The 72,089-nt window shown below is 36.9% G+C and overlaps 1 protein-coding gene and 1 pseudogene across 5 annotated transcripts; both read left to right on the forward strand.

The window, feature by feature from the left end:
• Positions 1-2,433: 2,433 nt before the first annotated feature.
• On the forward strand, positions 2,434-21,266 carry LOC114887192 (caspase-13). 5 transcript variants are annotated; one of them, XM_029208672.1, is made up of 9 exons: positions 2,434-2,518; positions 6,298-6,552; positions 10,797-10,906; positions 11,923-12,096; positions 13,311-13,545; positions 14,387-14,530; positions 15,668-15,777; positions 17,321-17,424; positions 21,067-21,266. In XM_029208672.1, exons 1-8 carry the CDS (start codon positions 2,512-2,514, stop codon positions 17,417-17,419), a joined length of 1,134 nt encoding a protein of 377 aa, XP_029064505.1. In that variant the 5' UTR covers positions 2,434-2,511; the 3' UTR covers positions 17,420-17,424; positions 21,067-21,266. The 5 variants fall into 5 exon arrangements, 3 of the variants coding, with proteins under 3 accessions (XP_029064505.1, XP_029064503.1, XP_029064502.1); XR_003791501.1 differs by lacking the exon at positions 15,668-15,777; XR_003791502.1 differs by lacking the exons at positions 15,668-15,777; positions 21,067-21,266 and adding an exon at positions 19,606-19,966.
• Positions 21,048-40,134, forward strand: LOC114887524 (annotated as a pseudogene).
• The last annotated feature ends 31,955 nt before the right edge of the window (positions 40,135-72,089 follow it).

Raw genomic sequence — 72,089 nt, forward strand, 5'->3', positions numbered from 1 at the left:
ATCAAAGAGGAAATCAAATCAAAAAATACCTAGAGACAAATGAAAATGAAAGCACACCCACCCAAAACCTATTGGATGTGGCAAAAGCATTTCTAACAGGGAAGTTTATAGCAATACAATCTTACCTCAGAGAACAAGAAAAATCACAAACAAACAACCTATCTTTACACCTGAAGCAACTAGAAGAAGAAGAACAAACAAAACCCAAAGTTAATAGAAGGAAAGAAATCATAAAGATCAGAGCAGAAATAAATGAAATAGGTACAAAGAACACAATAGAAAATATCAATGAAACTAAAAGCTGGTTCTTTGAAAAGATAAACAAAATTGATAAACCTTTAGCCAGATTCATCAAGGAAAAAAATAAAGGAGAGGGCTCAAATTACTAAAATTAGAAATGAAAGAGGAGAAATTACAACTGACACTGCAGAAATACAAAGGCTCATAAGAGACCACTACAAGCGACCATAAGCCAATAAAATGGACAACCTGGAAGAAATGGACAAATTCTTAGAAAGGTACAACCTTCTGAGACTGAACCAGGAAGAAACAGAAAATATAAAGAGACTGATTACAAGTAATGAAATTGAAACTGCAATCAAAAACCTTCCAAGAAACAAAAGTCCAGGACCAGATGGATTCACAGGTGAATTCTATCAAACATTTGGAGAAGAGCTAACACCCATCCTTCTCAAACTCTTCCAAAAAACTGCAGAGGAAGGAACACTCCCAAACTCATTCTAAAAGGCCACCATCACCCTGATACCAAAACCAGACAAAGATATCACACTAAAAAGAAAATTACAGACCAATATCACTGATGAACATAGATGCAAAAGTACTCAAGAAAATACTAGCAAACAGAATCTAACAACACATTAAAAGGATCATACACCATGATCAAGTGAGGTTTATCCCAGGGATACAAGGATTCTTCAATATACAAAGTAATTTGATTCAACTCTAGGTACATAGTAGTTTACAGTCTTATTGATAAGATGGGACAGTCAACAAACATGAAACAATCAGCAGACAGTACATGACACCCTATGAATAAATGCTAGGGTGACTTGTATGCAAAACAATGTTCCTGTGTGGTGCACAGATAATGAGTTTGGGGTGAAGTTTTCACTTAGCAAGGTTAGACTTAGGAAGAACTGGAAAAACTACTCTTTTACTTGCAAATATGAGCCTTTTCTAATCCTAACCCGTTAACAATGAAGGTGAATTTCTGTCCTTTTTTTTTTTTGGACTTGTCAAAAATACACCTAGTTTTTTTTTTTTATTGACGTACATATATATATTTTGGAGCAGAGTTGATTTACGATGTTGTGTTAGTGTCAGGTGTACAGCAAAGTGAATCAGGTGTACATATACATATATCCACTCTTTTTTAGATTCTTTTCCCATATAGGTTATTACAGAATATTAACTAGAGTCCCCTGTGCTATACAGTAGGTTCTTATTAGTTATCTATTTTATCTATAGCAATGTGTATATGTTAATCTCAATCTCCTAATTTATCCCTCCCACCCCCCTTCACCTTTGGTAACCATAAGTTTGTTTACTACTTCTGTGACTATTTCTGTTTTGTAAATAAGTTCATTTGTACCATTTTTTTTTCAATTTCACATATAAGTGATACCATATGATATTTCTTTCTTGTCTGACTTACTTCACTTAGTATGATTTGCAGCAGCATGGATGGACCTAGAATTTCTGACCTTTTCAAGACCTTCAAGTTGAGCATTTCATAGTCTTTTTTTTTTTTCCTCCTTTCACTAACAGTTTTTCTGGATATATATCTTTTGTACTATCACACAATCATTCTACTACAGCCTGAGACTACTTCTATGGTCAGTCTTTGTTCAGAATATAACAAAAAGGGAGGTGAATAGTCACCCTCAGTAAAAATTAAATGTTAAGGGAAGCTTAGGCAGTTAAAGAAAATTATGAAAGGAATGGAGACAAGGGTTCAGAACTTATTTCCAATAAAAGTGTAAGATGATAGGGAGATGGAGAGGGAATAATACCACCATGATCAGCACAGTTAAAACAGGAAACTAAAGTTATTTGGGTAATCCTTATCCGGAAATGAAAGGGAACCTGTTAGTTTTAACTTCTTCATGATTTGCACTTGTAGCTGAGCAAAGGAGAAATACTGAGAGATCAGAAGTAGAAGGACAGAGAGAACGAGGTGTGGAGCAATGAGGAAAGAAAAAGAAAATGAGGGAAAAAAACAGTCAGGGGTTCCAACATAGGTTGGAAAATATTTTGTCAATTCATTTTTTTTCTTCCAAAAGGAAGAAATAATCCTTCCCAAAGGATTGGGAAATCCATTTTCTGACTACAGGGGACTTCCTGACAGTGAACGCAGAAGTTCTGTGAGCAGCAGTTTCCCAATCTATGATTAGGAGTCCCCGCCCCCTGAATGGAGGAAGTGTCCAGTAACTTTAATTTTCAAGCCTGTGCTCTTCTCAAGGCATCAGGAAGGGACTACGGTTGTTACATATGGCTGGTGAGTAAGGGTCCTTTCCTAGCTGAGGGTCAGGAACTTGGGTCTTAGAAAACACTTATTAATTGCTTTGTGACAGGAAGAAATATACAAAAGAGAAGTGAGCCAACCCTGTGCAAGCTAAATTCTCCTTATTAGCTCTGTGTTACTTGAACTGGGGGACACTGTCTCGGAGATGCTAAGGAGAGTATGGTGTCCAGATTATCTCAGAGCCAGGAAGAAGTTATTTCCTTTTTTGCAGCTCCTGGTAATCAAAGTGAAGGGTGGATAAAGACAAATAGAGTAAGTTATTTATGTGTGAGAAAACTCTGAAAATTCCTAAATGCACTCTGAAATCTTCTCAGCTTCCTCTCGATTCCATAAAATTGTCCCCGTAATCAGATAAGTGAGTCTTTGATTTCCCACCCCCCCCCTTACTATATCCTATATTGAATTATGCTCTTTGTCTTTTTAAAGTTACTACATTTTCCTCCCATTCTAGCTGTGGTGCTAACTACTCTAGCACAGTATTTCTTGGATTGCTATCACAGTTTTTAACTGGTCTCCCTCTCTCCAGGATTTAACCCTCCTATCCATACTGCATACTGCTTTCAGGTCACATATCTTACGCACAGAGACTGGAAAGTATAAGAGATGGAATCATTGGCTATTTATGTAGCTAGTATTCAGGTATATCATATCACTTCTTTTTGAATTTAGAATTTTATTTAATTTTTTTTTTTTTATGTAGCAAGTTCTTATTAGTTATCCATTTTATACATATTAGTGTATATATCACTTCTTTGGCTTCATTTTCTTAATTTGAAAAGGAAGAGGTTCAACTAGATCAGTGGTTTCTAAACCTTACAACAAATCTAAATAATCTGTAGACATTAACAAATTTAGATTATTTCCCCCTTCATAACCCCGAATTACTCAACCATGCATAGACTGTAAGCATTTATAATCTTTTAGAGATCTACAGATGATTCTTATGTAGCTGGACTAGGTTTGTCTGCAGATTAGCATTGTTAGGAAAGATGATCAGATCCTTATCTTTCAGTTCTTACCTTCTAGGTATTTACAAATGCAATTTTCTTACTCAGGAACATACAATGGCTCTGTATTGCCTTTTAAAAAATGTCTGAACTTGTCAGACAGGTTTTCCGACCTTTCAAAATATATTTATTCACTTTACCATTAATCTCTCTAAAGCATGATTTCAGCTTCATTAACAAACATTTACTTGCATTCCCCCCACTCACACTTTCTTGCTATTGTGTTTCTTTATTTCTTATTTTCCCTGTAGTGTAATTCTTTCCAAGGTTTCTGTCTCATCTCACACATTTAACTTAAGCTCCTAAAATGTAAGGACTGACTGTTTTCTTATCTTCTTCATGGTGCTCATACAGCATTTGACTGGGGAGTAGTACATTAAATTCACACTCATGGCTGCCTCTTTAGCTAGGCAGGATGACCTTACTTGTTATTGAATTGGAATCAGGACATCATTAGATAATAGATATGATAAACTGAAAAGCAGTAGACAAAACAAGTAAAGTGACTCAATAAACATAAACTAATGAGTTTGGTTGCCATTGTTAACTAATTAACAACTATAAGGAAAAAAATGTTAGCATAGGGAGAAACAAGTTTCTCTGGGAGCATATTGCTCTGACACTCAGTCTAGTCTTAAGCATCAGGGAGAATTTCCTAAAGAAAATGCCATGTCATCTGAGACCTGAAGATAAACAGGAAGCAGTTGAGAAATAGAAAGGAATGTTGGGTGTGAGAAACTGTACACATAAGGATCCCTAAGTAAAGGCTTTGTAGAACCTGAAAGAAAGATAAAGTGTTTAAAATGTAATGAGCAAGGTGGGTATAGTAGCAGAGGATGAGGCTGAATGAGAAGACCTAGATTAGATTAAGCTGAGACATTTCATGGTTACGTCTGGATTTTTAGAACACTGACTTTGCTTCATTGAGAAGAACAGATTAGAAGGGGACAAGAGTGGATTTATCAGACTCTTAGAGTAATTAAACAAGAAAGGATATTGGCCTGAACTAGAGTATCAAACAGTTAGAGAGGGAGAAGTAGTCAGATTCTGCAAATATTTAGCAGATAAAATCAATAAAGTTTGAAGTGAGATGGAAAATAAGATATAAAGAAAGCAGAAGAGGTTCAGTATCACCAGCTTTTACTGATTTGGTGCACTTGACTGTAAGATACCATTAACTAGTACATATAGGGAATGAAGCAGGTGATGAAAAATGAGAAGTTCAGCTTTTAAAAGTTGAGTGTAATGAGTTTGTGGGATACAGAGAAGGGATGAATATATGAGCCTCAATTTGGGGATCCACCTTTGGGCTGAATCTATAAATTCAGGGATAATTTATTTATTATTTAAAGCTAATAACTGAAGATATGTGAATGTGTAGATAATAAGAGGATGTAAAGTAAACATTCTTTGGTTTTATTGTTTACCATATTTCTCCCAGTACCACTTATTCAGTCAACACTCAACCTGTTGAAGGCAGAAATAAATAAAATTGAAACCCAGAATTCAGTCAGAGTAAACATTTCATAGATTAACCTGCATGTTATTCATAATTCTTCAATCTTTCTGTTCTGACATGTGTATACTCTAGTGTAAGACCAGTGTTTCTGCCACCTTTTCTAAGAAGAAGCATTTTGTGACCTCATCTGCAGAAATTTACCCAGTCTTTTCTGAGTCCCTGAATCACTTTCTATTCTCTTAAGTAACTCTTTACCAAGTATCATGTAAAGTAGTTTGATGATTTGAGTGGGGACTCGATTCTGAACCCCTGAGTTTGAATCCCTTCCTACCCTCTTACTAAACATGGTGTACTATTCACACAATTTGGATCAAATATTTAACTAACTTCTCTGTGTCTGTTTCCTTTACTATATAATAGAAATATTAATATACATGTTACATGGAATTTTTATTAACTTTAACTTATAAGATTCATATGAAGAACTTGAGACCAGTGGGGCCTCAATGAATATCAACTATTATTACTGAAGCTGTGCTATGCTTAACTTTATAGAATACGGTGTAAGAACAGAATTTGAATCCTAATTTGTGTGATCTGGGCATTTTATTTAAATGATCTGTAAAATAGGGAAAATATTAACCATCTCATTGGATTATTGTGAGGGTCCATCATATTAATATTTATAAAGTATTTAGTACAGAGACTTCTAAATAATAAAAATATTGTATATTGCTTTAAATGTATTTCTTTTTAAATCCTAAATGCATAATAGATGTTAGCTGTTATTAAATGAACTGATATTGGGTAACTTTTTATTCATGCTTTGTAATGTCCATGTTTCTTTCTCATAATATTTGCCCAATAAACATTTACTGAAAGAATACTTCAAGACAATAAGAACAATGAGGCTGGTGCTTCTGGGGCAAAGTTCTTGTTCAATGTCTTGGTGCATTTTTTTTTAGAATATATCATTTTGTGTCAAGACTATCTTTATATCTAGATGAACTTTATAACTGTCTTTGTAGATTTAATTAAGTATTGATGAGATACCCTGCCTTCCCATGCACTATCCATTCAAATAATACATGTGGTATTACAATAAAATACTTATTAATTTGACTTCCTTAATCACCCACAAAAGTTCTAATTATCCCAGACAGTAATATATTAACCTGGTGTCATATTGATCTACCATATTGAAAGATCAGTCATCAGATTATTTTCAAGTCTGAATTTTTTATTGAGACAAGATCAAGTAAAAGGAAGCTTTGTATTTCTGACAGAAGACACACGCAACAAAAACCCACTTAAGATTTTGGAATCTGTGGGCAAAGAGCTCATTACTGGCGTTTTGGATGACTTGGTGGGAAAAAATGTCCTGAAATTGGAGGAAGAGGAGAAGAAAAAAATTTATAATGCCAAGCTTGAAGACAAGGCACGGGTCTTGGTGGACTGTATGCGACAGAAACGCCATGAAGCAGGTCAAATCTTTGTTCAAACCTTCCTAAACATAGACAAAAATTCCACCAGTATAAAAGGTAAGACTGGAATTATTTTCAAGGGATATCTTAAATTTTTCAGATCTACTTGGCTCCAAGGCTGCTCCACTGTCCTCTAAGTTCCCCATCCTCCTATTACTAAAGTATAATTTTCACTAAACCTATCATTGTCCTTTTAGAGGCCACCTTGTCATTTGTGGGAGGGCATCTAATTTCCAATTAGCTTAGAAGTTGAGTCCTTGTGTTTAGGTTGATCATAGAGATAGCTAATTGCAGAGACTTTGTAGTAAGGGATACCTGGAGTTGAACTCAGGTTTCTGTCACTTTGGACACTATGTGACTTCATTCAAGTTTCTTAACCTCCCTAAGCATCAGTATGAGCATCTGTGAAATGGGGACAATTTCAGTCACTTCATCACAGGCTTTGTAAAGCTAGGAACATAATGGCAGACACAGATTGAAAATTCCTAATATGTTAGCTCTCATCTGGAACTCTCCTCTGAACTCCAGATATATTTAGCTCTAGCTGCATATTCAACATTTCCACTTGAAGGTTCCACTGGCTTCACAAAGCTAAGATATATAAAATGAAACACTTTATTCTCCAGATCAAATCTATTACACTTCTTTCCCCTGTTTATCTCATTAGACAGGACTATAATCCACTGAGTTTCTTAATCCAGATCACAAATGTTTTCTTCACCAATGAATAATAGCTCTTAGCAGAGTGCCAGAGACATAGCAGGCATGTAATGAATATCGGATGAATAGGCAAATGAAGAACATGCATGTAATAAATATTAGTTTTCAGAATTATTTTTAGCTTATAATATTTAAATGTTTACTGTGCTTATTCATTTCTGTGAGTTACAAAATATGATCAGGAGAATACTTATTCAATATAAACTGTCCAATATATTAACATCTTTCAAAACTTCACTTTAAATGAATTATGAATATTACTAGAGTCTAAATATCCTCAGATCCAAGTTCACCAGTGATGGACTCAATTTGGTATAGAGTTTAACCTAAAATTCCAGACTCTGAACTCTGAACACTAGAGTTTATCAATAATAATAAGCAATAATAAACAACATGCAACATAACTGTAGAGACCTCACTATAGCAAATAAGCTTTTTCAATAATCCCTTCTCTATGGAGAAGAGACACTCCCACCAGCAGGAAGTATACACTAGTCTAATAGATGTCCAAGATTGTGGCCTAGGCTATGTTATCATTAACGTTTAAGTTGGTCCTTGTGCAGGTTTATTACTTTCTCTTAAACCTGGGATGGGATAAAAACAATTTGGATTTAAAAACAAAATAAGAGAACAGACTTGTGGTTGCCAAGGGGGAGGGGTGTGGGGGAGGGATAGATTGGGAGTTTAGGGTTAGCAGGTGCAAACTATTACATATATAATGGATAAATAACAATGTCCTACTGTATAGCACAGGGAACTATATTCAATATCCTAAAATAAGCCATAAAGGAATAGAATAGAATAGAATAAAATAAAATAAATAAAAACAAGATCAGAGATAATTCAACAAATGGGAATCAGAATTGAAATAAGGGGAACTCCAAAATGATTTTAGCAACCCCAGGAACTAGAATGAACTTTAAACTGAAATAACCTATCCCATTAGCAGAGTCTGTGGCAGGCAGGCAGCAGGTATAGACCGTTTCATGAAGTATCCAGTAGCCCCCTGAGTTCTACTGTACATGGAACCTCCAGAGGAATCTCAGGACACCTAGAGTATACTGGCCCAGGAGAACAGGAAGCTTGGTGAGTGGGGCTATTAGAATATGTAAAAGCCCTAGCCAGGCCTTTTGGGCATGGATATAATTCAGAGGGTTCTTAATGAGATACTGAGGAAATGGAGTGGAGGATAGGAAGAATCTAAGCTATTTGTTTCAATTATTTAGCAGTATATGTACATACTATGTGCCAAGCACTGTTATTCAGTCAGAGATAATTACTCAAGTTCCTACTTGCCAAGGGAGAAGGACTTGTCTTATCTAATATCAGTATCTTTAGTTTTGTTTCAGTTTAAGAGGTTTCTTGAGCATTTCATTAGGTAACAGATAAAACTCAGATATTAAAGTTTTTATCTAATCTGCTTATTTTCTTATTTCTTTTTGCTGTGCTCTCAGGCCCATGGGTACTCCTTTTGAACAGCAGGCTACACTACATTACACTGTAATGAAATGATTCAGTTTCATGATAATTTTACCATTAGCCATAAGATAGTCTAATTTTCAGTTTTCTCTGTAAATACTGTATCTATATATAGACATATAATGGTCATTAGGAGATGACATTTATTAAATTCAAGAGTACACCAAACTTGTAAATGACCTGGAAATAGGAGACTTTCAATGACAAAACATACCCTCTGACCAGGGACTATCCCAAGATCCTGGACTTCTTCACATTGGCAAAATCTTCTGGAGTAGGAAAGGAGAGTATGTGTCAGTACTTTACAGAAATAAATGTTAAGACAGTTTGGTAGACTTAAAGACATACCATTATTTGCTGCATCTCCAGAGCTTACATTTTTAGCATACTTTTTAGAAAGACATTTATAAAAAAAATATTATTTAAAAACTAATGGAAACAAATAAATGAAATTGAAAAAATTATAAAGTTTAAAAACTGAAAAATTTACAGAAGATAATATTGCCTTTCTAATTAAAATAAAATAAAATAAGAGACTGTCTTGGTTTGTTCATGTAAATGAACATAAAGGTTTATTCCTTTCATAGACAAAAACCTTGTTATGTTAGGTCTTGATAAACCTCTTCTGATTTTTGTTTGAGGAATCTCTTCCTTCCTTCTCTAAGGGAGGGCTCTGGACTTTCCCAGTCTCTTGCACAATCTTAGTCAAATGAGGCCAAACAGTTTCAGAAAATATTACATTTCTCATTTCCAACAAGGAGAAGTTATTTCCTCACATTTTAAAACATGGGTTGAAAATTTAGGGCTGGTTATTCAGCACTTTGGAGGCAAGGACATTCAGAGTAATGTAGCATCTCTGACAAAAAAATTGTACCTTCGACACTGGATGCAATACTATGATTAATGCATAGCATTTCTCCTTTAAATAGCTGACTTCACAACTCGGTGAATCATTGAAGCCTATCTCCTCTGGAAAGGTTAAAAATTCACGCTGAGGTTGCTGAAAAAATAATACCTGGTTGGTACAGGATTTAGGATTCTATTAAGTATTTGAGTGTGTATGTGTCTGTGTTTGTTGTGTGAATTAGGAGTGGACTTGGGATGTCATATTACCCAATATGATAGCTACTGGGCACACGTGGCTTTTAAGTGCATAAATTGTGGCTAGTAACAGGTTAAAATGATACTATTTTGGATATATTGTTAAACAAAATATATTATTAAATTAATTGATTCTGTCTGTTTATATTCAATGTGGACATTAGAAAATTTTAAATTGCAGTGCCCTTCCCACCTGCAGCTGAGGCCAAGTCAGGAAAGAGCAACAGGCATCTAAAAGCACAGGAAGGCAGAACCTGTGAGATCTGACCTCAGCTCCATCCCCAAGAAGTCAAGTGGTCCGACCCCTGAGGGACAGACCCCAACAGACCCCCACCCACCAGTTTTTTTCTCCAATGTGCATAGATCAGATCAAGATGAAGGGAGGAGGCAAGACTCTATCACAACCTATGTGTTTGGGGTCAGGTGTCCCCCAACAGGTTTGTCTGTGTTTGCACCTTGTCCTGTGTCTGAGGTGCTGTGGCTGTATCCTCCTCCTGCCCTGGGATATTTGTATCTCCTGGCTTTGTAATAAGTGCTGCATACTCTCAAAAAAAAAAAGAAGTGACTCAATGTGAGTGTGACTTAATTCTATTTCTAGTAGATAGCACTCTGATAAATATTTACTAAATGTACTCTTGCTCAGAGACAGTAGAAAGTCCACACAGATGAGTAATACCCTAGAGTAAAACCACTGGAAAAATCAAACTGTTTTCATGAGTGAAGGGAAGGCTAACTTTGACCCTAAATCATTAAGGTGTCTTCTTCATAATATCAAAATCTATTATTGCATTTTTGAGTGGATCTGTTTTTACTACCAAGGATTTCTCCCTTCTTTCCCAGTCGTAATACATCTGTCTCCTCACACACAGGTTAGATACAACTATAACCCAACATGTTAAAAATCTTTTTCCCAGGATAACCCTTTTCTGTCAGTTTTCTTAGGTGATAACTGGGTCACATAGTCAGATATCACAATTTATATTATGTGATGTATTCTGCAGCTCCTGAGGAAATCGTGACTGGACCAGATGAGTCAGCAGAAACTACAGATACCCTCAAGCTTTGCCCTCATGAAGAATTTCTTAAATTGTGTAAAGAAAGGGCTGAAGAGGTACTGTGCTCTGTACAGGAAAGAGAGGAAGAGAGAAAAACAATTGCTTTCACTAATTACACAATTTCTTAAAGCATTAGTTACAGAGTGGCAGGGTGGGACAGTGGATTCATTTTTCATAGATGCTTTGAGCAGGAAGAAATCACATGGCTTCACACAGATTCCAATTCTCTTTCAACCTTATGATAAAATACAAGTCTCTCACTTTTTTCATTTATTTGTTGTCCTATATATTTGAGATTTATTAGAATTTTAGCTGTAGTCATAGAATCAAAATATTTATAAGATAACATGGCTGAGTAGTAATTGTTTGCATTCCAGTTAAAAATTATTAACACCTGCAAAACATTATAAATTAAAATAGTACCAGAATGGGCTTCCCTGGTGGCACAGTGGTTGAGAGTCCGCCTGCCGATGCAGGGGACACGGGTTCATGCCCCGGTCGGGGAAGATCCCACACGTCGCGGAGCGGCTGGGCCCGTGAGCCATGGCTGCTGAGCCTGCACATCCAGAGCCTGTGCTCCACAATGGGAGAAGCCACAACAATGAGAGGTCCGCGTACCGCAAAAAAAAAAAAAAAAAAAAAAAAAAATAGTACCAGAATAATGTTACCCAAGGCAAAGGATCTTTATTTTTAGCTGGAGTCAATGGCAAATATCTCCTGGTTTTTACAAAATTTGATCTGAAACCTTATTGTTAAGAAAGATTTGACTAGGTGGAGAAGAAAGAGGAGAAGGAGAGGGTAGGAATTGTTCTAGTCTCCTGAAGATTCTCGAGTAACCATCACAAATATAATCTGGATCATTGTCTGGGCTTTTGAAAAATAATTCCCTTCCAATTTGTACTTCTTTCTATTATCAATTCAATCCATTACTAAAAGAGAGAAGACAGTGTCTTCTGGTACAGAATAGGAGAGAGGACATTTATGCAAGCCCTTAAAAGCGACAGTGATTGGTGTATGAGGGTTTAAGAGAGATTTAGGTAAATCAAACTCACTGCATATCAATTTCCTGCAGATCTATCCAATAAAGGAGATAAAGGCCCGCACTCGTCTGGCTCTCATCATATGCAATACAGAGTTTGATCATCTCCCTCTCAGGAATGGGGCTGCCCATGACATCATGGGAATGAAGGGGCTGCTTGAGGGCCTTGGCTACAGTGTGGATGTGGAAGAGAAACTCACAGCCAGGGTAAGGGCCCCTCACCCACCCCAAACACATACATATTCAACACATATCTTCCTACTAACAAGTGAACTTTATAATATTAAGCAAATAACTTTAACAACCATAGGTCTCATTTGTGTGTGTTGTGTGTGTGTGTGTGTGTGTGTGTATCTAATTGTGTGAATGTGTGTTACAAAATAAAAATATTAAGACAGGTGAAATCTATATCTCTTTAGATCTCCAAATATCCTCAGTTCCATAAAACTGTACAAAAAGTGATTGGCATATGTACCCACAAAATTCTTAATTCTGAAGTGGGATGATTGAGATTCAGCCCCAATATTTCCCAGAAAATTCTGGAGTAATGAATGTTAGCAGGAGTGTGATCACCATATAAATACTGAATCCTGACTGTTCCAGGGGCTATTTTGGCATTGGGGATGGGTCTGTAAATGAGACAGAAAGTTCCCAGCTCACACTGATCTAGGTTCACTTGGTGGGGGGTGATCAAACTATAAGCAAAACAGAACATTTCAGATATTTGATGTATCTGTGTGTCTCTAAGATTGAAAAGAAGTGAAAAGGAAATGAAAAGGAAACATAAGAACAAATTGGTGAGTGAGGAGTAATAATGTTTGATGGGATGGCCAAGAAAGACATTTTGAGGAGGTAATACGGGATGTGACACATGACTATCAGAGACAAGATAACTCTGGAAAGATGTGAATGAAATATATTCCAAGCAGGCATGACTACAAGTGAAAAGTCTGAACCTAATATGAAACTGGCACTTGAAAAGTACAGAAAGACCAGTGTGACTAGAGCCTAGAGGAGGAGGAAGAATGTCAGAAGGGAGAAGTATACTTATGTCACAAGTTTTATTTTATTCTAAGTATGGTGGGGAGTGCCTTAGAAGGGAAGTGGTATGATACATTTATTATTCAAGGTTTTTATTAAGTAATGAGAGAAAATACAGAGATGAAAATGAAAGTATATAACGACAATAAGCAAATGTAAAATGTATTAAGAGGACAGGTTATATAATGTCAGAAGGAACAAAAAGTTGAACCCATTGATCCATTATAGAAATAAAAATAAAACTATCATCAAGTAACCACTATGTAAAGCCACCATGATTGGAACGTTACAGATGTTTCTTATACTGATCATAATAAATAGGAGGTCAGTTTAATTTTAATGCTTGTCCTGTTAAAGTAACACCTTGCAGTCTTTTTCAGGATATGGAATCAGTGCTGTGCAAATTTGCTGCCTGTGAAGAGCACAAATCTTCAGACAGCACATTCTTGGTGTTCATGTCTCATGGCATCCTGGATGGGATCTGTGGGACTATGCATAGTGATGAAAACCCAGATGTGCTACCTTATGACACCATCTTCCGGATATTCAACAACCGCAATTGCCTCAGTCTAAAGGACAAACCTAAGGTCATCATTGTCCAGGCCTGCAGGGGTGGTAAGTTCTGAGATGAAAAATCCAAAAGTCATAAAGGTGTTTGCAGAGGATTGTAGTATGTTTTGTTTCTAGGGGAAACAATCTTAAACCCCATCCAGTGAAAATAAACTAAATTGAATTATTAGGAAATTCCAATTAGGGGGCTGGTATCATGAGACTCTGTTTTGTTAGCTGAGAAATTTCTGTTCAATTTGATTCAAGGTAAGTGGTGAAGGAGATCACCAGAATTCTCAAATCAAAGTTAAACAAAAATATTCCAACCTTGGAATGAAATCATTTAAATGACAACTTTACTTGTAAATGTTTTACAGACATTCTGACATTCTCTGGCTTGAGAATAATTTCATTTGAAAGTCAGGCTATTATGTGATAGCAGTATCTTTTTTTTTTTCTCATATATTATTGAAAGGGAAATGAATAAGGAGATGAGGGAAACTGGGATTGCAGTGACATTTTTCTTTGCTTTTTTTCCCTGACTCCCAGTTCCCTTTTAGCTTTTTGGAACAGTGTTTGAAGATGAAAAGCCAAAATAATTTAGCTATAAAATGATAACTATGCTCTGAAATTATGCAGATAAGGCTTTAACTTCTTTGTTATTCTCAGCAAGTGGGTTCTTCCAGTTCTAAAATGCTGTCACTATTAATTGGCATGTTGCTCAACAACACAAGAAAAAGGCAAACTGTTGTATGTGGGGTGGAGATACACCTGTATGTGTGTATGTATGTGTGCACATGTGTGTGTGAAACTGGTTAGAATAAACATTGTAAAAGAATGAGGTGGGCAATTGTAATAGTCATACTGAGGGAGACACGAAGTGTGTAGGAAATTGATGTCTCTACAGCAAATCATGGGGAATTGTGGGTCAGTGACTCTCCAGCAGCCTTGGCAGACAGCTCTTCACAGTCACCTGAGAACCTGGAGGAGGATGCCATTTACAAGACCCATGTGGAGAAGGACTTCATTGCTTTCTGCTCCTCAACCCCACGTATGTGTCTTTCAATTGCAGACATGGATTTGTGGGTCTGAGGCTACCTCTGAAGATTCTAAAAAAACAAGATAAGCTCTGGGCAGCAATTATTTGACGCAAATTTTGAATGCTGTCAATATATTTTACTTATTCTTCACTTTTAAAAATTGACTTTTATTATATGTTGCACTTTACAGACAAAGGTATAGTAACCATTAAAACAACCTAATACAAGAAAATCCCTTTACCATCACACTAGTTAAAAACAAATGATTGATTCAGTTTTCTATTAAATCCATTCAACATTTTGAGTAGAGTTTTTATGGATCTAGGGACTGATGGCCATTTCTCAAAAATTATCAACTCCAAGCCATTTTCTCCATATTTCCCATCTGGTACTATTTAGAGTGGTATCCCAGCAAGAAGGTGGATGCCCTTTTAAAGGAAGAAGAAAATGATACAATGGGACTTATTAGGCCTACTATTAGGGGAACAGTATCTAGTCCTTGAACTTTAGGTAATCATCTTGAGAAGCCTTATATCTGAGGGTTTCTAATTTACATATTTTTAAGTACTTTTACCACTTTATGGAGGTATAATTAACATAAAAAAAGCTGCACATATTTAATGTATACAGTTTAATGAGTTTGGAGATAAGTATATACCTGTGAAATTATTACCACTATCTATACCAAAAACATTTCCCTTCCCTCCAAAAGTTTCATTAGATCTTTTTATTTATTTTGTTTACTATATTGTGAAAGACATCATGGTATATAATCTGTAAACAATCACCTATGTGAACATGAGGAAATTCTTTAATCCTTCTGAGCTTCTATTTTTCATCTGTAAAATGGGATAATTACAATTATCTCTCAAGCCTCCTTTAAAAGCCAAATGAATAAGCATAAGTCACAGAGTAGAAAGTCAATTCCCAAAATACAAGGTAATCACTATGCAATGACCTGCAGTTTTGATGAGCTGCTTCTTTAGTTCAACTTCTTTATGGAAAGTGAGTTAATGAAAGGTTGTAAGTTCTTCCCCTAAACATGTCAAGATAATTCCCAAGCTATGTTTTAAAAGACAAAAAATATAAAAAAAAAAAAAAAATGGTGAAGGCCACAGCCCAAGGCTTACCACTCCTTATCGTCATAGATAATGTGGCCTGGAGAGACATCACAAAAGGTTCTCTCTTCATTACTCAACTCATCACATGCTTCCAAAAATATTCTTGGTGCTGTCATCTAGAGGAAGTATTTAGAAAGGTAAGCTCCTCTCTCCTTTTCTAATCATGTATTTGTTCAGGAAGACTTTACTATTATTTGCCTTTCAAGTGACAATGACAGATTTTTGTCAGACAAACAAAAGTAGAGTGGTACTGGTTTCTGTAATCCATGTGTTTAAAATCTGATTTACAAAAAGACTATGTTAATGCACCACAGCAAAAGATCAAAATAGAACAAAATATTATAACATGTGAGCTTGTGTGTTATGGGCTATAAGTTCTTAAAATTCAAAGAATGGAAAGTATTTTGGATTAATTTTCACTGCTTCATTTATTCAATAAATATACATTGGGTGGTCTACTTGGTAATGGGTTATATCTTCATGACACAGGGGTAAATGAGACATATGTGACATAAGGCTACCTAGAACTAACATTCTTGTGAGAGAGATGGGTACTGAATAAGTAGTCCAACAACAACAATAAAAAGTGTGTGATACAGGTTGTGATAGGATCCAAAAGAGAAAGTCCTAGGACACATGAAAGAGAATGTAGGAGAAAAATTCTTTGAATAGAGTGGCCCAGAAGGGAAGACTTGATACTTCTTCCCCAACTCAGGACATTCCTTATTTACCCCTTCCTTTCTAATTTATTTTCCTCCAATAGCTCTTACTACCACCCACCCAGTATATATTTTGTTTGTTTATTACCTGTATTTACTCACTTGCATGCAAGCTCATGAAGGCAGGGATTTGTTCAACACTCAACAAGCTGGAAGGGAGAAATTAATATTCACTGAATAAATAAATGTATGAATGAATGAATAAATGTCCCTCCTTTTTTAGGGAGAAAAGTATTGGTATTAAGAACATGGGAAAGTGTGGTCATTTTTAAACTAAAACCATAAAGAACAATAGCACTCCCATGGGAAAAGAAGGATATACCTTTAGTAAATTGGAGGAGATTGCATTGTAACCTGAGTCACAGAGACTGTGACTAGGAGCTTAGGAAGTTAAGTCCTATTGGATGAATAGGATTTAGACATACTTTCAAGGGAATTCCTCAGAAGAGATTAGAAATGGTGGATCTAGGTAAGTAGGATCTCATTGATCAGTCTACAGAAAAATACTTCAGAGCTCATCTTGATGGTGAATGTGAATATTGCTTATCATTCAGGCTTTAAGGACAAAATCCTGGGATTTTAACCTTATTGAATTGAGGAGTTAACCTTGTTAGAGTTTGAAGATAGATGATCTCTGAGGTCCACTTTTCATGAACGAACACCAAGGGATAATTAATCATCAGATCTGTAGATCAGAAGTGGAAACTAGAAAAAAAATGCAGTTTGAAAAGACTTGAATTAGGCATGAAGTGTGTATTTTGAGATAAAGAGCATATTCTGACAGTAGGTGTCATTTCTAAGAGGTAGGGTAGCAGTGACAGGGAATAAGAATGTCCAAGGGCTTGGTTCCATCAATCCTAGGAGCACCCTTCATTCGAAGAATTTTTTGGCTCATTGTGCAAAACATTTTTTGAGAATGCATAAGAGGTACGTATCAGCCAGAACCTCTTTTTGTTTTTAGGTACAAAAAGCATTTGAAAAACCAAGTGTTAAAGCCCAGATGCCCACCATTGAACGATTCTCCATGACAAGATATTTCTACCTCTTTCCTGGCAATTGAAAATAGTAAGTATCAAGAGTTTTTGTTGGCAGGCAAAATAAGTGGGACAGTGATATTAGTAGTGAGGTCCAATGACCAATGACAGCCTATTGCTTTAGTGGTCAAATTAGTAAATTAGCATTCCTTGTTGATGTAGTTTGTTGATTAGTTGCTAATTTTTACCTTATTTATATGCATCTGGATCCACCCCCCCCATCTCTACAATCATCAATCAATAAATCAATCAACCAAGAAGGTAAGCCAAATCAAGACAGAAAGTAATAAACAGTGAAGGACACAGGGTAACAATTATTAGCATAGACATGTACTCATGCTTCCATTATTACTTATATTCATGTCTCTCTCTCTCTCTTTCTTTCTCTCTCTCTCTCTGACACACACACACACATTATTAGTTACCAAATATTGCCTCAGATTAAAAAAAAAAAAAACAGAAAAAAGAGGTGACTGTAGAGAAAGCAGGACTGTGGTCCTCTGAGTGCAGGTGTCATATTACTGATACTGAGCCACCATTACTATACAGTATAAAATGCACCCTGGAAGAGTTTGTGTCAATGAAGACTCTGGTTCTCTGACTGTTCTCACAGTGTAGATCACAGAACATTCTGAGTCAGTTCTCAGATTCTTTTTTTTTTTTTTTTTTTTTGCGGTACAAGGGCCTCTCACTGTTGTGGCCTCTCCCGGCTCCGGACGCACAGGCTCCGCGGCCATGGCTCATGGGCCCAGCCGCTCCATGGCATGTGGGATCTTCCTGGACCAGAGCATGAACCCGTGTCCCCTGCATCAGCAGGCGAACTCTCAACTACTGCGCCACCAGGGAAGCCCCTCAGGTTCTTAATTACTGCTCAGAAACCCCTTCAATCACCCATATTAACACTTAAACAAAAAATTTTTGGTCAAATTATTTTAGAATGGGTTTATTGAGTTTAGACCCAACAATTATTTGCTCACTCATAACAGCTTTATATCACACTATATTATAAGCATATTATTAATCTCCATCTCAGAAACATAATTAAGATTATATTTTATAGTAAATTTTATCTCAATTCTTGAAATATTTACCCACCATCTTCTACCCCTGGTTTCTGACACCCTGGCTACATAAATGCATAGATACTTCAGCAGAATAGCTTTGACTGCCTAATTAGTCCAATAGAACCATATTTGGGGATTGAATTATTTATTTGACTAATATTTATCAAGCACTTTCTATGTTCCAAGTTCTGTTCTAGATGCTTGGAATGTACCAGTGAACAAAATAAATGGAGTCCTTGCTCTCAGAAAGCTCATACTTTAGTGAGTGGAGACAAACTCTAAATACACAAGCAAGTTAATATATGTTAGAGAGTGGTAAGAGCTAATAAGAAGAAATAAAAAGGCTAAAGAGACACAAAAAGATGGATACCGGGGCTTCCCTGGTGGCGCAGTGGTTGAGAGTCCGCCTGCCGATGCAGGGGACACGGGTTCATGCGCCAGTCTGGGAAGATCCTACATGCCGTGGAGTGGCTAGGCCTGTGAGCCATGGCCACTGAGCCTGCACATCCGGAGCCTGTGCTCTGCAACGGAAGAGGCCACAACAGTGAGAGGCCAACGTACCGCAAGAAAAAAAAAAAAAAAAAAAGATGAATACCATACTGTTATAAATAGATTACTCAATAAAGGCTGCTTTGAAGTAATGAAGTGATTTGAAATCAGAACAAAGAATGGATAGAGTAAGGGAGTGAACCTTATGGCTCTAGTGGGAAATGAATCCCAACACCAGAAATAGGAAGTATGGATGCCCGGAGGCAGATGTGTGCTTAAGACTTTTAAAGTACTGCAAGAAGGCAGCTGGCTAGAGAATAAGAGTGGGAAAAATGTCAGGGTAAAATTCAGAAAAATGGTGAGAAGCTTGATCACATGGGCCTTGATGATCACATGGTAAATGTTTTAAAATCTTTTATCCTAAGTGAGATAGGAAACCCTTCAAGAGCTTTTGAACAGAGAAATGATATAATCTAACTTAGATTTTGCAAAGATCACTCTGAGTACTTTTTGATGAATAGACTACAAAGTCACAGATAGAAGCCAAGGGAAATGGCAAAAGCATATGGAAGAAAATCAAAGAAGAATCACAGTAAGGGTTGGATTGAAGGCTTCCAGGGGTCACTATCTTAACCGTCTGTTCTTTTTCTCTTCTTCAGAAAATCACAGGAAGTTCAGCTGTTTCAACTTCAAGAAGCACTTTTACCAGTACAGAACACACGTTTAACCTTTTGTCTTTCAGTTAAAATGAAAACAAATGAACTGTCTTTTTGGGGGGTCTTCTAATAGAGAATAGAATTTCAGTTAAAATGGTGGATGTATGGAAATGAAGTGGAAGAAGCAAACTGGATTTTCTAGTTTTATTGCATATAATATCTGCACTTCATTGAGTAAGGGGAACTGGTCATGACTTGCCCTCAGCAATAGGGTGAAAGGAGATGGTGCCCATCTGGAGACTCCCCCTCCCCATATCCTCAAGTCCATTCTCTAGTAGGTCTGTGTCTTTATTCCTGTCTTACCCCTAGGTTCTTCATGACAATTATTTTTCTTAGATTCCATATATATGCGTTAGCATACGGTATTTGTCTTTCTCTTTCTGACTTACTTCACTCTGTATGACAGACTCTAGGTCTATCCACCTCATTACAAATAGCTCAATTTCGTTTCTTTTTATGGCTGAGTAATATTCCATTATGGCTATGTTTTGTGGGGAGAAAGAGCTCAGGAGGAAGGAACGGGTGAGAGGAGAAGGAGCAATGAAGGGGGCACACACAAGACACAACTATTTTACTCTGAGACTGTAAGGGATGGAAGCTTGGGGCACAGTAATGAGTATGCTAACAAAGTGTTTTAGACAATACATTACAACTTCTTGGAAAAATGGAAAATTTAGAAAATCTGGACCTATGTTCTTAAATCTTTCTTGTTGATTTTAGGCTCTTCTTTGGACTTCTGGACTTGACCCAGAGTTCTCACCTAAATGTTACCTTGTCACAGTGAAAGGCCATGCAGTAAAAATGCAGAGCAACTTGAGTTTCCTCCATATTTCTGCTCTCTGTGTGAATTTTAGTTTATAACAGTGAGCAAACCAGATACAGTTTGTGCTCTCAATCTCTGCACAGAGAGTTGCCCTGTCAGCCCTGCCCATGGAAATAAAATTGCATTCTTTTACAGGTGTAATATGTTTTACTGCTATACATATTGAATATAATGTGTTTTTAAATTAGGTATTGATAAAAATGACAGGAAGTGAAGGCATCATCGATGATACAAAGACTAAACTGAGTCAGTCAACTCTCACTGACTTACAGTGAAGTTGCTTCACTTCTCTGGACCTCAGTTTCCCCATCCAAAAAAAAAAATTAGAGAATTGAACATCCATAAGTATTAGTCTAAGTGTGGTCCTCAGACTAGCAGCTTTGGCACCACCTCAGAAATTGTTAGTAATGTAAATTCATGGGCTCCACCCTGATCTATCAAAAAAGAATTTCTGGGAATGGAGTGCAAAAAGCTCTGCTTATCAAGCTTTTTCAGGAGATTCTTTTTAAAATCGAGAACCACTGGCCTGGAATAAGATATCTAAGCTCCTCTCTGTATCTAAAATCCTATCATTCTCACAGAGAAGAGACTACCAAAAGAAGATCCGGTCAACGTGGTGAAGTTAATGTCCAGGAACGTGCTTGATGGTATTTTTGATGATTTGATGGAAAATAAAGTGTTAAATAGGGGTGAGTTACAAAGATTAGGGGAAGAAGTGGACCACATTGTGAACAGGACTGGAGACCTGGTTGATGATCTCATTGAGAAAATGCAAATGGCAGGCAAAATATTTAAGGACCATTTCTTCAACCCCAAGAAACAACTGAGTTTAAGTGAGTATCTCAGTAAAGGGCTAGTAACTTGTTCTTTATCTATTATCCTCATGCAGTTTTTGTCTTTGTATTTCTTTTTGCAGGTGGATAATATACTATTCACATTTCTAGCACCTTCTTTGCCTGACTGTCTATCTTATTTACTGCCACAAAATGCCCTGATCTACCCAGTCCCTGTTCCATCATCCCCAGTCTGACGCAGATTAGGCGATGAGTAAATATTTGTTAAAGGAATAAATGGTGCTGGTGTTGTATTAAATTAAATGATAGTCTTTAATTAATCTGTGCTACTCTGGCCATACACTGTGGCCTTTAGAGTCATTCCCAGATATAGAATGATCAGTAGAACAAAATCCACCATCTTATTCTTAGCTGTGGATTACCCAAGGAAAAAATCTCTGAGAACCTGTATTTCTCCTTGTTAAAGGAAGACAAAGGGAAATTGAAAGTTTGAGGAACATAGACGTGTTCTTCTCTCTAGAGCATGTATTGGCACACTTTTTCTTTGATGAGCCAGAGATTAAATATTTCAAGCTTTTCGGACCATATGGTTTCCGTAATAATTACTCAAGTCTGCTGTTGTAGTATAGAATCAGCGATAGAAAGTAAGTACAAAATAAGTGTGGATGTGTTCCAATAAAACTTTATTTACAAAAATAGGTGTCAGGCTGAATTTGGACAGTGGGCCATAGTTTGCTGACCCCTAGTTCAGAGTAAAATTATACATCAGTATATCCCCAATTCTTGGAACACCCTCTGAGACTATTTTGCTATTGTTGAAAGACTAACTTTTGTATAACAATGTATTTTTCTTCCTCATAATGAAAAGTGCTATTTCAGAAAACCTTGATTAATGAATTTGAATATTCCTTGAATTACAGAAGAGGAAGATAATGAGCTCTTTTTTGTTTCAGAGAAAATCTGCCTCCTCTTTCATTTGGCACAAAGTTACAGTTTTCTAAAACAAACCTGGAACTTAGAGAATGGGGCAAATCTCCATGCTCCACAGAGTAGTCAGCCCCATGCTGAGCATAGTCATTTCCTAGTCAGTGAAAGGGAAAGAGTTTGAAGTGTATAGGTTCTATAAACTTAGTTCTGCTAACAAATTTTATTTTACTATTATTTCAGGATCTCATCTGGAAACTGAGAATGATGAATCTGAGAGCACTGAATCATCTTCTTCTTTGACAGGTAACTGACTCCAAATTTCACATCTCAAGTGAAAACTCTTAGAACTCTAGTGCAGTTAGAAAGTATTTCCTTAAAAGCCTAGAAATTATATGTTCTCAGTCAGTTTTCATCTTTGGAAATAACCTTCAGAATAGAGCATTGATCCTTAAATTTTTTCATTCCACCTCAGAATCTGAAGATGAAAGTGAAAAAAGTAGAGATGAGGAAAAAGTTGAATCAGCCTAGGCATTGGCTCTCCCTCCAACAGGTAACTGCCCCCAAACCCAGTGGCTCATGGGAACCCTCATTCATTACTTGGGATAAGGCAGCTGTACAATGTCCCTACATTATAGTGGAAAGACCACTGAACTGAGGCTCAGAAAATCTGGCTTATTTCTCTCCTCTGCACCTAACAAAGTCCCTTAAAAGTAAGGTTAACATTTACATCCCTGATATTCAATTCTCCTAAGAATGTAGAAGTTGAAAGTGAAGATTATGAAACTGAGAAGAATGCTAGATTGTCCCAGGTATCTGTTCTAACTATGATAGGTAATATCATGGACACATAATGACATTATTAGAGCAAAGACAGATAAAGAAACTCCTTATGGTGTAGTGGAAAGAAAACTGAAGTAAAACCCAAGAAATCTGTAACACTGAGCCCATCACCATCACTGATTAACCATATTTGCTGGTATAACCAACGTTTCTGAGACTCACATTTTTAAATGGAGTTGATCACATCTTTGAAAGGATTCATAAAACATCAAAGATATAGGCAACTACCAACTGCACAAAACAGAATAAGGATGTGATTAAGAAAAACACATTAAAAAAAACAGCATGAGTCACACATACTATGTGGTCACCAAAGAATCTGATGAATTATTGGGCCACATTAAAGAACCATAGCATACATAAAAAGGGTAATGATAGTATTGTCTTCTGAGTACTATATTTTCAAAAGTTACAGAAAAACTTACAAAAGGAATAAAACATTTGTCATCTTTATTCATTGTTATATCCATTCATACATTATATATTCATATACTAATTGAAAATCTACAGTATGCTACTTTAATTACTGTGTTTATAGCAGTGAGCAAGATAAAGTTACTGCTTTCATACAGTGTAGTGAGGGCAGATATATAGTAAACGCTCAAAAAATAAACAGTATAATTTCAGGGGATGTACACAAGAAAGAGGATTAGGCCATAGAAAGCAATATTGTTGTTGAGGGTAGTGGTACACATGAGTCAGGGTGAACAGTTATGAGAACTCTTTTGAGATTATATTTCAGTATATAACTGAACAATAGGAAGGGAATTGTGCCAAACTTTAAGGCAAAAACATTCCATGGAAAGAGGAAACAAGAACAAGAGCTGTGAGTCAGGAAAGGTCTTGTCATGCAAAAGGGTAATAGAGAAGGCTGGTCTGGCTGGGGAGTAGGAAATGAGGGGCATATGGGTGCAGGAGCTGTCAGATACACTGGGACGGCCACAGTATGTGGGGCCTCTGAGAGAATGAAAAACAATTCGGATTTTATTTGCAATGCAAAGCCTTTAGAATTTTTTGAGCAGAGGAGTGATAAACATAGAATAGAAAATCTACTTGTAAGCTATTTAAGTGTTTCAGTTAAGAGATAATAGCTTTTAAGCTGGGGTTGCAGTAATAGAGATGATAACAAGTGGCTATATTTGGGATCTATTTTGGAGATAGAATCAACAGAAGCTACAGATGGATTGGGCTAATGAAAGAAATGAAGTATTTGTAGAGACATGAATAGACCTAGAGGCTGTCATACAGAGTGAAGTAGGTCAGAAAGAGAAAAGCAAATATGGTATATTAATGCATGTATGTGGAATCTAGAAAAATGGTACAGATGAACCTGTTTGCAAAGCAGAAATAGAGACACAGATGTAGAGAAAAAATTTATGGACATCAAGGGGGGAAAGAGGGAGGTGAGATGAATTGGGAAATTGGGATTGACATATATACACTAACCTGTATGTATTTTATACTAATATGTATAAAATAGATAACTAATGAAAACCTGGTGTATAGCATAGGGAACTCTACTCAATGCTCTGTGGTGACCTAAATGGGAAGGAAATCCAAAACAGAGGAGATATATGTATACATACAGCTGATTCACTTCACTGTACAGCAGAAACCAGCACAACATTGTAAAGCAACTATACCCCAATAAAAAAAATAGAAAAAAAAATGATTCTAAGTTTTGGGCTTGGCAACTGGGTGAAAGATATCAATTCCTGAGAGAGAGAAAATTTGTGGTTTAGAGAAAACTTGGGAGAAACCTATTTGTAGAAGAAGACGGTATCAGAAGTCCTTCTTTGTAAGTTTAGTTTAAAACATGTTACATCCAAGAGAAAATGTTGAATAAACAGGTGATGTACAACTGAGGAATTCACAGAGAGATGTTGGTACCACCTAGAAGAGGTCACCTAGGGAGAGATGTTGATAGAGAATAACAGAGACTCTAATACAGAATAATCCCACTTTGGGAAGTTTGGCAGAAGAGGAAAAGTTAGCAATGAACAGACAGATTTTGAAAGAGTAGCTGGAAAATGTAGGATCACAGAAGCCTAGAGAGCATTTTTCAAGAAAGATGTGTTCAACCATGCTAAATGCTAAGAAAGCAACAAATAGTCAGTGGTAACCTTGATAACAGGTATTTTGCTTAAGTTGTGAGGATAATAGCCATTTTATGCATACAAGAAAAAAAAATCAGAGTTGAAAATAGTGAAAATAGACAATGCCTTTAACGACTGTGCTGAGAAGTGGAGCAGAGAAATGGTACAATAGATGGAGGGGAAACAGAGTCAAGGAAATGTGTTTTTAAAAGATAAATTAAGATTCTAATATGCCAACGGGGATAGCATAGAAGGGAGAGAGGTAGAAATTGATGCTCTAGAAGATAGGGCTGAATAAATGCTTGAGTAAAGTTCCTGTGTGTGAGAGGGAAAGGGACTCATAAGGAGTGGTATCACGCTTAGATCAGAGGAAGAGCATATCTTTCTTTTTTTTTTTTTTTTGCGGTATGCGGGCCTCTCACTGTTGTGGCCTCTCCCGCTGCGGAGCACAGGCTCCAGACACGCAGGCTCAGCAGCCATGGCTCACGGGCCCAGCCACTCCATGGCATGTGGGATCTTCCTGGACTGGGTCACAAACCCGTGTCCCCTGCATCAGCAGGCGGACCTGCAACCACTGTGCCACCAGGGAAGCCCAAAGTCACCCACTATTATTGCATTACTGTCATTTTCCCCTTTCATGGCTGTTAACATTTACCTTACATACTGAGGTGCTCCTCTGTTGGGTGCATATATATTTACAATTGTTATAATTTCTTCATGGATTGATCCCTTGATCATTATGTAGTGTCCTCTTTGTCTTTTGTCCTCTTTTGTCTTTATTTTAAAGTCTATAAATATTGCTACCCCAACTTTTTTTTTATTTCCATTTACGTGGAATGCCTTTTTCCATACCCTCACTTTCAATCTGTATGTGTCCCTAGGTGTGAAGTGGGGTCTCTTGTAGACAGTGTATATATATATATGGGTCTTGTTTTTATATGCATTCAGCCAGTCTATGTCTTTGAGATGGAACATTTAATCCATTTACATTTAAGGTAATTATTGATATGTATGTTCCTATTGCCATTTTCTTAATTGCTTTGGGTTTGTTTTTGTAGGTCTTTTTTTTTTTTCCTTCCTCTTATGTTCCCTTCTCTTATGGTTTGATGACCATCTTTAGTGTTGTGTTTGTGTTGATTTTTCTTTTTTATGTATATATCTATTGTAGTTTTGGGGTTTGTTGTTCCCTTGAGGTTTTGATTTAGTACTCTATATACGTACAAGATTGTTTTATGTTGCTGGTCTCTTTCTTGCCTAGAGAAGTTCCTTTAGCGTTTGTTGTAAAGCTCGCTTCACAGTGCTGAATTCTTTTAGCTTTTGCTTGTCTGTAAAGCCTTTGATTTCTCCAATGAATCTGAATGAGAGACCTACTGGTTAGAATATTCTTGGTTGTAGGTTTTTCCCTTTCATTGCTTGAAATATATCGTGCCACTCCTTTCTGGCCTGCAGAGTTTCTGCTGAAAAATCAGCTGATAACCTTATGGGGATTCCCTTGTATATTATTTGTTGCTTTTCCCTTGTTGCTTTCAATATTTTTGTTTGTCTTTAATTTTTATCAGTTTGATTAATATGTGTCTTGCTGTGTTCCTCCTTGGGTTTATTATCCTGTATGGGATTCTCTGCACTTCCTGGACTTCAGTGAGTGTTTCCTTTCTCATGTTAGGGAAGTTTTCATCTACAATCTCTTCAAATATTTTCTCAGGCCCTTTCTCTTTTTCTTCTCCTTTGAGACCCCTATAATGCAAATTTTGGTGCATTTAATATTGTCCCAGAGGTCTCTGAGACTGTCCTCATTTCTTTTCATTCTTTTTTCTTTATTCTGTTCTTGGCAGTGATTTCCACCACTCTGTCTTCCAGCTCATCTATTCATTCTTCTGCCTAAGTTGTTCTGCTCTTTATTCCTTCTAGTGTATTTTTCATTTCATGTATTGTATTGTGCATCTCTGTTCTTTAAATCTACTAGTTCCTTGTTAAATATTTCTTGTGTTTTCTCAATCTATGCCTCAACTCTTTTTCTGAGGTTTTGGACCATCTTTAATATCATTACTCTGAATTATTTTTCAGGTAGATTGCCTATATTCTCTTCATTTAGTTGTTCTTGTGGGGTTTTATCTTGTTTCTTTATCTGGGACATACTTCTCTGTCATCTCATTTTATCTAACTTTCTATGTTTACAGTCCCCTTTCCACAGGCTGCAGGATCTTAGTTCCTCTTGTTTCTGGTGTCTGCTCCCTAGTGGGTGATGTTGGTCCAGGGGCTTGTGTAGGCCTCCTTGTGGAAGGGACTGGTGCCTGCCCTCTCACAGATGGGCCTGTGTCTTGTCCCTCTGATGGGCAGGGCCATGTCTAGGGGTGTGTTTTGAGGCAGTTGTGAGCTCAGTACAACTTTAGGCAGCATGTCTTCTGATGGGTGGAGCTGTGTTCCTACCTTGGTTGTTGTTTGGCATGAGACTTTCCAGCTCTGGGGCCTAAAGTTTGTTGGATGGGACCAGGTCTTTCTGCTGAAATTTGGACCTCTGGGAGATCTCCATTTAATATTCCCTGGGGCTTCTGCTACCAGTTTCCTTGCACTCACAGTGAGTGATAGTTAACATCTGCCTTCCCAGGAGACCCTCTAAGACCCCTAGGTAGTTGTAGCCTGGGTTCCTATGGAGGTACTCCTTTGTGCTGTGTCCCTCCAAGAGTGGAGTCTCTTTTTCCCCCAGCACTGTGGAGCTCTTGCACTCAAGCCTGCTGGCTTTCAAGACTAAAATGCTCTGTGGCTTCTTCCATCCAATGCCAGACCCTCAGACTGTATTGGAGGGCTATTTTATGTGGAACCTCTCTGTGTAGCCTGCATGGGTTTAATATTTTTTGGTGCAAGGGTTGTTTTTAATATAGATGTCTGCCACCTCTTTCCTTACTGTATGATGGCTGTTATTCCCTTTATAGGAGGTGTGACTGATGTTGTAGTGTCCAGAGCTTGCACTGGATATTGAGCAGGGCCTCCCCTTTGCCCTGTGGTTGCTACTTCCTTGCCAGAGGTGGGGTATGCTCCCTAGTTGTTGGAAAAGAGGTCCCCAGATCTGTTTCTTAGCTGTGTTTCTGATCTGTGGTTTGAGGTAGGCAGGATTGCAGTACTCCTACTGGGAAGGAAGCCACTGAGTATTCCTCCTCTGGAGCTGTTCACCTATGGGTGTGCTCTATTGTGTCACCTTTCACCCATTGTGAGAGCTCTCAGGTTACACTGCTGTTGGCACTGCTTTCAGTCCCACCTTAACTGTGGGTATGCCAGCCACTGTCCCTGGTATCTCTCAGATGTGTTTTTCACCAGACCTCCAGCATAGATCCACTGAATTCAGGTCCCAGGATTGCAAGTAGTCATGGATCTGGACCTACTGTGGGTGCTATGGGGGCAGCTCTGACTCTAGCCTGGCCCAAACCCTATGTATATGTGCCCACAAAGTCTACAAATGCTAAAGCTAGGTCCATCTTGGCTGTGGGAGCACTTGTTGCCCATTCAGACATTCTGTAGGTGCTGAGATTACAAGGCTGGTCACGGGGGTGTCAATTGAATCTTCACACAGCTGTGAGGAGAGATTTGAGTTTTTCTTCCTTAGTTACATGTTCCCTGTGGGATCAGCTGTGGTTTCAGCCCCACCTCTGCATGTGGGCCACCCACAGAGGTCTGCTCCTGAGTCTTCCCTGGAGCACACGAGTCTGCCCCAGTGGGGAGGGAGCTTGGATGCAGCACTGAGGCCAGGGTCACAAGAGCCCTGGTGGTTATGGGAATGCAGTAAGGCAGTGGTCCTGGGCATGAGGGAGCTGGCCTGGGGAGGCAGCGGCCAACATGTGGGGAGAAAGACTGCAATAGCATCTCCACCCCTTGTCACTTAACCTTGGTACTTTGCTTCTGCGGCAGTCCAGGTTTCCTCCACAAGAATTCCTCGTTGTGGATTTCCTCACTCCTGTCCCCTTAAGCTATCTCCTTGCAGCCAACAGCAGTTCTTTCCCTGGGTTTGCTCTCCATACACCATGTTCCAACACCCAGGCCCTGTGCACACCAGTGGACACGCATCTCAGGCTGGGGCATGCAGGGCTGTGGCACAGACTGTCTGTGTAGGTCTCACTCTGTCCTGCTTGCCACAAACCAGTTGCTGCACTCTCTTCCAACAGCCTCAGAAGCTCCCCTTTTGTCCCAACTGATCTTCCCACAGGTGAGGTGCTTCCCTGGATGCAGCAACCTCTCCTCTCCTTCAGCTCCCCAACCCAGGGGTGCCGTTCCCATCCTGCTTCCTCTCCTCTTCCTTTTCCCTTCTCCTTTCCTCATCTTACCCAGTTATGCAGGGATCTTTCTTGTCCTTTTAGGTGCCTGAGGTCTTCTGCTAGTGTTTTAATTTATTTTATTTTATTTTTTTGCAGTACACAGGCCTCTCCCTGCTGTGGCCTCTCCCGTTGTGGAGCACAGGCTCCGGACGCGCAGGCTCAGTGGCCATGGCTTACGGTCCCAGCTGCTCCACGGCATGTGGGATCTTCCCGGACCGGGGCACGAACCCGTGTCCCCTGCATCAGCAGGCGGACTCTCAACCACTGCGCCACCAGGGGAGCCCCCCTCTGCTAGTGTTTAGCCATGTTCTGTGAGAATTTTTCCATTTGTAGATGTATTCTTGATGTATTTGTGGGGAGATATGAGCTCCATCCACATTCTCCTACTTCTCTGCCATCTTGACCTCCATCAATGATATTCTTATGCAAAAATATTAGAAGGAATAGAATGTTTGTTGCCTAAGGGAAAATGTGAACCAGGGGATACTTGGTAGCTATTTTCAAGTATGAGAAGATAACTCTTCATTAACAAGCAGTCATTAACTTTTAATCTGTGCCAGGTATCATTCTAGATACTAGGAATACAGAGATTAAAGACATCTTCCCTGTCTTAATTATGCTTACAGTACTGTAAACACAATTAAGATAAAAATAATTATTTATATGGGGCATTTACATAAAAAAAATAGAAACATAGGGAAAGATATATTGAAGTCATGGGAGAATTCATGGGCTTTACAGGAAGAGGAATTAGATGTTTTTTTCTGTATGTTCCCAATGTGGAAAATATATATTAGTGCTTGGAAAGTTCACACTTTAGGATGCTCAGAACTGTTCAAAAATGCCTTAGAATGTTGTAAGTACCCTGTTAGTGGAGATATTTCAGAGAGTGGTAATAATAAAGTAGGCATATAGTCAGCAGAGTTCAAATATCTGAATAATGACCTTATTAGGCAAGATGAACATTAGGCTTCCTTCCCAATCTTAGATATCATGTTTATGTGAGTCTAGTGTGTTGGGTCTGAGAAAGCAATCAAAGTTATGACCACTACCAAAAACAGAAATTTATGGTGGGTTCAGTAAGAAGCAGAAAGCAAAAGGGGGAGTATTCAAGATTTGTGTTTTAGTCATTTTAAATATGAAATGATTTTCTTATTATATTAAACTTTGTGGTGGGCTGGCAGTAAGCATTTCTGGAGAATGAAAGCCAGTCAAAAGATCTGCATGACTTCATGGCAGTGGATGCTACTGTTTAATGAGCTATTTTTTCTCTTTTAGCTCCTCAGGAAACACAGGCTTCCCAACATGGGAAGTTAAAACTTTGTCCTCCTGATCATTTCCATACACTGAAGACAACAAAGACAGATGAGGTGATATGCTTTGGAAGATTTTCCATTTAAACAAGATACTGGGACTCACTCAACTTTAGTTCTTGTTACAAATGTCCTAAGATCAGACCAAAGGCACAAGATGTTATTTAATCATCTTATCTAATTAACTGGTTCTTACATTTGATTTCCTGTCTCTTCCACCACATTCTGAACTCCTATCCACCACCCAACCAAAGCCAAGTTCCTAGAGTGTATACTCAGACCTAGTATATGTTTTCAATTTCAGGTATTGTCTCTTTCCTCAAGAGAATATATTTCCATTTCCAGGCTCTCCAGCCATCCACTAGTTAATTGAAAGGGGCTGTTTTGTATGAACTTTGGAGGCAAAATTAGGAGGTCTGGAGCAACTCATTTTGTGTCTGTTAATTGCATTTATATCCAGTGATGGAGAATGAAGTCTGGACATGCCTGGCCCTCATCATCTGCAACAAAGAATTTGACTATCTTTCTAATCGATATGGTTCTGAGGTTGACCTTTAGGGAATGCAAGATTTGCTTGAAAACCTTGGATACTCAGTGGTTGTAAAAGAGGATCTCACAGTTCTGGTAATGGACCAGGAGAGTGGGACAAGCTTCCTTCCCTCCTAAACAGTTTTGAACTTCTTTCTTAGCAGCTGTAAGAATAAAATGCATGTTATAGAAATTATATTTGCTCCAGAATATGATTCCCTTAATTTCAGCCTCCTCCCGTGCACAGTCTCATAGAAAATATTTAGATCAGCTCTATGTAGCAGTATTTCCCCCCAAATGTGGGATCTTTCTAAAGTTCTCAATCTGGGAGGCATCTATTACTTGATAGCCTGAGTGAGACATAAGCTCTGGACCCTGAAAGTTACTGATATCTACAGAAAGAGCTTATGAGACTTTTACAATTTCGATATCATGTGTGTAAATGTAAAAGTGTATAGAAAAAAATTGCACATACACACATAAAGAAAATGTTGTTATTCTGGCCATGCCAAAAATAATCCCAGAGGGCTTTAGACAAACCATTTTAAACCTAACTTTCTGCTGTTCCAAGATGAAGGAATTTGTTGTGTTTCTAATTTTTGTCAATAGAAAATTCTCTCTGTCTCTGTCTCTGCCTCTGTCTCTGTCTCTCTCTTTTTTAATAAAAACTTACAGGAACTCCAACATGTAAAACAGATGAAAGCAAAGCTCTCGTATTGGAGACATATCATCTCACTTGCCCCTCATTATACTCCATCTCCCAGTATCTTCTTAAGTGTAAGGTTCTATTGAAAACCATTGGGCTAGATGTTATGTAAAATCTCTACTAACTTTAATATTTTACACATCTAATTTCCTGATTTTATGTCAGAATATAATTTCTCTTACAATTCCATTCAGTCCAAATCACCTGATTCTTTAGTGCTTGCTCCTTTTTGTGAATTCCACCTAATATTTGAGTATAAACTATATAAGGAGAATTCCTCAATAGTAATTCTGGAGTGTTTTTCAGGAAATGGAAACAGCACTAAGACAGTTTGCTGCCTGCCAAGATCACCAATCCTCAGACAGCATATTCCTTGTATTTATGTCACATGGCACCCTGGATGGAATCTGTGGGACAGACCCAGATATTCTTCGTGATGATACCATCTTCCAAATTTTCAACAGCTGTAACTGCCAGAGTCTAAAAGATAAACCCAAGGTCATCATTATGCAGGCCTGCTGAGGCAGTGAGTCTGAGTTCAGGAAACCCAGGGAGTGGCCATGTACTTCTTTCTATTAGTTTAGTGTCTAACCTTCATTTTCCCAGGGATGGGGAGAGAAACAATATTTCAGTACAACTCTTAGGTCCAGTCCAGAAAGAAATTGTAATAAGCCTGTACTAGTTTTCTTTTTTTTAAGAAATGATAAGTAGCCTAGAATAATGAGGAATATCCTGATTATTGGGGACTAGGTTTTCAACATGGTCATTCTAAACTTAAGTGGGCTTTATGTGGTTCCCAGTCAGTGAGGCAGTTTTTCTAGTAGCAAGACATTTGCATTTTTAATAAATGCCATATTGAAAGGAATAATTGTAAAAGACTTTCTGTGTGTATGTGTGTGTGTTAATATGTGTGTGTGTTAATATAACATCTTTTATAAGACATGGATGTCTCAGAAGGTGCTGGGGTTTTTTGGGTGACTGACATGAGAGAAGCCTCTGCATATAGGTATGACCAGTTCTTGCAGTGTTCCATCTGGAATGATGCCATTACAAACAGCCATGTGGAGAAAGACTTCATTGCTTTCAAATCTTTGACTCCATGTAAGTGACTTCAGAGAGAACAATTTCTAGATCTCCTGTTAGTTTCTTGATCACAGTCTTGGTTATGATCATATCTTATCACTAATATAAGAACATTTCTTCCCTAACTAATGAGATATTTAGGTGGGGAAGATATTTAAGTATTGAGATTTTCATGACTGGAAACGTGTATCTATTGATACTGGAGGAAATTTTCAAAATAAACAGGACTTCGGTGAAGACCCAGATTTAAGACAGTCTATACATAAATCAAGAGTTTTTTTAGATGTAGCAATGGCACAGAAATGTATCATCTTCTCAGATTTGGTCCACCTGATGATCTACTAACAACTAAATGAGCCAACCAGTGAAATTGTAAAGCTTGCTCAACACATGCTTGCTCAACACCTATCGGCCTGTTATTTGAATCTAGTCTTAGGTTATTAGTTAACATTCAAATGCCTGACTTCATGAGAGTGCAATCAGTGACTGAAAATCCTTCTTTGGCAGGAAAGTCAGAGTAGAAGGTAGAAATAAAAGATATTCTTGATTGCTCATGGTCATACCTGTAGAAAATCTATTTAACAGTCATTCGTGATATTGTTTTATCAATGATTTAGATAACAAGGGCAGTTTTAAAAACCTAGTTTATACAAGTTCTAAGTGCTTTAGTGTAGTAATTTCAAATTTTAATGTGCATGGGAATCATTGAGAACCTCATTAAAACATAGATTTCTGATTCAGTATGTCTGGGGCAGGGCCTGAGATTCTTCATTTTTTTTTTTTTTTTTTTGCGGTACGTGGGCCTCTCACTGTTGTGGCCTCTCCCGTTGTGGAGCACAGGCTCCGGACACATAGGCTCAGTGACCATGGCTCACGGGCCCAGCCGCTCCGCGGCATGTGGGATCTTCCCGGAACAGGGCACGAACCCGTGTCCCCTGCATCGGTAGGTGGACTCTCAACCACTGCGCCACCAGGGAAGCCCAGATTCTTCATTTTTTAAAAGCTCCATGGTGATGCAGTGTTGTTGGTTCATGGCTGCTTGTGACTAGGAAGGGATTAGAGGACCCTCTGAGTCTACCTGGGGAAATAGGAAAGAGACCATACAGGAAACACCCATTACACAACTGGAATAGTTCTAGAGTTCTGGAGTTTTAATTATATTTTATTTGAAAGAAGAGTTCTGTGCTTTTAGCTATTGAAGGAAGTTCAAAAAGTATATGCAGTCTGATACATACTCTAAGAGATTATTTAATTTAATTGAGGAAATAAAGTCTAATATGTGAAATTCTTGCATTAATATTTTTATATACATAACTATGTGCAGATAATGTACTAGGTTCAGGGAATGTGATACACAGTTAAAGCAGGCATGGTCACTAAACATTACAGATTACAGAGTGTATGATCAGGCCAGGGAGACAGAAATTAATTGGGGGAAAATATCTGTTATGTTTAACAGAAATAAATAATGATTGTCAAATGTGATGTGTTTTAAAGAAAAAATTTGTGCTCACATTTGAAAGATGAAGGAGTTACCCATATCAAGGGCATGAAAGACAAAATCAAACAGACTGATTTATGTCGCATGGTTTTAAAATGGAGCCGAGAGGCCATTAACGAAGTGAGTTTTATGCACATCCTCACCAGCTGAAACATGAACTTTTTTTTTTTTTTTTTGCGGTATGTGGGCCTCTCACTGTTGTGGCCTCTCCCGTTGTGGAGCACACGCTCCGGATGCGCAGGCTCAGCGGCCATGGCTCACAGGCCCAGCTGCCCCACGGCATGTGGGATCTTCCCGGACCGGGGCACGAACCCGTGTCCCCTGCATCAGCAGGCGGACTCTCAACCACTGCGCCACCAGCCTTCCAAGGAAGCCCTGAAACATGAACTTTTGAGCTGGACCAAACTACAAATATGCCAAATATTCCAATAACTCTGCAAGAATACCTGCTACTTGCTCCAGCAATGGACTTTTGCTGAGTGATAGCCTTGGCAACCAATCATGTTCAGTCAAGTCTAGCTTTCTGCCTTGCAACACCAATCAAAATTCTTTGTAAGCAAATTATGTAAACATTCCCTTTTTTGTCTTTAAAAACCTCTGATTTTGACCCTTAGTGGGACACTATTTGGATTGCTACCCAAATCTGTGTGCCCTGAATAACAATTCTTTGATCCCAAATAAATGTTTTTGCTTGATTATTGCCTCTTAACATTTTTAGGCTGACAAGGGTAAGAGAGGAATATTCCAGACAGAAAAAAAAAAACAGTGTACGAGGAAGGCGTGAGAAAGAAAGAAAGGAGCTTAGAAAAGAGAACCAGAGAACCAGTGTGGCTAAAACACAGAGCCAGGGGACAGTAACCAGAAGGAATTTGGAGAAGTACACAAGAGCCACATAATTTGAGGCCTCATATGTTAAGGAAGGATTTGGTCTTTTGTATTAATATATTTTAATACTAATTTTACTTTATACTACTAATTTTACTTTATACTATTTTATTGCTTAGGTGACCTTTAAGCAATGAAATGATAAGATTTTCTTGCTTTTTTTCTTTTTAAAAAATTTATTGAAATATAGTTGATTTACAATGTTATGTTAGTTTCAGGTGTACAGAAAAGTGATTCTTTTTTTACATTGTCTTTCATTATAGGTTTTTACAAGATATTGAGTATAGTTTCCTATGTTATACAGTAGGTCCTTGTTGGTTACCTATTTTATATATCATAGTGTGTATATTTTAACCCCAAACTCCTAATTTATCCATCCCCCCTTTCCCCTTTGGAAGCCATAAGTTTGTTTTCTATGTCTCTGCTTCTATTTCTATTTTATGAATAAGTTCATTTTTATCATTTTTTTAGAGTCCACATATAAGTGATATCATGTATTTGTCTTTGTCTGGCTTACATCACATAGTATGATAATCTCTAGGTCCATCCATGTTGCTGCAAATGGCATTATTTCATTCTTTTTAATGGCTGAATAGTATTCCATTGTGAGATATATATATATATATATATATATATATATATATATATAAAATCTCACATTTTCTTTATCCATTCATCTGTCAATAGACACCTAAGTTTCTTCCATGTCTTGGCTATTGTAAATAGTGCTTCTATGAACATTGGAGTGCATGTATCTTTTTGAATTACGGTTTTCTCCAGATATATGCTCAGGAGTGGGATTGCAGGATCATATGGTAGCTCTATGCTTAGTTTCTTAAGGAAACTCCATACTGTTTTCCATAGTGGCTACACCAATTTACATTCCTACCAATAATTTAGGAGGGTTCCTTTTTCTCCACACCCTCTCCAGCATTTATTATTTGTAGACTTTTTGATGTTGGCCATTCTGATTGGTGTGAAGTGATACCTCACTATAGATTTGATTTGCATTTCTCTAATAATTTGTGATGTTGAGCATCTTTTCATGTCCCTTTTGGCCATCTGTGTGTCTCTTTTAAGATGATAACTGTGAGGATTCTGTGGAGAATGAATTACAGTACAACAAAATTAGATGTAGCGAGATAGGTTAAAATGCTATTGCAGTATTATAAGCCATAGGTGATAATGATATTCTTGGGATGAGGTAAATATTTGGATCCAGGAAATAATTAGTATATAAAATTTATATGGCCTAGTAGTTTAGCAAGTATGTCTGATGAACATGAAGACATGATTGAGGTGACTCAAGTTTGCAGTGGAGAACTATGGTTTATTCATTAAAATGGAAATCCTGCCAGAAAATGTGAGATGCCTTTGGCATATTTCAAGATGAAATGAAGAATGGAGAGTTACATAGCTGTATATTCCAGAGGAGAGAGCATTTGAATTTGGGGAGATGCTTGCCTAAGAATGATATCTAATATTCTAAAAATGGATCAATTTATCTAGCAACAGAGAATAGAAGGAGAATAGATCCTAAAGCTAAGGTTTGAAGAACTCTAGAGTTCACGATCTGAGACAGAAATATTAGTCAACAAATTATACTAAGAAAGTATGGTCAGGGAATAAGAAAACTAGGAGGATGTGTTGTCAGAGTTATGAAGAAAGAATCTGTTGGAGTTACCAATATTTTCTGATGTGAATGGGAGACCAGGTAAATGTGGGGCCTGATAAATGACCATTAGACTTAATGAATTAGAAGTCATGTATGACCTTGGGGAAAGTCATTTGGTAAAGTTGTTGTGGGAAGGAGAAGACAGACAGGAGTGAGCAGGCTAGGAGGAAATGAAGATGTTGAGTATAGATAAATTGGAGAAATTTAACTATAAAAAGGAAGGAGAAATAGGAAGGTAGTTTCAGATAAAGTGACCAGAGAATATTAGCTTTTTCTGATAAAAGAAATTTGATCACATTGCAATGGTAAAGAGAGGTAATAATTCAAAAGATGTTCATCTAGAGTCTGTCATACAGAGTGAAGTTAAGTCAGAAAGAGAAAAACAAATACTGTATGCTAACACATATATATGGAATCTAAGAAAAAAAAAAGGTCATGAAGAACCTAGGAGTAAGATGGGAATAAAGACACAGACCTACTAGAGCATGGACTTGAGGATATGTGGAGGGGGAAGGGTAAGCTGGGACAAAGTGAGAGTGGCATGGACATATATACACTACCAAATGTAAAATAGATAGCTAGTGGGAAGTAGCCTCATAGCACAGGGAGATCAGCTTGGTGGTTTGTGACCACCTAGAGGGGTGGGATAGGGAGGGTGGGAGGGAGGGAGACGCAACAGGGAAGAGGTATGGGAACATAGGTATATGTATAACTGATTCACTTTGTAATAAAGCAGAAACTAACACACCATTGTAAAGCAATTATACTCCAATAAAGATGTTAAAAAAAATAGATGTTCACTCAATAAAACAGTGAGTGCAAAAAATTATAGTATTAAAACCATATGGATGAAGAGGAGGCCCAGAGTCAACGACTGTCAAGACCTGGCTTCTTTTATTCTATTATGTAGTAAATGCTCAAAGGATTTATGTTCTTTTCTACTACTTGCAGTCCTAGAGGCCATAATGTTGGCCCTGCCTACTAAGAAAGTCAAAGGAATTTATAATTGAGGATCTATGATGGCTTCTCTGGGCCTGTTATGGAGACATCTCAGCATTATCCAGATTTGACCTCCCTCCTTCCTACGAAGCACCAGAATCAAACTTTGTTCAAAAGCTATGGCTCTAAGAGTCTTGTACATTTATATGGTGGCTGAATCCCCCCATTATTTTAAAACCGTTTATTTTCAGGCAATGTTTCTTGGATACTTGACACAAATGGCTCTCTCTTCATTTCCCAACTTATCTACTACTTCAACGAATATTCTTGGTGTTATCAGTTGGAGGAGATTTTTCGAAAGGTAGGAATCTCTATGTCTTTTCAATTTATGTCCCAGAAAACTCTGTAGAACTGTTTGCAAAGCTTTTCTGTGAATCCTGAAGCTCTTAAGTCATCTTGATGCTCCTTCCTGTACTCCAAGTTTATTTAAAGAGGAAGTTTTTGGAAGCACACTACATAGAACCAGAGTGAGTTTTTCTGATTCTGATAGGCTTGCTTATTTAATGAGTGCTTTTGAGAGTACTATTTCATTTGTGTAGGTACTATATCCAAGGAAAAGCTAAAAAGTTCTTCTGTTTATATTGTACTATCTGACCACAGCCTTAATACAAACTGTATACTATATACTCACTTCTGAGAAGAAGTCCAGAATTCCCTTTTAAATTTTTTAAAAAAGATTTCTTTACTATTTTAGGTTCAACATACATTTGAGACCCCAAATGTACTGACCCAGATGCCCACGATTGAAAGACTATCCATGACACAATATTTCTACCTCTTCCCTGGGAATTAAAATCATGCAAAGCATCCAGGTAAATGTATCCAAGAAGTGGATTTGGGTGCTCCCTGCTCAGAGTCTATACAAAAAGTCTGTACAGAATGGAGAACAATGACAGAGTGCTGCAGCACCGTAGTCACTGAGGCTCGTCTTATCTGCCTTTTCTTACTGGCTGCTGGTGAAACTGTAGTTTTATTTGACTTTGGCCATTGTATAATGACTGCACATGAAATGATAAGTCCAATGGTAGCTTGCTAGAAAACATTTCAGTCCTCATTTCTCTCAAGGATCTACTCAGTGAATATAAAATATTTAGTTTTTATGCATGCACAAAACCAAATAATAGGACATGCTATGTAGAGCAGGTGTTTAGCTTCCTGACTTCTGAGAAGTCAGTTTTGCTGAGTCACATCCCTTCTCTGTTTGTGATGAGGGCTGCCTGGACCACAGTGTCAACTGTTATTGCTTGATCTATGCTGAGGCAATGAGCTTCTAGCGTAGATCTTCCCATTTGGGGATGACGGGTCCATAGCCCTTTCGTGAAGATAAATCTCACAGGAGAGATGAGTTCTATTTATATCTTATCTCTAGAAGCCCAATTACTCATGTTCTCTTCTCTTTATTTTTTCCAGGAAAATTAAGGCATTATGGTTCCTATGAATCTATATTTTAAAAGGTCAACTTAATTAAGAATATTTTTATATAAACTTCCCAACTGCCCATCCTCCAAAAATAACAGGGTAAAATCACTCCTATACTACTGCTGTATTAATGCTTCATAAATTCTTTTAAAATTATTCTTGCTTTCTCATTTTACCATAAATATGTCATGCTCATTACAAAACAAATTTTAAGTATAGAAAAACAAAAATTTTAATGAAGAAATAATACTTGTTAACCTTTTTGGTATTTCTAGATGCAAGTCTAAATACTTCTACATTTTTTTGTTGCCAAGATTTGTTATATGCATACAAGAAATAATGCTGATAATGATCGGCAGAGAAATGAAGATACATGCCTCTTTTTAATACTGTTACTAATTTAATAGATAAAAATAGTCAATTTCGGGGGACCTTGAAGATGGCGGAAGAGTAAGACGTGGAGATCACTTTCCTCCCCACAGATACACCAGAAATACATCTACACGTGGAACAACTCCTACAGAACACCTACTGAAGGCTGGCAGAAGACCTCAGACCTCCCAAAAGGCAAGAAACTCCCCACGTACCTGGGTAGGGCAAAACAAAAAAAGAAAAAACAGAGACAAAAGAATAGGGATGGCACCTGCACCAGTAGGAGGGAGCTGTGAAGGAGGAAAAGTTTCCACACACTAGGAAGCCCCTTCACGGGCCGAGACTGCGGGAGGCGGAGGGGGGAGCTTCGGAGCCCCGGAAGAGTGCACAGCAACGGGTGCGGAGGGCAAAGCGGGGAGATTCCTGCACAGAGGATCGGTGCAGACCGGCACTCACCAGCCCGAGAGGCTTGTCTGCTCACCCGCAGGGGCGGGCGGGGCTGCGTGCTGAGGCTCGGGTTTCGGTTTCGGACGGAGCGCAGGGAGAGGACTAGGGTTGGCGTCTTGAACATAGCCTGAAGGGGTTAGTGCACCACGGCTAGCCGGGAGGGAGTCCGGGGAAAAGTCTTCACCTGCCGAAGAGGCAAGAGACTTTTTCTTCCCTCTTTGTTTCCTGGTGCGCGAGGAGAAGGGTTTAAGAGCGCTGCTTAAAGGAACTCCAGAGACGGGCACGAGCCGCGGCTAAAAGCGCCAACCCCAGAGACGGGTGCGAGCCGCGGCTAAAAGCGCGGAGCCCAGAGACGGGCGGGAGACGCTAAGGCTGCTGCTGCCACCACCAAGGGGCCTGTGTGCGAGCACAGGTCACTCTCCACACCCCTCTTCCGCGGAGCCTGTGCAGCCCGCCACTGCCAGGTTCCCGGGATCCAAGGACAACTTACCCAGGAGAACGTACGGCGGGCCTCAGGCTGGTGCAACGTCACACCGGCCTCTGCCGCAGGCCCGCCCCGCCCGCAGTGCCCCTCCCTGCCCCCTGGCCGGAGTGCGCGAGAGCCCCCGAATCAGCGGCTCCTTTAACCCCGTCCTGTCTGAGCAAAAAACAGACGCCCTCCAGCGACCTACACGCAGAGGCAGGGCCAAATCCAAAGCTGAGCCCCTGTGAGCTGTGAGAACAAAGAAGAGAAAGGGAAATCTCTCCCAGCAGCCTCAGAAGCAGCGAATTAAAGCTCCACAATCAACTTCATGTACCCTGCATCTGTGGAATACCTGAATAGACAAGGAATGATCCCAAATTGAGGAGGTGGACTTTAGGAGCAAGATCTATGATTTTTTTCCCCTTTTCCTCTTTTTGTGAATGTGTATGTGTATGCTTCTGTGTGAGATCTTGTCTGTATAGTCTTGCTTCCACCATTTGTCCTAGGGTTCTATCCGTCCATGGTTTTTTAAAAAAAATTTTTTCTTAATAATTAATTTTAATAACTTTATTATACTTTACCTTCTTTCTTTCTTTCTTTCCTTCTTTCTTTCTTTCCTTCTTTCTTTCCTTCCTTCCTTCCCTCCTTTAGACAACGAATCATCCCAAATTGAGGAAGTGGTCTCTGACAGCAAGATTTATGATTTTTTCACCTTTACCTCTTTCTGTGAGGGTGTATGTATATGCTTCTGTGTAAGATTTTGTCTGTATAGCTTTGCTTCCAACATTTGTCCTAAGGTTCTATCCATCCCTTTTTTTTTTCTTTTTTCTAAATAAGTATTTTTTAATTCAATAACTTTATTATACTTTATTTTATTTTACTGTATCTTCTTTCTTTCTGTCTTTTTTCCTTCTTTCCCTCCTTCCTTCCTTCCTCCCTCCCTCCCTCCCTCCCACCCTCCTTTCTTTCCTTCTTGCCTTCTTTCCTTCTTTGCTTCTTTCTTTCTTCCTTCCTTCCTTCCCTCCTTTCTTTCTTTCTTTCTTCATACTTCTACTATTTCTCTCTACTTTTTCTCCCTTTTATTCTGAGCTGTGTGGATGAAAGGCTCTTGATGCTCCAGCCAGGAGTCAGGGCTCTGCCTCTGAGGTAGGAGAGCCAACTTCAGGACACCGGTAAACAAGAGACCTCCCAGCTCCACATAATATTAAACGGCGGAAATCTCCCAGAGACCTCCATCTTAACACCAGCACCCAGCTTCACTCAACGACCAGCAAGACACAGTGCTGGACAACCTATGCCAAACAACTAGCAAAACAGGAACACAACCCCACCCATTAGCAGAGAGGCTGCCTAAAATCATAGTAAGGCCACAGACACCCCAAAACACACCACCAGACGTGAACCTGCCCACTAGAGGGACAAGATCCAGCCTCATCCACCACAACACAGGCACTAGTACGCTCCACCAGGAAGCCTACACAACCCACTGAACCAACCTTAGCCACTGGAGACAGACATCAAAAACAGCGGGAACTACGAACCTGCAACCTGCAAAAAGGAGACCCCAAACACAGTAAGATAAGCAAAATGAGAAGACAGAAAAACACACAGCAGATGAAGGAGCAAGATAAAAATGCACCAGACCTAACAAATGAAGAGGAAATAGGCAGTCTACCTGAAAAAGAATTCAGAATAATGATAGTAAGGATGATCCGAAATCTTAGAAATAGAATGGACAAAATGCAAGAAACAGTTAACAAGAAGAAACAAAGATGAAACAAGCAATGATGAAGAACACAATAAATGAAATTAAAAGTACTCTAGATGGAATCAATAGCAGAATAACTGAGGCAGAAGAATGGATAAGTGACCTGGAAGATAAAATAGTGGAAATAACTACTGCAGAGCAGAATAAAGAAAAAAGAATGAAAAGAACTGAGGACAGTCTCAGAGACCTCTGGGACAACATTAAACGCACCAACATTCGAATTACAGGGGTTCCAGAAGAAGAAGAGAAAAAGAAAGGGACTGAGAAAATATTTGAAAAGATTATAGTTGAAAACTTCCCTAATATGGGAAAGGAAATAGTTAATCAAGTCCAGGAAGCACAGAGAGTCCCATACAGGATAAATCCAAGGAGAAATATGCCACAACACATATTAATCAAACTGTCAAAAATTAAATATAAAGAAAGCATATTAAAATCAGCAAGGGAAAAACAACAAGTAACACACAAGGGAATCCCCATAAGGTTAACAGCTGATCTCTCAGCAGAAACCCTACAAGCCAGAAGGGAGTGGCAGGACATACTGAAAGTGATGAAGGAGAAAAACCTGCAACCAAGACTACTCTACCCAGCAAGGATCTCATTCAGATTTGATGGAGAAATTAAAACCTTAACAGACAAGCAAAAGCTGAGAGAGTTCAGCACCACCAAACCAGCTTTACAACAAATGCTAAAGAAACTTCTCTGGACAAGAAACACAAGAGAAGGAAAAGACCTATAATAACGAACCCAAAACAATTTAGAAAATGGGAATAGGAACATACATATCGATAATTACCTTAAATGTAAATGGACTAAATGTTCCCACCGAAAGACACAGATTGGCTGAATGGATACAAAAACAAGACCCTTATGTATTCTGTATACAAGAGACCCACTTCAGACCTAGAGACACATACAGACTGAAAGTAAGGGGATGGAAGAAGATATTCCATGCAAATGGAAACCAAAAGAAAGCTGGAGTAGCAATTCTCATATCAGACAAAATAGACTTTAAAATAAGGACTATTAGAAGAGACAAAGAAGGACACTACATAATGATCAAGGGATCGATCCAAGAAGAAGATATAACAATTGTAAATATTTATGCACCCAACATAGGAGCACCTCAATACATAAGGCAAATAGTAACAGCCATAAAAGGGGAAATCGACAGTAACACATTCATAGTAGGGGACTTTAACACCCCACTTTCACCAATGGACAGATCATCCAAAATGAAAATAAATAAGGAAAAACAAGTTTTAAATGATACATTAAACAAGATGGACTTAATTGATATTTATAGGACACTCCATCCAAAAACAACAGAATACACATTTTTCTCAAGTGCTCATGGAACATTCTCCAGGATACATCATATCTTGGGTCACAAATCAAGCCTTGGTAAATTTAAGAAAATTGAAATTGTATCAAGTATCTTTTCCGACCACAACGCCATGAGACAAGATATCAATTACAGGAAAAGATCTGTAAAAAATACAAACACATGGATGTTAAACAATACACTACTTAATAATGAAGTGATCACTGAAGAAATCAAAGAGGAAATAAAAAAATACCTAGAAACAAATGACAATGGAGACACAACGACCCAAAACCTATGGGATGCAGCAAAAGCAGTTCTAAGGGGGAAGTTTATAGCAATACAAGCCCACCTTAAGAAGAAGGAAACATCTCGAATAAACAACCTAACCTTGCACCTCAAGCAATTAGAGAAAGAAGAACAAAAAAACCCCAAAGCTAGCAAAAGGAAAGAAATCATAAAAATCAGATCAGAAATAAATGAAAAAGAAATGAAGGAAACAATAGCAAAGATCAATAAAACTAAAAGCTGGTTCTTTGAGAAGATAAACAAAATAGATAAACCACTAGCCAGACTCATCAAGAAAAAAAGGGAGAAGACTCAAATCAAGAGAATTAGAAATGAAAAAGAAGTAACAACTGACACTGCAGAAATAAAAAAGATCATGAGAGATTACTACAAGCAAATCTATGCCCAAAAAATGGACAATCTGTAAGAAATGGACAAATTCTTAGAAATGCACAACCTGCCAAGACTGAATCAGGAAGAAATAGAAAATATGAACAGACCAATCACAAGCACTGAAATTGAAACTGTGATTAAAAATCTTCCAACAAACAAAAGTCCAGGACCAGATGGCTTCACAGGCGAATTCTATCAAACATTTAGAGAAGAGCTAACACCTATCCTTCTCAAACTCTTCCAAAATATAGCAGAGGGAGGAACACTCCCAAATTCCTTCTACGAGGCCACCATCACCTTGATACCAAAACCAGGCAAGGATGTCACAAAGAAAGAAAACTACAGGCCAATATCACTGATGAACATAGATGCAAAAATCCTCAACAAAATACTAGCAAACAGAATCCAACAGCACATTAAAAGGATCATACACCATGACCAAGTGGGGTTTATTCCAGGAATGCAAGGATTCTTCAATATATGCAAATCAATCAATGTGATAAACCATATTAACAAACTGAAGGAGAAAAACCATATGATCATCTCAATACATGCAGAGAAAACTTTTGACAAAATTCAACACCCATTTATGATAAAAACCCTGCAGAAAGTAGGCATAGAGGGAACTTTCCTCAGCATAATAAAGGCCATATATGACAAGCCCACAGCCAACATCATCCTCAATGGTGAAAAACTGAAAGCATTTCCACTAAGATCAGGAACAAGAGAAGGTTGCTGACTCTCACCACTGTTATTCAACATAGTTTTGGAAGTTTTAGCCAAGCAATCAGAGAAGAAAAGGAAATAAAAGGAATCCAAATCGGAAAAGGAGAAGTAAAGCTGTCACTGTTTGCAGATGACATGATACTATACATAGAGAATCCTAAAGGTGCTACCAGAAAACTGCTAGAGCTAATCAATGAATTTGGTAAAGTAGCAGGATACAAAATTAATGCACAGAAATCTCTGGCATTCCTATATACTAATGATGAAAAATCTGAAATTGAAATCAAGAAAGCACTCCCATTCACCATTGCAACAAAAAAATAAAATATCTAGGAATAAACCTACCTAAGGAGACAAAACAACTGTATGCAGAAAATTATAAGACACTGATGAAAGAAATTAAAGATGATACAAATAGATGGAGAGATACCATGTTCTTGGACTGGAAGAATCAACATTGTGAAAATGACTCTACTACCCAAAGCAATCTATAGATTCAATGCAATCCCTATCAAACTACCACTGTCATTTTTCACAGAACTAGAAAAAAAAATTTTGCAATTTGTATGGAAACACAAAAGACCCCGAATAGCCAAAGCAATCTTGAGAACGAAAAAAGGAGCTGGAGGAATCAGGCTCCCTGACTTCAGACTATACTACAAAGCTACAGTAATCAAGACAGTATGGTACTGGCACAAAAACAGAAAGATAGATCAATGGAACAGGATAGAAAGCCCAGAGATAAACCCACGCACATATGGACACCTTATCTTTGATAAAGGAGGCAGGAATATACAGTGGAGAAAGGACAGCCTCTTCAATAAGTGGTGCTGGGAAAACTGGACAGGTACATGTAAAAGTATGAGATTAGATCATTCCCTAACACCATACACAAAAATGAGCTCAAAATGGATTAAAGACCTAAATATAAGGCCAGAAACTATCAAACTCTTAGAGGAAAACATAGGCAGAACACTCCATGACATAAATCACAGCAAGATCCTTTCTCACCCACCTCCTAGAGTAATGGAAATAAAAACAGAAATAAACAAATGGGACCTAATGAAACTTCAAAGCTTTTGCACAGCAAAGGAAACCATAAATAAGACCAAAAGACAACCCTCAGAATGGGAGAAAATATTTGCAAATGAAGCAACTGACAAAGGATTAATCTCCAAAATTTACAAGCAACTCATGCAGCTCAGTAACAAAAAAACAAACAACCCAATCCAAAAATGGGCAGAAGACCTAAATAGACATTTCTCCAAAGAAGATATACAGACTGCCAACAAACATATGAAAGAATGCTCAACATCTTTAATCATTAGAGAAATGCAAATCAAAACTACAATGAGATGTCATCTCACACCCGTCAGAATGGCCATCATCAAAAAGTCTGGAAACAAATGCTGGAGAGGTTGTGGAGAATAGGGAACACTCTTGCACTGCTGGTGGGAATGTGAATTGGTACCGCCACTATGGAGAACAGTATGGAGGCTCCTTAAAAAACTTCAAATAGAACTACCATATGACCCAGCAATCCTACTACTGGGCATGTACCCTGAGAAAACCAAAATTCAAAAAGAGTCATGTACCAAAATGTTCATTGCAGCTCTATTTACAATAGCCTGGAGATGGAAACGACCTAAGTGCCCATCATTGGATGAATGGATAAAGAAGATGTGGCACATATATACAATGGAATATTACTCAGCCATAAAAAGAAACGAAATTGAGCTATTTGTAATGAGGTGGATAGACCTAGAGTCGGTCATACAGAGTGAAGTAAGTCAGAAAGAAAAAGACAAATACCATATGCTAACTCATATATATGGAATTTAAGAAGAAAAAAAATGCCATGAAGAACCTAGGGGTAAGACAGGAATAAAGACACAGACCTACTGGAGAAAGGACTTGAGGATATGGGGGGGGAAGGGTGAGCTCTGACAGGGCGAGAGAGAGTCATGGACATATACACACTAACAAACATAAGGTAGATAGCTAGTGTGAAGCAGCTGCATGGCACAGGGATATCGGCTCGGTGCTTTGTGACCACCTGGACGGGTGGGGTAGGGAGGGTGGGAGGGAGGGAGACGCAGGAGGGAAGAGATATGGGAACATATGTATATGTATAACTGATTCACTTTGTTATAAAGCAGAAACTAACACACCATTGTAAAGCAATTATACCCCAATAAAGATGTTTAAAAAAAAATAGTCAATTTCATTGGAACATATTTTTAATGTCTTTATTAGCTAGATCTTAATATGAATTATTAATTCATATTATTTTCCTATTTTGTTTCAAGTTTTTTGTGTTTTTCCTATCAACTTGTGCAAATACTCCCTGTATTAGAAGGAAGGATTAGACCATGTTCTTATGTTATTAGATCATTGTCATATGTTAGCAAGTATTTCTTCATTTGATATTGTATTTTGTGTATGATATTATGTGACATGTAGAACATTGACATTTTCAGTAATGACATCCACTTATATTTTTTCTGCATTTACTTCTACCTTTTAAATTAAATATTGCACTACTTCATCCATAATTTTTTTTAATTGCTTTTAAGATTTTTTTATCTTTCTCTAAATTATATATGTTGTTTCCTATGAATTGTGGGATACTATTATTAAGGATATTATTGATTTTTTTCCAAAGGATTACAAATTGTGAAAGAAATACTTGTTGATTCATGCTTCATTTTCTTACTAATTGCTTTAATATTAATTTAGAATGTGCTCTGGGCTACTTGTTTTTGGATAATATATAATAAAGATACTAGACTTTGGTTTTTACATTAGGGAGTCTTTGACTACCAGGGATTGGAATCCACTCAAACTAGCCTCAAAAACAAAACAAAACAAAACAAACAAACAAAAAAAACCCACCAAAATAACAGTCTTAAAGTAAGCATACAACAGGTAATCTAATATTCCTACAAGTGGAAAACAAAAAAATAGCCATGTGTCTGGAAATCTGGTCTAGAAAATTGAAAGTCAGGAAATCATTCTCTCTGATTAGCCCCTCCAATGTAGCATGAGTCTTTCTTTTAAATCTTGCATCTATAAAAATCTATAATTTTTAATAAATTAGCTAACTTCTCTGACACAATTTTCCAAGTATGAAGTGGGTACACTAACACTTGACTCATATAGAGCAGGTACAATATTATGTGTATGAAGTGCCTCCCTGTTACACTGCCTGTCACATAGTGGGCAATTTTGATAGTAGAAGTCATTACTGTTACATGCACTGATTTATCTTTCAGGGCTATGCCACATCACACTGTTAATTACTATTGCTTTATAGTCTTCTTTATTTCTCCCTGTTCACAATCTTCTTATTCTTGTATTGTACATGTTTTCAGATGAATTTTAGAAAGAAGTTATAAGTTTTCTGACAACTAAAAGGGGGTTTTAATGGAATTAAAATAAGTACATCCTTAGGACTATGTTTTATGTAATCATTAAGCCACATATTATATTTTTATCTTTAAGCAAAAGTTTAGATTTTCCTTCACATAACTTCCTCAAATTTTTAGATAAAGATATTCCTGAATAGTTTGTATTTTTTACTGTTTTGAATGAAAGTACCTTCCTCCATAGTTTCCAACTGGTTATTGCTGTGAGTGTTAAGAAAAGAAAATGACAGGCACTGTTGATTCTTAATTATATATAAATTTAATTCAGCAGCCATATTGAAATTCATTGTTGTAGAGAATCTTTCACTTAGTTTTTCTTTTGAAAATTTTACATATAAAATTTTGTTATCTGCAAATCATAAACTTGTCTTTCCCTTGTCACTATTCACAGCTTTTATTTCATATTCATGAAATTTTATATTTATCACATACCTCTAGATAAAATAAACATTAAAATAGTGATAGTGGGCATTCTTAATTATTATTTTAGTGGAAATGCCTCCAGTGTTTCATCAGTAAGGATAGTGTTCCTTCTGTTGATTTAAGCAAGATTTTTTGATAATAAAGTGTATATTTACATTATTATTTTCATATGTTTTTTCTCCCTCTAAGAGATGAATGTTATTTGGGCCCTTATGTAGACTAGAGCAAAGAGAAAGAAAATATGATCTTTCTATTTGAACTACTGATAGAGTATATTAATAGGTGTTCTGATATCAAGCAATGATTATATTACTGAGATAAAATCTTTGTCAAGAAAAAAGAAGAGATGAAAAAGCACATGCCCAATCCCTTTCAGAGGAGCTTTTCTTCCAATAAGCAATTAACCGTAACTTAGTCAAAAAGCAAATCATAGCTCCAATGGAAGCTGAGAAATTAAGTGTTTATTGCATGTTGCCACATGCCTAACCAAAAAAATTGGAGTTTCTACTAGGAAAGGAAAAAGAAAACATATTTTGTCTCAACAGTGTCTCTACCATACATTGTTTCCATAGTCAATGGATACCTAATATCCCATTTAATGGATATATTAGAATGTATATTACTAATTTAGGTAATTTCCAAATTTTTTATCTTAAGCAATTTTAAAATTTAAAAAATCCTTATAAATATATCTTTAAGCTTCTCTCTGATAATAGTATTAGGATAAACTCTCAAAACTAAAATTACAGGGTCAAAAGCATTAAAATTTTAAAATTCTATGTAAGGTATTATTCAAAAAATTGTCCACATGTGCCCTCCTCATGAGCCAAAAGTGATATAGTCTATTTTTCTATATTTTCATCAATATCATGCATGATCAATCTCCTTAATTTGTCAGGTTAAAAACAAAATCATTTTAATTTTTATGTATTTGATTTATAAATTGATTAAGCTTCTTTCCCACACTTACTGGTCATTGTATACTATTTAAATGTTAGCTGGTGCCTCCTCTTGCCCACAAGTTCTATATAGGGTTGTCTTAAACTCATAGGAGCTGGCACCTAGGCTACCTCAGTGACTTCAAACCCTTCCAGGGCTTGTCCTTTTAACTAAAAGCACATTCTTACTTCAGAATTTGCTAAAATCCCTGGCTGGAAAAATAACCCCTCCCTTCCCCATATCTATAAGTCTTACTACATCCCTTCTTTGGATGTCTGCTAAATTACCTAACTTTATCAGTGAAGCTTTCCCTAACCACTCTAAATAACACAGCATGCCCTTTCCTGTCTCTGATACTCCCTACATCCTTACCCTGCTTCATTATTTGTTTCACAGTACTGATTACCGTACGACACACCACATAATTTTGTTTTGACTATTTATATGTCCATCTCATTTCATGAGGGCAGTGACTTTGTTTGTTATTGTATTCACAGAGTGTAGAATAGTGTCTGGCACAGAGAAGACACCAATTTTTGACTAGGTGAATCAATACATCTAAAAAACATTTTGCCATGTAGCTAGAGAGATAAAATATGTAATACACTTTGCAAATAGCTTTGCAATACAAACTTTTTCAGTGCAAAACTTAGGTTTTGTTTTAGTTGAGGATTGCTATTTCTTATTTTATTAAACCTAAGCCATTTTTTCTAGATTCTTCTTGAGAACATCTACTATTTATGTGCTAGAAATTCATAATACATTCTTTTCTTCACAACCAAACATTTTTCATTCTATAAATACTGTTTGTATGATTGTTCTCTGACTAATTCAATAGTGGCCATTGGAGATACAACAATGAAAAAGATAGACAGGTTTGCTACTTATATAGAGTTTATTTAACATAAATATCTAAAACACACTGTTATCAAATGAATGTTTGTGTACCCCCCAAAATTCATATGTTGAAATCCTAATGCTCAATTTGATAGTATTAGAAAGTGAGGGCTTTGGGAGATGCTTAGGTCATGAGGGTAGAACCATCATGAATGAGATTAGTGCCATTATAAAAGTGGTTCCAGAGAGATTCCTAGCTCCTTTCCTCTTGTGAACATATGAGGGGAAATCTGTGACCAGAAGAGGGACTTCACCTGACCTTGCTGGCACCCTGATCTCAGACTTGAAGCCTCTGGAACTGTATGCAGTACATTTCTTCTGTTTATAGGTCACTAGTCTGTGGTATTTTGTTACAGCAGCCCAAATGTTAAAATGAATATCATGTTCTGAAAACTGAACTAAGAATCTCAGTCCAATTCTGTTTTTTCCAAAATTGTTATGTTGATGGCTGGCATTTCCATCCCCACACTTTTCCTTGCCAGATTCCTAGCTTTGTAAGTTAGCTCCTTCTTTTTCCTCCTTTGACATGAAATCAATCACCAAATCTGCCAGCTTTACTTTGGCATTTCCAAATCTTCTTTGTTCTCCCCATAATCACTCTCACCTGTTCAGGTCAAACCCCCTTTATTTCTCATCTGAAGTAATACATAGACTCATCACTGGTCAACATAAATTCACATTTGTCTTCCTCTAATACACTAGACTATCACTGGTGAGATTGCTCTGAAATGAATGTCATTCATCATTCACAAATTTATTAGTTCCCTATTCTTTTCAGAGTAAGCTACAAACATATTCTCATAACTCACAAACTCTGTTGTGTCCTTACTTCCTCCAACATTTCCTCTTCTATTTTGAATCCCAGCTATGCTGAAATACTTTCAAGTCTCCATGTTTTATGTGCCTCTGTATGCTCTATATGCCTTTCTGTGTACTAATCTTGCTTCCCTGGAATAACTCACAAAACATTTTATAAATATTTTCTTATTGAAGATTCAGTTTTCCAGGGTAATTTTCTTTGATACTTTTCTCCTAGCTATTGGGTACTCCTCCAACATTTTCTTTTATCTTTTTTTTCTTTTTTTTCGGTACGTGGTCCTCTCACTGTTGTGGCCTCTCCCATCGCGGAGCACAGGCTCTGGACGCGCAGGCTCACGGGCACAGCCGCTCCACCTCATGTGGGATCTTCCCGGACCGGGGCACGAACCCATGTCCCCTGCATCGGAAGGCGGACTCTTAACCACTGCGCCACCAGGGAAACCCCTCCAACATGTTTTCACATGTTCTTGAAGGGCAGTATTTATCAGGCACTGTCCACACAGGACAACAAAAGATACTATTGTATATAGATAAAGAGATGAAACTTAATATACGGATTTATTAATTTGGTATTCAAACACTGAAAAAGAAAAAAAGGAATATTGAGGAAACACTAAGGTGATATCTGCAGGAAGCATTTACCAATCAATCTAGGGTAGAGGGAATTCAAAAGAAGTAATTGGGGTTATCAAAACCTAAGTTTTGATATTCAGAGGGGAAGACCTTCGAAATTAGTACTCAGACCTCTGAGGAAGGCATAATGGTGTAGCTTTGGTTTTTTAAAGCCTGATCATGGAAATTCCATGAAGTAGACTCTAGACCTCTGAGGAAAATGCTCTACCCACTTTTGACGTGAGTTCTCTCAAGGGGATGGGATGAAGCTGCTTCTAGGAGTGTTGCAATAAGCCCAGATCTGAAACTAATTACCACTTCAGGAATAAAGGGTCATTGCTTTGCCAATGCTGACAGGAATAGATAAACAAGTAATTTATTCTCTTATCCTTATGCTTTCTTATCTCTATCTTTACCCCTTATTGGTAGAGCCTAACTGGATGCTAGCTGACCAAAGAAAAATTGTTTGCAGAATTCCAGCCCCAACATCATGAAGGAGAATATGGAAGGGTGAATTTGAAATTAATAAAGAATCGTTTAATGATTGGTACAGTACCAGGCTTTGTGTTCTGTAGGTTGTCAAGGTCATTCTGCTCTTCTTTTCTCAGTGCTACATTAGTATTACCACAAAATTCAGGTTGTTCATAACTGTATCATTCAGGATTCAGTCAGAGAAGCAGAACGACCTGGAAGCTGATAAAATGGTCTGCATAAAGATAATGCCTGTGTCAATGACTGAGGCCTAAAGTTCACTGGGAAACAAAGAGGTGAGCGAAGATGGACTTGAAGTGAAGGAAGCAACTCAGCTGAAACCTACAAGGATTACATAGAAACCAAGATAAAAGTCATCAGTCTTTCACTGTCTCCAAGCCTCCAACTTCAGAGATGGCTGTGTCCTTCAAGACTCACATCTGTAATTCAACATATATCAGACCCAAGAGATGAGAAAGCTGAAGGAGGAAATCGACTGGACCTGGAGGAGTTTTGGGCCTGGCTGTTTTTCCAAGCTAAGCATGTAGGTGCTAATGCTGTAAATTGTCTCATGTCCTTCACTGACCTTCCATATTTAAAGAAAACATGGCTGCTGCTTCACTGACATTCCAGATCTCATGAAAATATCTCTTGTGGCTGAATCTAACTTTGAACTTGCAGGGAAGGAAATTCTGAGAAACCTAGTTCCAGCTTAGTAAGTTGACACAATACAAAACTAAAAAGTAACCTGCATTTGGTACCCTATAAACGTGTATGTATATATGCTCATAATATTGATTCACTGAGTCTCTCTTCCCTTCTACATTCTCTTCCTAGATGATATTTTTCAATTTCATGGTATTTAATACTATCAATATATTTTAAAATATTCTCACTGTATATAATTGATAGTTTTGTCTTCTAAATTTCACATTAGTATTTAACTAATTACAAACTAGATATCTCCCTTGGAGCATAATTCCAAAATTGAATTTGTGTTAATTACTCACCTGTACAGTCCCCAACTTACTTCTTTTCCACTTTTCTCACTTTTTCTTTTTATCTAGTGATACACGTATAGATAAAGAAACTTGGGAGTATCTTTGATATCATTCTCTTCTGAAAACCCCACTTAAATTTTGTCACCTAGATATATAGATTCCCTCTCTGTTTCATCCATTTCTCAACATCCTATACTTTCAGTCCAGGCTGAGACACCATCATCTCTCACCTGAACTACTGCAAGTGTGTCTTAATGCCATTAAAACACGCAAATTCTCCTTTTTTGTTGGGGATATATTGGCGAATAGAAAGAATAGGTTTTGTGATTATGATACTCATCAAATTAAATTGCTCAGGGCTTCCCTGGTGGCGCTGTGGTTGAGGGTCCGCCTGCCGATGCAGGGGACACGGGTTCGTGCCCCGATCTGGGAAGATCCCACATGCCTCGGAGCGGCTGGGCCTGTGAGCCATGGCTGCTGGGCCTGCGCGTCCGGAGCCTGTGCTCCGCAACGGGAGAGACCACAACAGTGAGAGGCCAGTGTAACGCAAAAAAAAAAAAAAAAAAAAATTAAATGGCTCAGCCAATGGCATTCTGTAATGAGCATTTTCTGTACTGCTGAGAATATTCAGTTCTACCCTGGAAAACAAGAAAACAACAAAGTGGATGGAATTCATAAGAAATGTTAAGTATAAATAGTAATATGCTACAAAGTAAACATATGCGATATAAGCAAAACTCATAGGATAGGTTTATATATAATGAATAAAAAGTAACTCTTGGAATGTAGGCAGAATTCATATGATTTAGTATTTAGATTACTAAATTCATATGATTTAGATTCATAGATAGTAAGTTAGTAAGACTGACAAGACAGAATAAATATAAAATATAATGAAATAAAAATATGCTGCTTAAAGATACAAAGGGATGAAAGACCAAATTTGTGATCATGCAACCTCTAGACTAGGACTTGATCATATATGAATTTAACACCATTTGCTGACAATCCAATAGAGTCCCATTCTGGTCATACAAGTGCTCTACCCAAGGAATGCAAATAAGACCAAAGGCTGTTAAACAAGCTAATTGGCAGATACTCTTGCATCAAGTAGAATTCCCCTGCAACTCTGACAGAACAGGTGTGTGTCATTGGCTCAAGATCTATCCCTCTGTTACTCTTCCTTGATCCAACCTCAGCTCTGGTCCTCATCACTAAAACTTCAGTTGCGAAGGCTGATATAGCAAGAGAGAAGCAGGATTTATGAACATTGGGAACATCGGGACTCAGGGAGAGTGGTCCTTTTAACCTGCTTGCACCTATCTAAATGTGTTAATTTGACCTATTTCATTCTCCTTCCTTCTTGCTCAGTGTTTTAATTGACTTGATAAGTCACGTTTTCATTTTTATTTAGTCTGAAAGACTTTCTGTTTCAAATTCTGGGATAGCTTCTCGGTTAGTATATTGAAGACTACCACTTCATTAACATAATTTCCTACATAATACTTCTCAGCTAATGCTGTGGGCTTTTGTGTTGAAAGAAGACTTGCAAAGGAGGCAAATGCTTCGAGAACAATAATGCCAAGGCTATTACTTTTCAAGTCAGATCAAAATCAAATTTATAGGATAAATTTACATTCTTTAGTGAGACTAAACCATGTACTCTTTAGAGGATATTTAATATGCTTAAAACTCATGTGTTTTCCCTTGAGTAATTTGGGAAAATATTATCTTTAACATTTACTGGTGGAGAGAATGAAGAAGATTATCTATCTCAAGGGAATGGAGCCCTTGGCTTTTATCAGAGTTAGCCAACCTTAGGCTGAAGAAGCCTCCATTAACATCAGTCCAATATATGAGACACCAGACTTTGAAAGATCCAAAAAGGAAAAGGGAGTCTAGGATCCTTTGAGAATTTAAGGAAGGCAAATAGGAGAAATGTTCTCATTAAAGTTGGCCTTTAAAAGAAGATATGCATTTTGAAGATAAGAAGAAATTATATAATTGAAACTTACATAGAATACACATAGTTTCCCTAAACTAGTGTGCACATACATACATACACGCACACGCACACACACTCTGAGATATGAGAGAAGGAAGACACACCTCTCACACCTCCCACTCGGTCTTGCTTTGGCATGCTTCCATAGCCCTTCAGTCTCAGAAATGTTCAATCCTCTACTGGATTTGAGTGTATCTTTGGTCTGACATGACAATTCTCAGGAAGAATCACTCATATTTTCTAAAAACTTTAGAACTGGAAAAGGAGAGTGTTGACTTTCTTCCTTATCTAAAGAAAACTATAGAGAGAGAAGGTGGTGAGGTGATACCTTATTGTAGTTTTGATCTGCATTTCTCTAATATTTAGTGATGTTGAGCATCTTTTCATGTGCTTTTTGGGCATCTGTATGTCTTCTTTGGAGAAACATCTATTTAGGTCTTCCACCCATTTTTTGATTGGGTAGTTTGTTTTTTGATATTGAGCTGTATGAGCTGTTTGTATATTTTGGAGATTAATCCTTTGTCGGTTGCAAAAATATTTGCAAATATCTTCTCCCATTCTGTGGGTTGTCTTTTTGTTTTGTTTATGGTTTCCTTCACTGTGCAAACACTTTTAAGTTTAATTAGATCCCATTTGTTTATTTTTGTTTTTATTTTCAGTACTCTAGAATGTAGGTCAAAAAATATCTTGCTGCAATTTATGTCAAAGAGTGTTCTGCCTATGTTTTCCTCTAAGAGTTTTTATAGTATCCCACCTTACATTTAGGTCTTTAATCCATTTTGAGTTTATTTTTGTGTATGGTGTTAAGGAGTGTTCTAATTTTATTCTTTTACATGTAACTGTCCAGTTTTCCCAGAACCACTTATTGAAGAGACTGTCTTTTCTCCATTCTCTGAACCACAATTAACCAAGAAACTTCTCACCTTAGTTACTCCACAAACTCTGTTTACTTGCTGTTTACTGGCATAAAAATTATTGTTTTTTCTCCTTCAGTGCATTCATCACAATTTGTAATTATGTATTTTCCAGTGTGTGTGTGTGTGTGTGTGTTTGTGTGTTTTATTCTTTTTAATGTTTATCTTCCCTTAGTATTAAATGCTCCATTAGGATTAGGAACATGCCTATTTTATTTCTGTATACATAGCACCTACCATAGTATATGAAATAGAATTGGTCCTCAGAAATATTTATGATACGGGAAAAATTCCCAACTAAGATATATGTTCCCCAAAAGTATGTGAATTCAACAATGCTGGATATACTGGATGTTAAGCTAGATGTAAAGGAAATAAAATCACTTATAGATAAGAATTTAAATACCATTTATGACTGAAATTCAAAGTGTTTTATCTTCATGCCAAGGTACTAGAAGTCCATTGATCCATGGGATTCTAGCATCTTGGCATGAAGATAAAACATGATCCATGGCCTCCATGATTCTTTCAAGAGTGTTAGATATTGATAAGGACTCATAGAATAATAAAAAGAGTTGCAATTTGAGAGATTTATTCCTCTTTACTTCAATTCTATTTGACCACAAGAAAATCTTCTTCACAATGATATTTGCACCCTCCAGAATGGATTTCCAAACACAAAACTTGAAACCTTCACTTCCATTCAAATCACTAGATCAACCTTGTTTCATGTTCTTTAGATTCCACATGTAAGTGATAGCACATGATATTTGTCTTTCTCTGTCTGACTTACTTCACTTAGTATGATAATCTCCGAGTCCATCCATGTTGCCCCAAATGGCATTATTTGATTCTTTTTAATGGCTGAGTAATAGTCCATTGAATAAATGTATGACATCTTTATCTATTCATCTGTTGATGGAAATTTAGATTTCTTCTCTGTCTTGGCTATTGTAAACAGAGATGCAATGAACATGAACTTATTTACAAAACAGAAATAAACTCACAGTCTTAAGAATGAACTTATGGTTACCAAGGGGGAAGAGTGGGAGGGAGGTATAGACTGGGAGTTTGGGATTGACATGTACATGCTGCCATATTTAAAATAGATAACCAACAAGGACCTATGGTATAGCACAGGGGAGTCTGCTCAATATTCTGTAATAACCTAAATGGGAAAATAATCTGAAAAAGAATAGATACATGTATATGTATAAGTGAGTCACTTTGCTGTACACCTGATGTGAACACAACATTGTTAATCAACTATACTCCAATATAAAACTATATTGGAGTAAAAGTTGATGTAGTGATTTTAATGGAAGTTAGAGATAAAAAGAGAGATAAAATATGGTCCTTGACTTTAAGGCACAGACAGTTTGATGGGGAGTCTTCTCACAAATAGCTATTTAATGTTCAAGGTAAGCATCTGGGACAAAGGATACACAGAGAACAGAAAGGAGGAGCAAATAACCTGGAGATACACTAGAAAGAAAGAGTCTAATATTTGTGTCTTAAACATTGGGTAAATGATAGATAAGAAAGGGCAGAGAAGATAATTTCAGACAAAAAATCCCAACATAAGTGTAATATAAGCATAGATGAATGATGATAAGTTTCATTAATGGGATTATATTTCTTTTGAGGTACTGGTTCTTAAAATGCAAGCTGTAATCATTTGTTTGTCTGGGACTGACTCAGTAAATTCCCTGGAAAGGAAGGATAGTTTTTATGGCTAGGGTCCTATGCCATATGCCATATACAGACTCTTGCTGAGATTTGCTCTTTTATTTAAACATACTATATGCTTGGATCTCTTGCTCTTTTCCTCTCTCTACCACTGTCACACCCACTCTCAATCTATTAAATGGTGCTTGTGCTGCTAAAATTCCTCACTCTTTCGATCTCTTTTCTGCGGGGAAGTGTCTACTCCTCCTCTACTTTGATTTACCTAGTCTCGAGGTACTCAAGTCCCTTCCTGAGTTGTCATATTGTTTCTATCTGACAATTCTACCTTTATTAATCTCCATTAACTTAAACTCTAACATGTTTACATGTCAATCTTCTGGTCCAGACCCTTCCTTCACTCTCAACTTTTGACTATCCACACTACTAAGAATGAAAGTGTTAAGCAACTTTAGGAAACGCTGGATTGCAACTTAAATGTATAACCTAATCAGAATATTGTTTCAGGAAATGTAAAAGAAAATTTTCAACAGACCAGAAAAATAGGCAAAAAACAATTTATTGCAATAGGGGAGAAAGTTTGAAGTCAACTCCATTGAGAAAAATACAGGAAGAATTTTTAAGCACTGGGGTGAGCTAGTGGAAAAGTACTGAGAGACATTAGTGGAGAGATTGGTCAATGCATTAGGCCATATGTGTTTGCTGATTGGTGTTTATGGAATTTAGGCTCCTGCCTTCTCACCAAGACTGGAAGATAGGGACACTATATTTCTTGAGAAAGACATTCTTGGGTAGTAATACTGGGAAGAGACTAGAAGAAGATCTACATCTCAAGGAACAGAGAGAAAATCTACAATTGTAAGTTTTCTAAGGTAAATGCTCTAAGAAAAGGGAGGTCAGAGTCCTATAGTGAGGTAACAGCCTGTCTAAAATTTAGTCATGCCAAGGAAAATGTTAGGCTGTCTTGGTCAGAAAGCAAGGTCATTAAATGCAGTCCCCAGCCCAGAGTTCTAAGCATTATAAGCCTATTTCTTTTTTCTACATCAAAAAGTTCATGGTAGGATCAGAATCATATTCACTATTGCCTCTACAGTTTGGAAAATAAGACAAGCTTCTAAAACAGAGCTCCCCAATAGACTAATTAACGACTGTTGAATCTTAAAGTCTTACCATGTAATCTGTCTTCAAACAGGTTTACTGATCCAATTCCATCGCCTTACATCGTGATTACACTCATCCAGGAGGGTAAGAAGGCTCTTTTAAATGTTGCCATCTTCCCCAACTCAGAAATTCTTTTTCACTATGTCCTATTTTATGGATGATCTATGTAGACTTTATGCTTTGGAGTACAGCCTATCCAAAACAAGAGCCTTGTTAATAACTTCCATGGATGACGGTTTATTGATAACTTCCATGGATGACAATATATTGTTTCTGTGTCATGATCTTTGAAGTCACAACATGATCTAATTGAAGAAACATTTAAAGAATTCCTCTAGTCAAAAAAAGTACAATATCCCAGTAGTTGTTAGATTACCCACCCTTTACCCTAGAGAGTTGCACTAATTGCCCACTTTTCAGTTAGATTTTGATTTTCAGGAAACTTTGGCAATGCTTGTCCTACATATATCTTTAATAGTTACTACATTTAGGATCTAATAGTTACTACATTTTCTGTGAAATATTAGCCACCTATATATCAATGGCCACCATGCAAACGTTTCATATTTTAAGTTTAACTTCATTTGTTTGTGGTAATGGCAGAGAAGGCAGGGCTTTGTAATCACTGACCTAGTAAATTCTCCAAGAAAGTATACAGAAAAATAAAAAATAACTTTTAATATTCAAAGTTGGTTCATTTCACTTCAGTTTTCAGTAAAAAATTTTACCTCTTCTCATAATCTTGCACTGACTACTCTCTAAAGTAGATTCCTGCCCTCCTCACCCTCCATTGCATCACAGCTTCTTTCTTTTACAGCATTTATCATGATCTGCATTACTTTTAAAATTTATTTATTTACTTTATTGTCTGTCTTCCTACTAAAATACATTTTTTTTTCATTCAACTAAACTTTTTCTTTAATAGTCTATTAGTTTTCAAATGCATAGAATAAAGTCTATCAAAAACTGGACATTCTTGGACATTTTTCCCAGAGAAATGAATATTTATGTTTACACAAAAACTTGTTTATGAGTGTTTATAGCAACTTTATTTATAATAGACCCAAATGGGAAATAAGGCAAGTATTCTTCTATGAACAAATGATTAAATAAAAACTAGTACCTCTACACGATGGAATACTATGCAGCAGTATGAAGGGATGGACCATTAACACAGCAACTTGGGTGGATCTCAAGAAAGTTGTTCTGAGTAAAATAGTCAATCTCAAAGATTATGTACAGTTTGATTCTATAGTTAAAACATTCTTGAAATAAGAAGAAAATATAGAGATGAAGAGCAGACCAGTTTTGTCAGAGGGTAGAGATGCGGAAATGGGAGTTTGATGTGGCTACAAAAGTATATCAGTTCATCAACATAACAGTGGTGGTGGTTACAGAAATCAAATATATTAAAACTGTGTGTATTTTGGAGATTAATCTTTTGTCAGTTGCTTTGTTTACAAATATTTTCTCCTATGCTGAGGGCTGTTTTATTATCTTGTTTATGGTTTCCTTTGCTGTACAAAAGCTTTTAAGTTTCATTAAATCCCATTTGTTTATTTTTGTTTTTATCTTCTTTACTGTAGGAGGTGAGTCAAAAAAGATTCTGCTGCACTTTATGCTAAAGTGTGTCTGCCTATGGTTTCTTCTAAGACATTTATTGTGTCTGGCCTTACATTCAGCTCTTTAATCTGTTTTGAGTCTATTTTTGTGTGTGGTGTTAGGGAGTGTTCTAATGTCATTATTTTACATGTAGCTGCCCAGTTTTCCCAGCATCACTTATTGAGGAAGCTGTCTTTTCTCCATTGTAAATTCTTGCCTTCTTTGTCATAGATAATGTGACCATATGTGACCATAGGTTTATCTTTGGACTCTCTACCTGTTCCATTGGTCTATATTTCTGTTCTTGTGCCAGTACCATACTGTCTTTATTACTGCAGGTTTGTATTATAGTCTGAAGTCAGGGAGCCTGATTCTTCCAGCTCCGTTTTTCTTTCTCAAGATTTCTTTGGCTATTCGGGGTCATTTGTGTTTCCATACAAAGTGTAAATATTTTTGGTCTCATTCTGTGAAAAATGTCACTGGTAATTTCATAGGGATTTTACTGAATCTGTAGAGTGCTTTGAGTAGTATAGTAATTTTCACAATATTGATTCTTCCAATCCAAGAACATGGTATATCTCCTCATCTGTGTTGTCTTTGATTTCTTTCATCAGTATCTTATAGTTTTCTGCATACAGGTATTTTGCCTCTTTAGGTAGGTTTATTCCTAGGTATTTTTTTTGTTTTTGTTGCAATGGTAAATGACATTGTTTTCTTAATTTCTCTTTCTGATCTTTCGTTGCTAGTGTATAGGAATGCAAGAGATTTCTGTGCATTAATTTTGTGTCCTACAACTTTACTAAATTCTTTGATTAGCTCTAGTAGTTTTCTGGTGGCATCTTTAAGGATTTTCTATGTATAGCATCATGTCATCTGCAAACAGTGACAGCTTTACTTCTTTTCCAATTTGGTTTCCTTTTATTTCTTTTTTTTTTTTTTTCTCTGACTGCTACGTCTAGGACTTCCAAGACAATGTTGAATAATAGTGGTGAGAGTGGACACCCTGGTCTTGTTCCTGATCTTAGAGGAAATGCTTTCATTTTTTCACCATTGAGAATAATATTTGCTGTGGGTTTGTAATATATGGCAGCTCAATATCAAAAAAAGACCCAATCAAACAATGGGCAGAAAATCTAAATAGACATTTCTCCAAAGAAGATATACAGATAGCCAACAAACACATGAAAAGGTGTTTAATGTCACTAATTATTAGAGAAATGCAGATCAAAACTACAATGAGGTATCACCTCACACCAGTCAGAGGGGCCATCGTCAATAAATCTGCAAACAATAAATTCTGGAGAGGGTGTGGAGAAAAGGGAACCCTTTTACACTGTTGGTGGGAATGCAAATTGATACAGCCACTATGGAGAACAGTATGGAGGTTCCTTAAGAAACTAAAAATAGAACTATCATATGACTCAGTAATCCCACTACTGGGCATATACCCAGAGAAAACCATAATTCAAAAAGACATATGCATGCAATATTCATTGCAGCACTATTTACAAGAGCCAGAACATGGAAGCAACCTAAATGTCCATCAACAGAAGAATGGATAAATATGTAGTACATATATACAATGATATATTACTCAGCCATAAAAAGGAATGAAATTGGGTCTTTTGTAGAGATGCGGATGGATCTAGAGACTGCCATACAGAGTGAAGTAAGTCAGAAAGAGGAAAACAAATTTCATATATTAATGCATATATGTGGAATCTAGAAAAATGGTATGTGATCTTATTTGCAAAACAGAAATAGAGACACAGACATAGAGAACAAACATATGGACACCAAGGGGGGAAGGGGGTATGTGGGATGAATTGGACATTGGGATTGAGATATATACCCTATTGATACTATGTATAAAATAAATAACTAATGAGAACCTACTGTATAGCTCAGGGAACTTTACTCAGCTCTCTGTGGTGACTTAAATGGGAAGGAAATCCAAAAATTTGGGGATATATGTATATGTATAGCTGATTCACTTTGCTGTACAGTAGAACTTGACAGAACATTGCAAAGCAACTATACTCCAATAAAAATTAAGAAAAATAAATACATAAAATTGTGTAGAACTATAGACATAAAATGAGTGCATGTAAGGTTAGTGAAATCTTAATAAGATCAATGGATTTTATCAATGTTAATTTTCTGATTTTGATATTGTACTACAGTTACACAAGATCTTACCACTGGGGGAAAATGGATAAATTGTACACAGGATCTCTTTGTACATTTTCCCCTCCTGTTTTATATTCCTTTATTCAGTGAATATTTGTTCTGATCTTGATGTGAGAACTCAGTGTCAAATAGCTTGGATGAGATTCTGTATGGTGGATAAAAACAGAAATGAAATAAACACATTAATCAATGCTGAACTGCACACTGTAATAAAAGCAAAAAGGACAATTTATGGGGAAGGGGCTTTGCATATTGACACAGACTTAGGGGAAAATCTATGGTATTGGTATCCCAGTGTCCCTACCACCCTGGAATACAGCAGGGAAGTCAGAGCTGAACAACCTGTACTTCTACCCATGGCCCAGAACCACTTTTTTGTGTATGGGTGAACATGTGTATGAGATAAAATTCACATTAAAAAATCTATTCTTTTAACCATTTTAAAGTGTACAATTCAGTGGCTTTTAGTATATTCACAGAATTGGGCAACCATAACCACTATCTAATTTCAGAATATTTTTATCACCCTAAAAGGAAATCCCTTGCCCATTAAGCAGTTACTCCCCAGTTCCCCTCCCCCAGCTTATGGCAGCTAATCTTTCTATCTCTAAAGAGTTGCCAATTGTATACACTTCATATAAGTGGAATCATACCATATGTGGACTATCATGTCTGGATTCTTTCACTCAGGAAATGGTTTTCAAGGTTCATCAGTGTTATGGCATGCATCATTCTTTTTTATGACCAAATAATATTTCATGTATGGATATATCACTTTTTTAATGTATTTGTCACATGATGGATAGGTTGTTGCCACTTTTCTGGTTATTATTAAAAATGCTACTATAAACATTCATGTACAAGTGTTTGTTCCATTTAACATATGTTTTCAAATAGTTTGGAAATACCTAGGAGTGGAAATGCTGGGTAATTCTTTGTTCAAATTTTTGATTAGTCGATTACCTTTTCCAACGGTTATCCCTTGCTCCAAGCAGCAGCAACTATTACATTTGCCTTTAAATAATTTTGACAAATGTTACTGGGTAACCTTCTCAGACCTAGAAGAGTTCTGAGTTAGGCAAAATAGAGACAAGCCATTCGGGCTATGCCCTCAGGGAGCCATCAGACAGGTCAAAATGAGCAACCACAATTCTTGATGAGTAAGGTCCACTCTACTCTCTCTATTGTTAGGTACTTGTACTGGGAATGCAGGCCAGTATTTTCAAGACCACTGCCAAGTTGGGGATCAGGGGATGGAATCATGGTAACCTAAAATGCTACCAAGCTCTCCTGAGATTCAGCTGTTTTCTTCTTATTTAAACATTCCTCAGTTTACTGTAAGCTTTTGAGTAGTATACAAATTCCAAAAAAGTTGATTCTGACAGTTTTTGCCAGTTGTATATTATCCATTGCTTTATTGGTGAGATGGAATTTTGGAGTTCCCTAATACGCCATTTTCACTGATGTCTACACTGTGTTCATATTTTTATTACTTCCTATGAATCTATAATTATTTTAAAATAAAAAGAAAAAAAAGCAAAAAGCTGTGTCTTCCATATATATTTGATGAATTCTTGAATAAACAAAGTGTAATAAGAAATAAAATACTAATAGCTGAGAAATAAAATACTATTTAAAATGTATCTGTTTTTGCATCCTTACAACAGACAAAATGTTAAACTACAAATATTTTGTCTTTTTTCCTAAAAATTTTGGTAGAGAATATGGTAGCACAAATATATTAATTATGTTACAAGCTATTGTTAATGTGGATTTATTCTACTCTTTCCCAATATGAGACTTTAAGTATACATTACTACTGTCAAGGTATGTGAGCATGGCTTCAATCTAAAATGCAATATATATATATATATATATATATATACACACACACACACACACACACACACACATATATATATATTTTCCATCTCTGGAGCTGGGAATAAGAAAGTAGGGCATATGTTTTTAATGAAAAAATGGACAAGATAACTTGAACACAGCAATTACTTCAGCTGTCTATCATTATGTTTTTATTTTATTTTGTATTGAGACAGTGTTGTTTCCTATATTTTTATGAGAAATATTAAATTGCAGTTTCCTTAAAGAGGCATTTATTTAAAGTGTATAGTAAGTGCTATACTTGCTATACAGAATCTGCAATCATTGTTAATTGGCGAATTTCCAACTTGCTTGCTGTGTTGAGAGCCTCATTATTTTGTTATTATTCCTTTTTCCTTTGTACTTCAAATTTGTGTAACAAAAATATACTAAACTAAAATTACACTTTCAAATACATAATACTATAACTAAACTACTTTCTAGGCTTTACAGATGGTGCAAGCTCGACAGTGACAGGTTTTGCATATCAATGACTCCTTTAAGCCAGTTAGTCAGAATCATGTAAAAGTTATTTGTGGTGCTGGCTTTCACTTTACTAAAATAATTTTAAAAATTACTTTTCATTTTATGTATGAATTTACAACATAGATTTGAAAATAAAATCACAATACATTTTTATTCATTTTTTATTTTTTAAAAATTGTATGTATTTAGATATGCAACATGATAATTTAATATACATATAATAGTGAAATAATCACTACTTTCAAACCAATTAACATATCTATCTTGTCACAGATTTACAATTTTTTGCGTGTGTGTTGAGAGCACTTGAAATCTACTCAGCAATTTTCAATATGCGATACAGTATTATTAACTACAGTCATCATGCTGTGCATTAGATCTCTAGACTTCTACATAAGTGCAATTTTGTACTCTTTGACCAACATCTCCCCATTTCCCCACCCTTGATAACCACTGTTCTACTCTCTGCTTCTACACATTCAATATTTTTAAGATTCTATGTATAAATGAAATCATGCAGTATTTCTCTTTGTGTATTGCTTATCTCACTCAGCATAATGTCCTCCAGTTTCATCCATGTTGTTGCAAATGTAAAGATCTTCTATTTTAAGGTTGGATTTATTCAATAATTTCTTTATTTATCCATCTGTGGACACTTAGATTGTTGTTTCCATGTCCTGGCTATTGTGAATAAGGCTGAAATGAACATGACAGTGCAGATACCTCTTCCAGGAACTGATTTCATTTCTTTTGGGTATATACCCAGAAGAGGAATTGTTAGATCACATAACAGTTTTATTTAATTTTTTGAAGAACCTCTATTTAATTTTTTGAAGAACCATTATGTTCCATAATGGCTGTACTAATTTTCATTCCCACCAACACAGTATAAGCATTCTTTTTTCTCCACACCCTCAAAAACATGTTATCTTTAATCTTTTTTGACAATAGCTATCCTGATATGTATGAGGTGATATCTCCTTATGGTTGTGATTTGCATTTCCCTGAAGATGAGTAATATTGAATACCTTTTAAAACATCTGTTGACCATTTGTATCTTCTTTGGAAAAACATCTATTCAAGTCATCTGCCCATTTTTTTTATTAGATTGCCTTTGCTATTGAGTTACTTGAGAACAACACATTTTTATTAGTGAGAAGATATTTACTTTAGGTAGTACTTTCATTTTTACTTTCAGAGATCCAATTACCTGTACATTGTTGTTTTTTGTTAAAGTAACTTTGAAAGGAAATGGTCATAATTACTATATATTTTCTCTAATTTGATGGAGAATTAAATGAGAAATGAAACAGATGAAGGTCAATTTATAAGCTGACATGATAAAGTCATGTTACATGATAAAGAGTTCACCTTGAAATTTCCAAGACTAGTCTAAATACTTTTAAGTCCAAAATAGTTGAAGCAAAATGGTTAAGGTTAGGACATTGATAAAGATTACTGTGCTCTCCCTTAGAAAATTTCTGGGTTTCTCCCTTTATTATATCAAGTTGGGCCAACCTCATGTACATAACACACAGCCAGACAATATGGCTACCTCAAATTCAAGAGCAATTCAATATCTCATACTGGTAAATATCTTTAATCATTTAGTCACCAATATTTTTGCAGAAGAAAATTTTGTAGTAATTAAATGGGTGATTTTAATATTAATTTCATTTATTCAGAGAACTGTTAGATAAAGTATTAGACATGAAGGGAAAAGGGAAAGAACAAGAAATGATACACCTCATCCCCTACCTTGGAATTTAATGGAATTTATCTATATATAAAATATATTTGAAACTACATTAACTTTAATATAAAAATAAATTATAAGTAAGGGCTCTATGTTAGCAATATGAGGCAGGTTTTTGTTTTTGTTATATTATTTATTTTATTTTTAATTTCAGGTTTATTGAGGTACAATTGACAAATAAAATTATAAGATATTTAAAATGTACGTCATAATAATTTGATAGACATATGTATTGTGAAACGGTTCCCCCATCCAGTTAATTAACACATCCTTCACCTCATATGTTTATCTTCATTTTTATAATATTTATGTTCTACTCTCTTAGCCAATTTCAATTATACAATACAGTGTTATCAACTATAGTCACCATATTTTAAATTAGCTCCTCAGACCTTCTTTTTTTGTGTGTGATACGCAGGCCTCTCACTGTTGTGGCCTCTCCCATTGCAGAGCACAGGCTCTGGACACGCAGGCCCAGCGGCCATGGCTCGTGGGCCCAGCCACTCCGAGGCATGTGGGATCTTCCCGGACCAGGTCACAAACCCATGTCCTCTGCATCGGCAGGCGGACTCTCAACCACTGTGCCACCAGGGAAACCCCCTCAGACCTTCTTATAGCTAAAGTTTGTACACTTTTACCATTTTCTCCTTGTTTCTCCCACACCCCAGCCTCTAGCAACTACTTTTCAAAATTCTGTTTCTATGAGTTTTATTTTTTTTTAGAATTCCACATATAAATAATAGAAAACTTAAAGCTCTACATTTTTACTCTCCTCCCTCCATTTTATGCTTTTGATGTCACAATTTACATAGTTTTACCTTCTGAATCTATTAACAAATTATTATAGTTATAATTATTTTTAATACTTTTATCTTTTTAATTATTTATGGCCATTTCTTTAAGATCTGTTTCTGGAGTTTTATCATGTTCTTTTGTTTGAAACATATTTCTCTGTTTCTTCAATTTCCTAAACTCTCTATGTTGGTGCTATACATTGGATATAAAATCACCTCTCCCAGTCTTGAAAGTGTGGTCTCATGTAGGAGATAAAACTTATCATTCAGCCCAGCCCAAGCTCTTGATTCCCTCTCAATCCTTTGTGATTGTCCAAGCCACCATCTTTGTTTAGCAGCTCCTAGTAGTTGAGATTGTGTCAAGACCAGTCAGTGTTCCAAGGGTGATGATCTCAGCCAACACCTAGATTGGAAGACAGATGCTCAGGAAGTGGATTTTAAAGTATGCAAATAGGCCTATTTCAGGGAAAGACTATCTGCACTGAACTCTGAAGGATAACTGGTAAAGAACTATTTTTTTCCTTGCTATAGTTCTGCAGGGCTAGGGAATGGAAGTCCATCTGGCTAATGGAGCCAGTCAATCAAGGGGTACATTCCCTGGGTGGCTGCTACAAAAGCTGGAGAACAAGATCTGTGAACAATCTCCTTCCAGGGAGACTCTAGGTACTTGGAGTGGGTCAGAGGGAGAACACAGAGATTGCACCCATAGGACTCCTGGGTCTAATGAAAGGATCACAGTCATACTCTAGATGCACACTAAATTAAAAGCTTGACTCTCAGGCTGCAGCTTTTAAAGTATGCAAATAGGCCTCTTTCAGAGAAAGACTGAGAGATTAGTGTTTCTGTCAGCTCTCCCTGTGTTGAGCCCTAGGGAGATAGCTTGTTAAGAATTGCTTCTTTGTTCTCAACAGTAAAAAATGGAAAGCATTTCCTCTGAGATCAGGAGCAAGAAGAAGGTGTCCACCCTTGCCACCTTCATTCAACATAGTTTTAGAAGTCCTAGCCATGGCAATCAGAGAAGAAAAAGAAATAAAAGAATCAAAATTGGAAAAGAAGTAAAACTGTCACTGTTTGCAGATAATATGATGCTATATATAGAAAATTCTAAATATGTTACCAGAAAAGTACTAGAGCTCATCAACAATTTTGGTAAAGTTGTAGGATACAAAATTAATACACAGAAATCTCTTGCATTCCTGTACACTAACCACAAAAGATCAGAAAGAGAAATTAAGGAAACAATCCCATTTACCATAACATCAAAAAGAATAAAATACCTAAGAATAAACATACCTAAGGAGGCAAAAGACCTGTACTCAGAAAACTATAGGATACTGATGAAAGAAATAAAAGATGACACAAACAGATAGAGAGATATACCATGCTCTTGGATTGGAAGAATCAATATTTTCAAAATGATTATACCACCCAAAGTAATCCACACATTCAATTCAATCCCTATCAAATTACCAATAGCACTTCTTACAGAATTAGAACAAAAAAATTAACAATGTGTATGGAAACACAAAAGACCCCAAATAGCCAAAGTAATCTTGAGAAAGAAAAATGGAGCTGGAGGAATCCAGTTCCCTGACTTCAGACTATACTACAAACCTGCAATAATCAAAACAGTAAGGTATTGAAACAAAAATAGAAGTACAGATCAATGGAATAGAATAGAAAGTCCAGAGAAAAACCCATACACCTATGGTCACATTATCTATGACAAAGGAGGCAAGAGTATACAATTGAGAAAAGACAGTCTCTTCAATAAATGGTGCTGGGAAAACTGGACAGCTACATGTAAAAGAATGAAATTAGAACACTCCCTAACACCATACACAAAAATAAACTCAAAATGGATTAAAGAGCTGGATGTAAGGCCAGACAAAATCTCTTAGAGGAAAACATTGGTAGAATACTCTGACATAAATCACAGCAGGATCTTTTTGAACCATCTCCTAGAGTAATGAAAATAAAAGCAAAAATTAACAAATGGGACCTAATTAAACTTAAAAGGTTTTGCACATAAACAAAACAAAAAGACAACCCACAGAATGGAAGAAAATATTTGCAAATGAAGCAACCAACAAGGGATTAATTTCTGAAACATACAAACAGTTCATGTGGCTAAATATCAAAAAAACAAATACAAAAAAACAAGAAACCCATTAATAAATGGGCAGAAGACCTAAACAGACATTTCTCCAAAGAAGACATACAGATGGCTAAAAAGCACATGAAAGGTGCTCAACATCACTAATTATCAGAGAAATGCAAATCAACATACAATGAGGTATCACCCCACATCAGTCAGATTGATCATCATCAAAAAAATTGACAAAAAATAAATGCTGGAGAGCATGTCGAGGAAAGGTTATCCACCTACACTGTTGGTGAAAATGTAAATTGGTGCAGCCACTATGGAGAACAGTGTGATGGTACCTTATAAAACTAAAAATAGAGCTACCATATGATCCCACATTCCCATTCCTGTGCATATATCAGGAGAAAAACATAATTCAAAAAGATACACATACCCCAATGTTCATTGCAACACTATTTACAATAGCCAGGACATGGGTGCAACCTTAATGTTCATCAACAGATGAATAGAGAAACTGTGTACATATATGCAATGGAATATTATTCAGCCATAAAAAAGAACTAAATAATGTCATTTGCAGCAACATGGATGGACCTAGAGATTGGCATACTGAGTGAAGTATGTAGACAGAGAAAAACAAATATCATATGATATTGTTTATATGTGGAATCTATAATAGGGTACAAATGAATTTATATACAAAACAGAAATAGAGTCACAGCTGTAGAAAACAAACTTATGGTTACCAAGAGGGAAAGAAGGGGGTTTGATAAATTGGGAGATTGGGATTGACATGTACACACTACTATTAATATATATAAAATAGATAACTAGTAAGAACCTACTGTATAGCACAGGGAACTCTACTCAATACTCTATAATGACCTATATGGGAATAGAAACTAAAAAAAAGTGGAGATATATATATATATATATATATATATATATATGTATAACTGATTCACTTTACTGTAGAGCAGAAACTAACACAACATTGTAAATCAACAATTCTCCAGTAAAAATTATTTAAAAGAAAAAGAATTGCTTCTTTGTCTGCTACAGTCTTGTGCATCTCAATGATGCAAGCCTCACTGACTTTCAGAATTAGATGTTTTGTGGGCTGTGCCTCAGGTGGACGTATTATAAGATGAGGTGCTATATATTGGATCCAAACCTTTTGAACCTCAGGGAGAAGCTGGAATCTGTGAGTCCCCTCCAGATGGTATTTTACTGGGCCAGGTGTGGTGCTTATGGCAAGAGTGTGTCTCAGCCTGTCCTACCCATTTTGATGTGGGTACTGTGGGTTTTTGTTAGTTTCTGGACTTCTTTCAGAAAGAGTTGGTCTGTGTGTGGCTGTGAATTCAGTGTATAGGAGGAAGTGAGTTCCTGACCCTCCTATATCACCCTCTTGGACTGGAACCTCTTTTTTTTTTTTTTTTTAAATATTACATTCCTTTCTATATCTCCAGTGTTTCACACTTAGTAGACACTCAGTTCATGTTTGTTTAATTAATGAAATGCCATTGTGGAAACAGTTAATTGTATTTTTACTCTTAAAAGACAGTTAGGTAAGTGTGTAAT

This window comes from Monodon monoceros, unplaced genomic scaffold, assembly GCF_005190385.1.
Source record: "Monodon monoceros isolate NGI ecotype Baffin Bay Population unplaced genomic scaffold, NGI_Narwhal_1 Super_Scaffold_7, whole genome shotgun sequence".
Taxonomy (NCBI): Eukaryota; Metazoa; Chordata; class Mammalia; order Artiodactyla; family Monodontidae; genus Monodon; species Monodon monoceros.

What these genes read in the sequence shown, in the direction of transcription:
- LOC114887192 (XM_029208672.1), top strand. An exon ending in GTAAAGAAAGGGCTGAAGAG is followed by an intron (nt 10,907 to 11,922) that starts GTACTGTGCTCT and finishes AATTTCCTGCAG; the next exon opens with ATCTATCCAATAAAGGAGAT. An exon ending in TGTCCAGGCCTGCAGGGGTG is followed by an intron (nt 13,546 to 14,386) that starts GTAAGTTCTGAG and finishes ATGTCTCTACAG; the next exon opens with CAAATCATGGGGAATTGTGG.